Source organism: Bos javanicus, chromosome 1, assembly GCF_032452875.1.
Source record: "Bos javanicus breed banteng chromosome 1, ARS-OSU_banteng_1.0, whole genome shotgun sequence".
NCBI classification, from domain to species: Eukaryota; Metazoa; Chordata; class Mammalia; order Artiodactyla; family Bovidae; genus Bos; species Bos javanicus.
The window spans coordinates 107335320-107407408 of record NC_083868.1 but is presented as its reverse complement, the minus strand read 5'-3'; the positions used below and the strand labels follow the sequence as shown (position 1 = coordinate 107407408).

Below are 72089 nucleotides of genomic sequence, written 5' to 3'. Positions count from 1 at the left end.
TTCTGCTTTTAATCTGACCATTTGCCAGAGTTAACATCATTGAGAGTCTTTATAACTTTTCATATGCAATGTCTGGCATTCAATCAAAAATTACCAGACATACAAAGGGACGGGGCAAGAGAAAAAATACACAATAGAAACAGATACAGAGATGATCCAGACACTAGAATTATCTGTCACAGAATGCAAAATAACTGTGATCAACATGTTCAAGAAAATAGATGACAAGATGGAGAATTTCATCAGAGATTTGAAATCTATGTATTAAAAATAAAAAGCCAAATATAAATTCCCAAACTGCAAAATATAATAAATGAATTTAATAGCAGTTTAGAAAGATGAAATTAAAGTTCAGTAAATGAATTTAACAACAGTTTAGATAGATGAAAAATGCATTAGCAATTCAGAAGATTGGTTAATAGAAAATATCCAGATGGAAGCATCCAAATCAAAAAAAGAAGAAAAAGGTGAAAAATACAGAAAATAGCATAAAGATATGTAAGACATTGTGAAAAGGTTGAACATATGTGTAATTAAAATTCCAGAAGGGTTCTAGAGTGAAACTGAATTGGAGCAATAGGGGCAATATTTGAGAATTTTTCAAAATCAATTTGAAGGTATCAAGTTATAGATTTAAAGGGATCAAGTTATAGATTCAAGAAGTACTACAAACCTTGAGCAAGATAAATCCAAAGGAAAACACATCTAGGAATAGCATAACCAAATTTCCAAGAAAACAAAACAAAAAAAGAAAATCCTCCCTAAAATCAGTCAGACTATCTTCCATATTACCCTCAGGAGAACAATGAGAAACAGAAGTAATGGAAGTCAAAGGACTCTGGGATAACATCTTCTAAATGCTAAAAGAAAATAACGGCCAAGCAAAAGTATATTTCAAATATTAAAGTGAAATAAAAACATTTAAGACAAAAAGTAAGAGGATTTGTTGCCAGCAGACCTGTGCTTTAAAACAAAGAAATCTAATAGGAGCCCTTTAGGCAGAAAGAACAATTATCTCTGGTATAAGATCATAAAAATGTGGAGGAATAAAAAACACTGGAAAATAAACATGAATAATGACTATATAAAACTATAAAAATGACTATTTGGAGACTTTAAAAAAGCTAGTACTAGGTAGCCTGCTTTTCAGGTCTTGTATGTTGAGAAATTTTCACTGTTTTTTAAGAATCAAAAAAGGATTGTCTTAACTAAGGCAACAAAAAAAGGAATAATCTGTTTCCTTCCACATGAGGGGCCATACAGCATCAAAACATTAACCTCAGCCCTTCTACTCACTGAAGAATAGGGCTTGTGATGGCCCTCCATGGATTATTTAAAACCTCATCAATCACTGTTTAGAAACCAGCCCCACAAAAGGAAACTATCAACATGCTAACATACTAAGGGCAAGGCTGCTGGGTTACAGGGCCTCACCCATTGGCCAGCTGTGTGTACATGATCCCAATAAATTGTCCCAACAATCCCAGCAGGTAGGTGTTTTTCTTCCTGTTTTATAGGAGTTCAGAAAAGTTAATGAAATAACCGAAAACTGTACAGTTAGAAAACGATGGAGGGAAGGGGAGGAGCAAGGACCATGGCCTCTGTGGTAGCTCTTGCAGTAGGCTAGGAAGGAGAAAGGTGACGCATTTCGTGACAGCTGCTGTCTGCCTCACAAATTCCGGGACTCATGCAGTGCTGTGAAGAAGTTGTTCACAATATAAACAGATAACAAGCAAGGAGGATCTGCCTGGTCCAATGGAAAATCCTCATAAAGAGCCTCTGAAAAATTATATCTTGTGTGGAAACCGTGTAGATTGTAAGAATATACAGCCTTTATCCCAGTTTATGTCTCCATTTACTGGATGCATTTATGGGAGGCACATAACAGGTCTTTGTGGGAAGAAACAGAAATCACAAAAAGAATTAAGCGAGCTCAAATATAGGGAGTTATGCCAGTTACATATAAGGATCCTGCATATCTCAAAGACCCTAAAGTTTGTAACATCAAATATAGGGAGTAAATTATATAAAGTTGTCATCAATAAACTTACTTTGCAATAAAAAAAGAAAACAGAAAGTGATGGATGTTTAGATTTTAAACCAGTTCTGCAAAGCCCATGGTCTTTCCACTGTACCAGGCCAGAGGCTAGAAAGGCTCCAGCCAGTGAAAGAAAGTGAGTCACATAATAGTTAAAAGAGAAGATCGAAAGATGTGTAGCACATGTGCAGAATACTCTTCAAAACAGACTGAAATGATAAAGGGATGGATGGATGAATGAATGGACGGAATACATGCGCATGTGTGCTCCGTCACGTTCGACTCTTTGTGACACCATGGACCTCTGACCCACCAGGCTCCTCTGTCCATGGAATTTTCCAGGCAAGAATACTGGAGTAGGTTGCCATTTCCTTCTCCAGGGGATCTTCCCAATCTAGAGATGGAACCCGAGTCTCTAGTATCTCCTGCAATGGCAGGTGGATTCTTTATCACTGTGCCACCTGAGAAACACCAGAGATTATACAACAGTGTAAATCAACTATGTTTCAATAAAAAAACTTTTAAGAGCTATCAGAATGGGCCCAGCAGCTCTCTGGGAAGTTCACTTCACCTGCCAGTAGGTGATCTTTTAAAAGACAAACAAAGCAAAACAAAAATAAATAAAGCTGCAATATATTTGAATGTTAAATAATTCAAACAATAAAGAAAACAAACAAAAAATCAGATTTTCTCTGTACTTTAAAGATTCAATCTCCTTCTCTAGTGGAAATGGTCATTGATTTTTTATGCTCTTATGAATGTAGATCTATGTTGATACTATACTGACATCTATGTGTACATACATATGTGTGTGTATAAATATATATGTATATACTTTTTCCTTGCACAAACAGAAGCATACTACACAGTGGACACTGAACCTTAATTTTTTGGGGGGCATGGCTCACAGCATGTGGGATGTTATTTCCCTGACCAGGGATGGAACCACTGCACCTTGCATTTGAAGTGTGGAGTCTTAACCACTTGTCCTCCAGGGAAGCCCCTGAACCTTGATTTTTCACATAACTATTTTTTTCAAGATTTTTTTCAAATGTGAACCATTCTCAAAGTCTTTGTTGAATTTGTTACAACATTGCTTCTGTTTTATGTCTTTTGGATTTTTTGGTCACGAGGCCTGGGAGATCTTAACTGCCTAACCAGGGGTCAAACCCACACTCCCTGCATTGGAAGGTGAAGTCTTAACCACTGGACTGCTAGGGAATTTCCTCACATGAATTTTCATATAATGAAGGTTGTTCCTATCACACATATAAATCTAACTCAAGCTACACTGAAGAGTCCATTGAAAAGATGAACTGTCTTTTAATGAAATAAGCCCTATTAATGGACATTTAGAGTATTCTAGGTCTTTGATATTAAAAATAATACTTTCAATGGAAATAAGTCCTCATGTATATGTGAAAGTGTTAGTTGCTCAGTTGTGTCCAACTCTTTTCGACCCCATGGACTGTAACCCGCCAGGCTCCTCTGTCCATGGGATTCTCCAGGCAAAAATACTGGAGTGGGTTGACATTTCCTTCTCTAATATGTGCAAATAGTGTATAGGATAAATTCTTGGACATAGAAATGCTGAGAAAAAGTATATATGTATTTTTTTAAATTTTAATAGCTATGGCCAACTAACGCTTCCAATAGATTGCACTAGATTATACTCCCTCCAACATAATATGGCAACCAATTTCAACATACCTATAAATCATCAAACTTTTTAGTTTTGTGAAGTGTGAGGCTAAAAACCATATCTAATCATTTTAATTTGCATTTATCTAATTTTAAGTGCAGCTATTTGTCATATGTTTCTAAGTAATTTATATCTTTCTTCAAAATGTCTATTCATATTCTTTGCCCATTTTGTATTGGATTGTTGACTTTTTTCTTTTTAATATTCATATTCATATACTAAGGAGATGAGCCCTTGATCTGTCACATACTGTTGCAAATGTTTTTTTTTCTAGGTTATTATTTGTCTTTAAATGTTATCTATGGTATCCTTTTGTTGTAGAAATGTTTGTTCTTTATATAATCAAATTTATCATCTTTTTCTTTTTAATGTCTAAGCATCAGGTGATCTCATTAGGCATGAGGCTGTGATGGCCAGGAGCCATATCATTTTTGCTTGTTTGTTTGTTAAACTGTCTCAAGATGCAGAAAAATTTGCAACAATATTCATAAAAACCTTTATTCTGGAGCACCAATGAGCAATAATAACATCTTTTCTGGAAATTTTTTCTTGAAGACCACTGTCAGTATTTTTGAGGTTATTTAAGACAGTATGATAACATATAAATGTTGCCTATAGAAACAATACTATGAACGTTTAGGACTCCCCTTTCCCCTCATTGGGAAGTTGCCACTTAACATTTAAAAGACTGCCAAGAGGCAGCTGTGGAAGAAACTAGTGACCCTGTGCCTTAATCCAAAAATCTTAACTACCCCTGTCACTGTGTAGTGGTATTTCATAGTGATGACTCTCTTCAACTTTACAAATACTTACCTGGTGATTGATTATATAATATGATCCGCATGACTAAACTAGGCAACCAGGCATTACCATCTCCATTTTGCAGATATAAAAATTAGGAAAAGCAGTGGCCTGTCTTAGTTTATACAGCTACCAAGTAGCAGAAGGCAGCTAGAATTAAGGTCTTCTGATCGTAGATGCAAAGTCAGTCTTTCTGGCTCAGCTACTACTTTTCTCCCTGCTGCTAAAACACTTCACTGCCAAAAAAAAATTGCTCCATGGAACCAGCCTCATTAACATGTCATGCCTGAGGCTTGTCTATTCAGTTCAGTTCAGTTCAGTCGATCAGTCGTGTCAGACTCTTTGTGACCCATGGACTGCAGAACACCAGGCTTCCCTGTCCATCACCAACTCCCAGAGGTTGCTCAAACTCATATCCATCGAGTCAGTGATGCCAAACCATCTCATCCTCTGTCATCCCCCTTCTCCTCCTGCCTTCAATCTTTCCCAGCATCAGCGTCTTTTCCAATGAGTCAGTTCTTCACATCAGGTGGCCAAAGTATTGGAGCTTCAGCTTCAGCATCAGTCCCTCCAATGAATATTTAGGACTGATTTCCTCTAGGATTGACTGGTTGGATCTCCTTGCAGTCCAAGGGACTCTCAAGAGTCTTCTCCAACACCTCAGTTCAAAAGCATCAATTCTTTGGCACATCACAGGAATATAAGACTCTGCTTCTTACCCTGACAGGTCACCTTTCAGGAGCAGAGCTGTACTGGACCCCACTCTGTCAGGTGGGGCGTGAGAACACCAGCTGATTTATGGTCAAATTCAATGATCCCTATAGAATAGAACTGCAGGAAAACTAACAGCAGAGTCCTCACTATGTTATGTTTACAATACCTACTTACAGATTCACATTGACACACAGATCACAAACCTCTTTGGAACCTCACTTCTTCCAAGAATGGGATGCTACTCTAAATCATGGCACCAAAGATACAGTGCTAAGTCTTCAGTTCAGAGCCTTTGACTGTGAAATTGTCTTCTAAGGAGAATAACAACAAAGGCAGGTAGTCTGAGCAACTACTGATTTTTTGGTACAGCTGCAGGTATCCCGCACTACTAATAATTTGGACAGTGTAACTTATTTCAGTTTGGGGGTGGGAGAAGCCATCCTGTGTACTATAGGATGTTGAGTAGCACGTGGCATCATTTCTCCACCCACTAGATGCCAGTAGCAATCCCTGTCCCCATTATAACAACCAAAAACTGTTCCAGACATTGCCAAACGTCCTCTGGGGAACAAGACCACGTCCAGCTGAGAAACAGTGATACAAGACCTTAAAACATTCTGCCAAATATCTGAAAAGACCTCTGATTACCAGTGATGGATCTATTAGATGAGATCTCAGATTGGTCCACTGCTCAAACTCAATGGGAAAAGAATGACTAATAGAAAAACTATCTGAGTATACCAAACTACAATTAAAGTTTGCAAACAACCCACTCCAGTATTCTTGCCTGGAAAATTCCATGGACAGAGAAGCCTGGCAGGCTACAATCTATGGGGTTGCAAAGGTCGACAGAGAGACTAACACACACACACATCCTTATATTTATATATATTTTTTATCCCCATTCCTCATCCCATCACTCCTCAGTGGGATCTATCCTAATATGTTTAACACATTTCATTTGTTTGCAAGTGTCCTTGTATAACATGTACCATTTTGAATATATTCTTCTCATTACAGTAAACACAAGTCTGCAATTGCTTATCCACAATTCTGAAACCTCACAGCTCTGGACCCCAAAAGTTTTTCCTTAAACTCACTTAGTAAAATCTGATGCATGGGACATGAGGTTATTTGTAGCCTTTATCCACTTAATGTAACCCATTCCTACATTTGGCTGCAGAAATATTGTGTTCAATCATGAGATGCTGCCTTTTCTTTTTCTAAAATCCAATTTTTTTGTATTCCTAAACAAACCTGACTGCAAGAGGTTTAACTGTCTGTGTCTAGTATTATACACAGATCTTATTCTGGTTTTATCTTTATGTTTTTACCTAGTATCATGTTTTAAAGATATACTCATATTGATGTGTATACATCTAGTCCACTGCTTCTAAATGTTGCAGAATACTCCAGGAAGTGGATCCCTCACATTCTATTTATTCATTTCCCCACTGGTGGGCAGCTAGATGGTCTCCAACTCCCACCACTACAACCAATGACTTAACATGTATGAACATCTTCATACATGCCCTTTTATGGACCTTGGGATCTATGTTTCTTTAGGATGTATACCCAAGCTAGAACACTGGATAATCAGGTATGCAAACACTGGATAATCAGGTATGCATATACTTAATCCAACTAAAGCCAGACGCCAAAATGCCCTCCAGTATAGCTGCATCAGTCTACTTGCATTATATAAAAGAACCTAGGATCCTACATTTTCACCAACACTTGTCAGTGTCCAATGTACTCATTTTTTTTGGTGGTCTAAAAGGTCAAAGTGATATATTCTTCTTCTTTACTGTTGTAGTTTTCAGATTATACTATATTTGAGCATCTCATGATGCTGGTTAGCCTTTGAGGTTTCCTTTCTGTATATTGCTGCCTGTTCATAAGTTTTGCCCATCGTCACTGGGGTTTCTTTTTCTTACTGACTTTTAGTCTTCTATACCTCTGTACCTTCTATACTTTCCTGTTGGTTTTAGACATTGCACAATATTTTCTCCCAGTCTGTCAGCTATCTGTTAACTTTGTCCATAGTTAACAGGAAATCATACTACAGAAATTTTTAATTTTATGTAATCAAATATTTGAGTATTTCACTTCCGACTTGGGGCTTTCCTATTTTTTTAAGAAGTCCTTCCCACTCTTGAATGATGAAGATAGTGTCCTACATTTTCTTCTACTACTGTAATAATTTTACTTTTCACATTTAGTCTTTAACCTACTTCTAAGTGGCTCCACTTCTGTATGATAAAATTTTCTACTAAACAATCCATGCTTCCCTGATTGATCTAAGTGCCATCATACCTTTATACTAAATATACATACATACGAGTCTGTCTATAATTTTCTATTTTGTTTGAAAGGTGCATTTGACTGTCTTATTGCCAAATGTTATTTTTATTACTATTGCTCTGAACTATATCTTTATATCTGGTAGGACTATTTGCCTATCTCTATTATTTCTTTACAGGTTTAACTTAGATATTCATGGGCTTTTATTCTTATATATTTTGAAAGTTAGTGAAAGTTAAGTCGCTCAGTCGTGTCCGACTCTTTGCAACCCCATGGACTGTAGCCCACCAGGCTCCTCCGTCCGTGGGATTCTCCAGGCAAGAATACTGGAGTGGGTTGTCATTTCCTTCTCCAGGGGATCTTCCTGACCCAGGGATCGAACCCAGGTCTCCCACATTAGAGGCAGACACTTTAACCTCTGAGCCACCAGGGAAGCCCCAAAGCTAGAGTACTGTGATTAGGCTTATTATTAAGTTCCTCAGAAAAGTTATTTGTAATTTGTTTTGGGATTGCATTGAATATGTGAATTAACTAAAAGAGACTTGAGCTATTTATATCTTAAGATCTTCCACCCAAGGTTATGTGTTTCCATTTAAATTAAATCACTCTATGTTCTTGACTGAATTTTCCCCAATGGTGATTTTATGCTTACATTAACTCATGTAATAATCACAACCACCCTACAGTACCTTTATTATCATCATTTTTCAGATAAGGAAACTGAGCTCAGACAGATAAGTAATTTGCACAAGAACACATGTAACTAGCAGAACCTGGATTCAAACAGTTTAAAGTCCATATTCTTAACCACTGTACTGCTTCCCCATCAACAGGCAGTTACTTTATAGTTTGGCTGCTATTGTGAATGGTATCTTCTTTTTATTACTGTCTATTTATTATCTGGTACATTATTTTTATTATATTTTCTAAAAGGTTGTTACAGATGTAGAGAAATTTGGTTGATTTTTGAAAGTTAGTATTTGTATCCAATGAAATTTATAGATAGAGTTCATACAGATTAATTCTCTTATTAGTTTAGTATTTGATCTATTCTTTCTGTTGCTTTTTTATATATCAACTGTAAATAATGAGAGTTTTGTCTTTTACTTTCCAATTTTATTTTATTTTATTTATTATTTTTTTTTCACTTTCCAATTTTAAATCTCTCATTTCTTTTTCTTTCCTTATCTCATTGGCCAAGACATCCAGTATAGTGCTAGACACCATGTAATTGCGATCATGGCCAAAGAATGTCTCTTATAGAACATTAATGTTATCTCAGAAGAAGTCTGTCCTTTTATCTTGGCTACAGAATGTGCAGCACATCAGAGAACTGTTTCACTAAAGTACAGGTTAGAAATCATGTCTGGTGGCCAAGAATCCATTCTGAGCATAGGCCCGATGTTCATTTATACTGCAGAAATTCTTTTTCATAGGAGACAGCCCTTCCAAGGGAGAAATGGCTCAGCTAAACTTGACTTCATTTTGACTTTGCTGCTGCTGCTAAGTCGCTTCAGTCGTGTCCGACTCTGTGCGACCCCATAGACAGCAGCCCACCAGGCTCCACCGTCCCTGGGATTCCCCAGGCAAGAACACTGGAGTGGGTGACTTTAAGTACACATAACTCCATCCTAAATCCCTATGGCAACAGTACAGCTCAGTACCCCTTATTTGCTTCACACAACCTGCAGATGCAACTGTTTCTGACAATCCATTGCTCTCTATCCCCAAGGGGTAATTCAAAGACCACAGCATTGGAAGGAGCCTTAGAGATCAACTGTTGGTCTCATTTTACATCTAAAAGTCCCTATGGTGAGTATCTCATAGCAGATGATCTACTAAGGGGACTGATACCAACAAAAGAGAGAGCTGGAATCAGAGAAGGGGTTAACACAGCTTTCTCCTAATTGGTTTCATCACCACATCTTTAGTAAAGGTTGGCCCTGCCTTGCATTCACGATAACATCTCAAGGCTTACTATGACCTCATCCATCCAGACTTCAACAGGGATCCAGAGGAAGCGCCACTCTTCTCTCCTGTACTCCAGAAGGCTTATCCCTCTACAAGATGAGTGCATCTGCCTAAAGGTGGACACTGGACACTGAAGTCCTGGGGCCATAGTGCAGTCAGATCCATTGGAGGCTCTGAGTGGATGATCAAACACACCCTTCCCTTTCATACATACCCAGGGTGACTAACGCTCATGGTAGAAATGAGTGAACTGAAAAGTCCCACAGGAACCTCAAACCCAACACATCCAAAATGGAACTTCTCAGTGTCTCCTCCAAACTCACTCCCCTCTTACAGTAACCCCTGCACAGGAACCAGAACAACCTCTCTTCAGCCATCCTCAGCACCTTCCTATCCTGCTCACCTGAGGAGTTACCAGGTCTTAGTCCCTCCCCACCCTGAGGATTCCATTGCCCACCCTTGAGGCTCCAATCTGAATAGGGCTTGGTCATGCCCTCCACTCCTGATCCCTGGGACCCATCCCCCGTGTGTATGTATGTGTTAGTCACTCAGTTATGTCTGACTCTTTGTGACCCTATGGACTGTAGCCCACCAGGCTCCTCTGTCCATGGAATTCTCCAGGCAAGAATACTGGAGTGGGTTGCCATGCCCTCCTCCTCCAAGGGATCTTCCCAACCCAGGGATTGAACCCAGGTTTCCTCCACTGCAGGCATATTTTTTACCTTTGAGCCACCAGGGAAGCCCCCATCGTCCACACTACTGCTGATTTTCCCATCATGCAAATGCAACCGCATCTCCTGCCTAAAACCCTAGACTGCGTCCCACTATTCTCAGAAGAATGCACACTTCCCAGCAGGGACCCTACTACCCCCACAGCACAGCACCCTCACCCTTTCCAACCTCACACCCCGTACAGGACTGCTAGATCACCCCCTTCCTTTACCTTCCCCAACCGTGTATCTGAGCCCTGTTCCCTCGACCTAGAACTTGCATCCCATTTTCACCCGCAGCGGTCTAATGTCTACTCACCTGTCAACAATCAAGTCGCAGCTCCCTCCTTCTGGGCGCTTTTGCTGCCTCCTCAATTGCATGCTCCTTGATGACGTTTCTCCGACCTCTCCTCCCAGGACTCTGTACATCCATCCCACTAAACTCTAACGATTCTCTCCTGGACACTGTAAGAAACTGGATTTTCTAAGAGTAGTTATTGCATAGCCAGTCTGGTTTCATCCCTTTTTGTATTTTAGATGGTACCCAGGAATAAAACACATTGAGTCAGATTTGGTGTGGGAGTGAGCCGAAAGTGACCAGTTCACTGCTGGATGCCCCTCGGTGTCACCCTGGCACACCGTGGACTATATGAAAAAAATGAATGATGATTGAATGATTTGCCTACTCTCCTCCAGAACTAGGCGAGAGGTCCGATCTCATCCTAGATTTGGGTGGACAGGGGGTGGCCTTACTCGGTGTTCCGTCGGGAGGGGGCGCTGCGGGGCGGCGGGGCCAGGGCTGGGTAGCTGGGGGCGGGGGGCGTCCGAGGGGGGCGAGCCAGGGGGTCGGGCTTGCCCGGGGACCCTGCGCCGCGACGCTGCGCCGAATTTCACTTTCGTTTTGGCCCAGGCCGGAGGCGGCGGGGCCGTCCCGGAACGACTGCGGCCGGGCGCACGGGGAGTTAATCCGAAAGCGCTCCAGTCCCGCGGGCTAGACTCCACGTGTCATCGAGAAGCTGATGTAGAGAGAGACAGAGAGAGAAAGCAAGCAAGAGATCAGAGTCCCGGGAAAGTCCTGCCGCGCCTCGGGCAATTATAAAAATGTGACCCCTGGTTTGGCCTCCCAACCACCACCCTCACCTGCCGCGTGCACCGGTCTGCGTCCAACTGCCGGCTCGGTTCCGCGTCCCCGCCGCTCCGCTCAGCATGTGCCCGCTTCGCAGTGAGTAACCAGCCTAGCGCTCTGGTTGGGGGACCGCAGCCGGGAGGCAGAAACTTGGGATGGGCTACGTGGAGACTGGAAGACCGCAATCTCGTGCAGAGGAGGAAGGACGCAGGGAGACACTGCGGGCTTATCCTGCGCCCTATAAGACATCCTCTCTTTTAACCGTGGAACGGCCCCAGGAGCTAAGTATTATGCCCGCTTTACAGATGAGAAACTGAGGCCCCGCAGGATAATTTCTTGCCCAGGCTCCCTTGGCGACACCATTAAGAGGACAGATCCCAGCCAGTCGGCTTCAAAGCAAGGCTGTGTCTACCCACTGTTTCCAAAACACTGGGTGGCTTCCCCACCTGGCCTCGCTTTCCCTCCTCCTGAAATGGAGACTTTTTCTGGGTGAACTCTGCCTTGCACCCTGGTCTGAACTCACAAGGTGATAGTGTCTGTGAGTTGGTTTCCAACCCTAGAACAGAGCACTAACCTTCAAGAGCTTAATTCATCATCTCTCAGTTGCTGAAAGAAGATCAGTGGGAGGTTGGTGCCCAGAAGGAGATGGGTGGACATGGCCAGAAGAGATGGAAGGTGGAGGCCAGCCTGCTCATTCTTCCCCTGGATTCCCTTGCAGGCCTCCTCCTCATATCCACCCTGGTTCTCCTCCACCACCTGCCCCACCTCAGTTTGGGCAGGAGCCTCCCCACCACCACAGCAAGCCCAGGAAGGAGCTGCCTCGACTACTCCCAAAACCTGCTGAGGGCTGTCAGCAACACGCTACAGAAGGTGAGCTTTTCATTGTCCTTGTTCCCACTGCAGTCTCTCTAGTTAAGGGACATCTCTGAACTCCTGGTCACCTGAAGGAACTGCAGGGAAATTGTGGAAGTTAATCAGGAGCTGTCAAGAGAGAAAGAGGGAACTTTACAAATGGCCCAACTATTAGCTAAAGAGTCTCAATGAAATTGTGTCTCCAGAGAAGGCAGGAGAGGTCATAAATTACAATGGCATTCGTTTTGGCTGTGCCTACACAGAGGAAAGTGGATATTTACAGTGTTCCCTGTAGCCTGCCAACAGAGATGGAATTGTGTCAAGCCCACACTCTTCCTCTGACAACTTATCAATCCAGGAAACTGTTATTAGGGGCGGCCTCTGTGCTCCGGGGGCTACAAAGATGAATCGGCCCTGCCCCACACAGTGCTCGCCAGCTTCCAGTCTGATGGCTGTTTGTTGTTAGAGTAACACATTTCAGGGGGCTTATGACAGTGCATGTCCAGGCTTCCTTTTCTAGGGGGCGAGTTATCTAATTTTATTTAAAGCTTCAGTCATTTTTTTTAGCTTTCATATTTTAATGCAAAAAGTTTTTCTTCTTCTTCCTTTAAAAACTTTCCAACATCTGTTGCTTTGGCTGCAACAGCCTCAACTGATATTTTAAAAGATGTCCTTTGACCTTCCTGCTCTCTAGAAAATCTTTCTTGAATATTTCTAGCTTGTTGCTTTATGAATATCTTAAAGTAAGCTCAGTGCCACAAGTTCTCCTTAACGAACTCTCCCCACCTCCAACCTTTTATAATGAGCTGACTGCTGTTCCTTACAGTTCAATCCATCTTAATTAGAAAGGCAGCTCACCAAGTGAAAACTACAGAGATAAGTCCTTTGATTCCTAAAGAAAAGTATGATATGGGTAAAATTTAGGAGCTCTGATTTAAATAGATGCTTCATGTGAAAAATTTGACTCTTCTACTCCCTGAGGCAGCACCAAAGGTCAGAAGATCACAGAACTCAATTTGATTTTTTAGTATGATTCATGTGTCAAATTTGCCAGAACAAATCAGCTGGCTACTTGTAGAGAAAACAGAGGTAGCAAATGCATGTGATTCAGAGGCCGTATCCAGCCCACAGATCTGTAAAGTTTGGTCAGTGTCTTTTATATTTTATTTTAATTTTTGAGTTTGATGTCATTGAAAAAGTAGACCTTTCATATAAGAATCCAGATTTCTAGCTTCTCCTGAAAATATTTGAAGAACTATAACAGTTGGACCCACATTTCATATATATATATATATATATATATATATATATATATATTGCTCTATTTATTCGTTTCTTCATTTAAAAAGTACTTGTTGAGTGCCTACTGTATGCCAGGCACTATTTCATAGATTCATCTTTTTTAACAATGCCATAATAATAGATAGTTACTGTTTCATTTTGGAATGCTGCTGCTGCTGCTGCTGAGTCGCTTTAGTTGTGTCTGACTCTGTACGACCCCATAGACGGCAGCCCCCTGGCTGCCCTGTCCCTGGGATTCTCCAGGCAAGAACACTGGAGTGGGTTGCCATTTCCTTCTCCAACGCATAAAAGTGAAAAGTGAAAGTGAAGTAGTTCAGTCGTGTCTGACTCTTAGCGACCCCATGGACTGCAGCCCAAAGGAAGGTAATTATCACAGAAATAAAACTATTGTCTTATTTGGAGTTTTTTTTCTTTTTATTGTTGCAGTGTAGTTGCAAATCTAACTTTTTACAACCTGCTCAGGCCTCCAGGAGCAGTGTATTCATTTTCTATTGCTGCTGTAACAAATTACCACAAACTTAATGGCTTTAAGCAACACAAACTTATTATCATATAGCCCTGGAGGTCAGAAATCTGAAATGGGTCTCACTAGTCTAAAATTAAGGTGTCAGCAGAACTGTATCTCTTTCTGGAGACTCTAGAGAAGAATTCATTTTCTTGCCTTTGCCAGCATCTAGAAGCAGCCCCCATTCCTTGGTGGCCCCCTTCCATCCTCAAAGCCAACAAATGAGTCTTTCTCGTGCTTCATCTCTCTGACCTTGACTCTCCACCCTCTCTCTTCCATTTACAAGGACCCAGAGATTACACTAGACCCACCCAGACACTCCAGGATAATCTATTTCAATGTCAGCTGATTAGCAACCTTAATTTCATCTGCAACCTTAATTCCCCTTTGCCACATAACGTGACATAGTCTCAGGTTCTAGGGATTGGGAGGTGGATATCTCTGGCGGGGGCATTTTTCTTCCTACAGCAGACAGGGTCGCAAGCTTTGCTACTTGTTGCCCACACGTGTCCTGTACTCTCAAGCTTTGTTTCATGGCCCATGCTGTTCCCTCTGCCTGACGATCCCCCTCCTCTGAGGATGTCCCATCTCTGGGGAACCTTTTCATCTCTTTCCACGCCCTTCTCAGAGCCTTCTGACCCTTCAACTCAGCCCTTCTCACCTGCTGGCATGTCCCCTGGTCATTTGGGCACTGGCCTGTCTCCACAGCTGAACTGGGAATCCTGGCGGGAATAATACAGTCCCCTTCTTTGTCACATTCCTTAGTACCTAGCATAGCATATATCAGGCTTGTTGAATGGAAAAATGATCTCGATCTTCAATCAACAAATCATTGACTTCTTAAGCTAAATTTCATAAATATGTTCAGCATGCTTGTCAGATGATGTGTGTGTGTATATACCACACGTTAAATCTCCACTTGTTTTCATGGTTGCATGTTTGTTATATCCGTCAAGTGGTGACCTTAACAATCCCCCTCTAGAAGCTATATTTGAAAAAGATATTCATAAAACACAGATGCTTTGCCAAAAGGAAAAAAAACTGTTTTCACCAGAAGCAAGTGTCCCAGCATGGTGTAGAGGCTGATTAGCACAGCCTGTTGAAATGATTTGTAGTATTTACATAACGGAGAAACATATCATCAGGAGAAACATGTCATAAGCAAAAGGAGAGGAGGGAGTGGGAGAGAGTGTCAATGACCTGTTTCTTTGGTCTTATGAAGACCTTGAATTTTCTACAGGTCGGAGATGGCGGTCAAAGGCAGCCAACTCTTGCTTTGGTGCCAGCGTTATGGGGAGCCTGGTGCCTTATTAATATCATAAGCTGAGTTTTTTTTTATATATATTTTACAGGCCAGACAAACCCTAGAATTTTACTCCTGCACTTCTGAGGAGATCGATCATGAAGATATCACCAAAGATAAAACCAGCACAGTGGAGGCCTGTTTACCACTGGAATTAGCCACGGTATAGAGGATTTTCCTCCCAAAGCTTATAACATGGTTAAGGACTGTGCATCAGACCTCATCTTCTTCCAAAAATGTGCATGCTTCTGGGCTCTATCCTCATGGGATGTCAACAGGCCCCATTGTAGAAGTTCAATTTGAAACAAAAATGTGTAAAAATATGTGTTTTTTTACAACAGTGTGAAATATACATCACACTACTGAACTATACACTTTAAAATAGTTAAGATGATAAATTTTATGTGTTTTTTACCACAGTGAAAAAATTTGATATGTTTGAGGAGTCAAAAAAATTTATATTAAAAATTAGTATCTTTTTGATGTGATTTTTTTTTTTTTTTTTGCTCTAGAATGAGAGTTGCCTGGCTTCCAGAGAGACCTCTTTTATAACTGTAAGTCAGAAAATTGAAGGTTTCAGCTCATATTATGAATTCATATCATTGATATCTCATTATTTTTTTCTTCTAGAATGGGCATTGTCTGGCTTCTGGAAAGACCTCTTTTATGACAGTAAGACACAAGAATCTTTCTTCAAATGCAGCATTGGGGTAGGGGGATGTTTTTAGCCCACTAGAATGGGCATTGTCTGGCTTCTGGAAAGACCTCTTTTATGACAGTAAGACACAAGAGTCTTTCTTCAAATGCAGCATTGGGGTGGGGGCTGTTTTTAGCCCATCTCAGTGGTTCCTTCCCCACTTTGTTGTATCACCCAGACCCTGTGCCTTAGAAGCATCTATGAGGACTTGAAGATGTACCACGTGGAGTTCCAGGCCATGAATGCAAAGCTTCTGATGGATCCTAAGAGGCAAATCTTTCTAGACCAGAACATGCTGGCAGCTATTGCTGAGCTGATGCAGGTAAGGCCTCCCATCCTTCATGCTGAGACAGCCAGCCAGGGTCCCTGATGAAGGGCTCTACTGTCAGCCCTTCCTGGATTCGGGGAGGCCTGAAATGCCCCCTTCAAAGCCAGCTACATAGTAGGGGAGACAGTCTCTAGGGTGCCCTCTAGTGAGAGGGCAACATGAGCCGATCACATGAAGGAAAGCAGCCTCCTGCTTGTTGATCATGCGGTGTGCCCCAGGCTCTGGGCAAAGATGTTCATACGTGTGCTGTCCCCATGGCAACCACATGGGGTCTGTGGAAAGGAGGAATCCCATGCTTAGAGGGTTGTTCACTTGTCCGAGGTCACACAGCTTGGAAATGGCAGAGGTAGGATTTAAACCTCCAAAAGGGGATTCCACTCCACTCATCTTCTCACACATCTCAAAAACCTCTGTGATGTTCATGACAGGGGCCAGCATGCATATCTGCAAATACTGTTAGTAAAGACACACTAGTCTAGTGCCTGGATAGGACCCATCCGGAACCAAAATGTGGATGGAAGAGAGAAATGACCTATCACCTGGGGACGTCCACAGTGTTACTCAGAGACAAGAACTTGCTTTGTAATTTCCTGAATAACCAGAACACAGGATGCTAATATGAAACATAGAAATAACCACTTAAGAAAGAGCAGGGTGCTGCTGTGGTGACCAGGGCATGGGATAAATACAGTGTCAAGAATGATTATCTGAAAAGAAATTTATTTTTATTTCATTCATTTTTTTGGGGGGGTGCTAAATTACTTGTTTGAAAAGCAGTGAACATCATGCAAGTATCAAAGAATGTTACCATCTAGACAGTTGTAGATGATATTTTATTTTCAGGACCAAGAATGGAGTCAGTTCCACCAGAAATCAGACAACTATGCCCAAACATTCTGTACCTCTGTGCCTCAGTTTCTTCCCCTCTGAAATGGGGTGATGACCCACTCTACATTTCTTTTAGGCTCTTTGTGAGGAAGTACAAGCAAAAATGCTGATCCTTGTGCAAATATATGGGCTTCCCAGATGGCGCAGCAGTAAAGAACCTGACTGCCAATGCAGGAGCCCCAGGTTCTATCCCTGAGTCAGGAAGATCCCCTGGTAGAGGCAATAGCTACCCACTCCAGTATTCTTGCCTGGATAATCCCATGGACAGAGGCGCCTGATGGGCTAGAGTCCATGGGGTCACAAAGAGTCGGACACAACTGAGCAACTGCACACACATGGTCTTGCGTTGTGTTGTCAAATTAAAGGGCTCAAACTGGGAGACCCAGTGCCAGGTTTACATACTCTCACACGACTATCTGTAGTCAGCAGGTCTGATACTGACAGTTTCCGATCAGTAGCAATCCATCACCTCCCTGTTCTGAAAAGGACATAGCTTCTTAATGTAACGAACAAAAATTAATTGGATATCACAGCAGATGTCTCTTAACAGAATTGTTCCTTTCTAAAATGCAACTCCCACTGATGATTTTCTAAATAGCTTTCAGGGTCTTTTCAGAGCTCACTGAAGATCCATGTGCTTGGATAATGAGCACTTCTTCTCTCAGGTTCTGCCTGCCCATCTGGCTGGGAGTGGATTTGCGTTGGGTTTAGGAGAAGCAATGAGGGAGTGGGTTGCAGGCTCTGAGACGTGTATTGGCTTCACCCGTTTTTACAGATGAACGTTTTAATTTTGGAATACCGTCTATGTCATGCTCAATATTTATTCTCCTAGGCCCTGAATTTCGACAGTGAGACTGTGCCACAGAAACCCTCCCTGAAAGAACTGGATTTTTACAAGACAAAAGTCAAGCTCTGCATCCTTCTTCACGCCTTCAGAATTCGTGCGGTGACCATCGACAGAATGATGAGCTATCTGAGTTCTTCCTAGAATGCTGAGGTCTCTCCTAACCTTAAAATCATTTTTAGAACAATTGGAACCAAAGAGATTGTAATAGGGCATAGGTTAAGAACTGGGGAGGGGGTGGCTGGACCTGTCCCTACTGAAGCTGGTACAGAATTCTCATGCTTGTTTCCATGAGTCATCTCTCCAGACTTGCAGAATGTGACTGTTCTATCCACATGATTCTTTTGATCAAGTCTATTCATATTTACTAGGCATAAGTTATTTTTATAAGTTTTGATGAGCAAATTGATGAGGGAAAATGTCCTCACAGAACATATTTTCTTTTTTTTCCGCTTTAAAAGAAGAGTAAGGAATTATAAGCTATTTTAGTACCAAAGTGTTTGTAGAAACAAACACTCAAACATAATTTATTTTAAAGTATTTATTTATATAATTTTATGTTAATGAAAGGGTGTGAACTAATTTATATTTATTTATGTTATATTTATTAAGATATTTATTGCCCAAGTGGATTTGAGATATATCTTATGTTGTTCTAAAAATAAAATGGATGAATTAAAAAAAAGTAATTCTGTTTTTCTAATGTGATTGGAATGCTTTGAGTGCTAAAATACACATTGTGGGAAAACGGAAAACTGGTGAAATTCGAAAAACATCACCTTGGAAAGAATGCCACAACATCCTTGCCCATTTACTAGTTCCTTTAATCCCATATTTTATTTTTGTAACATCTCTAAAAAATTTTATTATTTATTTATTGGCTCTGCTGGGTCTTGGTTTCTACGTGAGTTTTCTCTAGTTGCAGCAAGTGACCGGGGGCTATTCTCTAGCTGCAGTGCACAGGCTTCTCTTTGCCATGGCTTCTCCTGTTGTAGATCATAGGCTCAGTAGTTGGGGAGTGTGGGCTTAGTTCCTCTGTGGCATGTAATCTGAATCTTTCCAGACCCAGGGATCGAACCCATGTCCCATGCATTGGCAGGCAGATCCTTAACCACTAGACCACCAGAAGAAGAAAGTGAAAGTGAAGTCGCTCAGTCGTCTCCGACTCTTTGCGACCCCGTGGACTGTAACCTACCAGGCTCCTCCGTCCATGGGATTCTCCAGGCAAGAATACTGGAGTGGGTTGCCATTTCCTTCTCCAGGGGATCTTCCCGACCCAGGGATTGAACCCGGGTTTCCCACCTTGCAGGCAGATGCTTTAACCTCTGAGCCACCAGGGATACACTAGACCACCAGGGAAGTCCTTTAATCTCATATTTTAAAGAGAGCCTCATAAGCCTGATCTATTTTAATTCTGAGGCCATTTGAGTGAAGTTACAGCCTGTGAGTATATACTTTATTATTTTTGTTCAACATCTGACTCTAAAACACATAAAAATGTTTTTCCGTATTAACCACAGCTCAGTAACATACTGTGCATTAGCCAAATACATAATAACATCCTCCAACTGGGAAAAACATCATTAAGAGGCTTTCTAGTTACATTATTCTAATTTTTGTGACCCCTTGGTCTCTCAGGGGAGAACTGTTTCTAAATTACAATAAGAAAAACTCTCCCTTTGCTTTAAATTATATAGAACTCCTGCCCAAACCACATGGATAATAGCCTTGCTCTGGCTTGAGAGATGTGCTTTTTAATTCTTTAAACAATGAGAATTTTAAAAGATTTACCTGATGGAATACCATGTAATTTTCGAACTCTGTTAATCACATTCCTCCTTAATATGAAAAGGCCATAAAGAATGGACTATTCAGAGTCCGCCCCTGTCCCCCCTATCTTTTCTCAGGTGAGTCCTCCCCTCAGAACTCAATTCGTATCCCAGTGAACAGGGAGGGGAGTGTATATGGCCACCCCAGGTCCTCACCTGTGGAGAGACGTACTCGTTTTTCAGAGTCTCCCCCCGCCAAATTGATGTACAATCGGATAGAAATCATCAAGCTAAGATCCCATCACATGCCTCCTCTTCTTTAGGGACTCCTCCTCAAGCTTGGATGGCTAGCAGGTAATTCACAGATAGGAGTTTCTTGCCTCTGAGTACTAGGTTTGGGGTGGCTGGCTTTGATCATGGCAAGAGCTCAGTGGCTTTGATGGACTGGCACCATTGAGTTGCCCGTATCCCATCCCAGCCCCTCCTTGGAATGGCAAGGTTGTCTGGCCGGTTGTCTGTGCCTGGAAATGAGGACAGGCAAGACTGTCAACTGTGCTATAGACTGGGTTTATACAAAGGATCACAGGTATCTCCTTGGTTCCAGAAATTGCCATGACATATCCTTCAAAAACATTACCAGCCCAAGAAACATCTTTACAACGAAGTCCATTCTTCACTTCAAAACTTGACCAGTTTTCTGGTTTTTCTCATTTAAGCCTAGTCTGCCATTTACAACTTGTATGATGTGACCATGTTGTTCTAACCTCTCCTTACCCATTTTCTCTTCTAAAAAGTGAAGATAGGGACTTCTCTGGTGGTCCAATGGTTAGGGCTCTGTGCTTCCACTGCCGGGGCTACCAGTTCAGTCCCTGGTCAGGGAACTATGATCCTGTAAGCTGTGTGGCACATGACCCCTAAAAAGTGAAGATAATACTAGAACCTACCTCAAAGGATCAGATCAAGGGTTACATGGAGCGACTCTTTCAAAGCATTACCAGTGCACCTGGCATGTAATATGTACACAATAAATAGAAGCAATTTTTGATTATGATTATTAGCCCTTAGGTTTGGTGATGGGCCAAATGGGTTTGCTCTTTGCTACTATTTTCATCTGTGAAATTCAGAAAACTGTAGCCCTATTTCACAGCGCTATTGTGAGGACTGAATGACTCAGTACAGTGCTGGCCTCTAGTCTGCACTCAACATCAAGGTTTTAAAATTGTTAGATCATTTGCTTGAAGACCTCAGTGATGCCTTGTCCTGCCAGGGCAGTTGCCCACTAGGGGCATTCAAGCAGAGGAGACTGTCTGGCCAAGACACGATGGCAAACAAGCAGGGTTCTGCCTTCTCAGAGCAGAGGGTGGGGAACAAGGTAACTTAGGAAGACTGAGGGCCCTCCTAAAAATAGGCCTCGGATCTAGCCTATTAGAGAAATTTGATAACAGATCACTTTTTTAAAAGGAAATAAGAACGACTGAATCTGAGAATTAACATGAAAAAACAGCTGACAGAGGCCCCACTGAAGGCCCAGAGCTTTGGGGAAAAGGGGTCAGTTCTGCGGAGAGATCTGGCCAGAGAGCCACAGGTGGGTGTGTTACAACTCAGAGATGCACAAGGGCCTTAGACACCCTAATGGGGAAAGAAAGCCTGGGAGTCAAAAGGGGAGAACACCAGCTTTGTCTAAAGCCAGAAGGGACAGAGGCCAGAAGTCCCTGTGGCTGTGTCACCTGGGCCACGCAGTTGTCCCTGTTTGAGGACTAAACGGTTGGTTCCAGCTAGCATAACTGTGGCTTCCTGTTTTAAGGCAAAGCGCATCTACAATACTGCCATGGACTGAACGTCTGCATCACATATGGAACCCCCGATTCCCAGTGTGACGGTATCAGGGGTGGGGCCTTTAGGAGGTTAGGTCATAGTGGGATTAGTGCCCTTGGTGCCTCAGACGGTAAAGCGTCTGTCTACAATGCAGGAGACCCGGGTTCAATCCCTGGGTCAGGAAGATCCCCTGGAGAAGGAAACGGCAGTCCACTCCAGTACTATTGCCTGGAAAATCCCATGGACAGAGGAGCTTGGTAGGCTACAGTCCATGGGGTCACAAAAGTTGGACATGACTGAGCGACTTCAGTTCACTTCAAGAAGAGACTCTGAAGGGACTTCCCTAATGGTCCAGTGGTTAAGACTCCGCCTTCCAATGCAGAGGGCACAGGTTGGATCCCTAGTCAGGGAATTAAGATCCCATGTGACTTGCAGTGTGGCAAAAGAAAAAAAAAAGGGGGGGGGGCTTGTGTTAATAAATTAAAAAAAAAATAGAGACTTGGAGAGGTCTCCCCCAACCCCAATGTGAGGACACAGTAATAAGGTGACCTGCTGCAAATCTGGGAAAATTTTCACCAGACACCAAATCCACCAGCAGCCTGATCTCGGACTTCCCAACTTCCAGAACTTTGAGGAACACACTTCTGTTGTTTAAGCCATTCAGTCTGTGGTATTTTGTTGTAGCAGTCTGAGCTGACTGAGAAAACTTTTAAATAAGGAAGAAAGTCCAACCATATTTTTCAAAAATTGAATTGTATCAGCTTTTCGGTTGACATGTACTAGGTCAGAACAACTCAAAACTTTTAGTTATTTGTATGTATCTTTTAGTATGATATTAAAATTATGAGTATAAATTATGACATCAATGTAATATCAGAGACAATACACTCAAAACTTTTTTCTAGAAGCAACAGGACTAATGCTTACTCAGTGCTTACTACGTACCAAGAGTGTTTCTACAAGTGTTTATACCACAAATGTACAGAATCCTCTCAAAAACCCTGTGAGGAGGCACCATTGCCTTCCCCTTTTTATGGATGAGGAAATAAAGCAAGGGACCATACAGGCTTACTCAGTAAGTAGTAAACGCTGGGATCTGAGCCCAGGCAGCCTGGTTCTGGCCTGTGCTGGCAACCTTACCCTTTGCTTCTCATAATCAGGTCACAGGCTTCCCCGGTCACTCAGTGGTAAAGAATCTGTCTGCAATGCAGAAGCCGCAGGAGACATGGGTTCGATCCCTGGGTCAGGAAGATCCCCTGGAGAAGGAAATGGCAACCCACTCCAGTATTCTTGCCTGGGAAATCCCATGGACAGAGGAGTCTGGTGGGCTGCAGTCCATAGGGTCGCAAAAGAGCTAGACACAACTTAGCAACTAAACAATAATTCAGGTCACAGTAAGTCATCATAACCATGCAAAAAGCATCAAAGTTACTTATGCTTCTCTCTCCCTCACTACACTGTGAGAGAAGCAAGTAAGGAAAGGTCGTGTCACTCATGTATTTGTGTACTTAGGCCCTGGCACTTAAAAATGGTAGAGAGAAAAAGGCAAACTTTCATGAGTTCCCACGTTTCTCATTTTTAATCTATGAATAAATAAGAAGGTCTTTTAAAAATCAAATCATTTCCAATCACACGAAAAAATTATAAAATGCATATGTTCCCTTGGCTCAAAACAATTATACCTGCTCAGAATGGGAGAACACCCGTAAAAGTCACCAAGGCTCTTCCTAGTTTTGGATTCCTGGCTAAAAACAAAGGTCTATTTCTTGCTTGAGGAACAGACTCACTGTGGATAGGCTGGGGGCTCTGCTCTGCTGTTCTCTTCCAGAACCCGGGCTGATGGAGCATCAGCTGTCACATGCTCTGGGTGGATGATTTAAGTAATTGACATATCTATGGTCTGGGATTCTGTGGTCCATCAGGAGCAATGTGCCACAGAAGTATTACCAGTGAACTGGAAATGGGGTTATTTCCCACTGAAGATGTCATAGATACAAGCTACGAGAGACCCAGTCATCTCAATGGCAGTCATCTCAATGGTTGGTTCACACACTGCTCAACAGGAGCCAGTCAGGGGTCCAGCAGGGCGCCTCAACAACCCTGCATCAGCCCTCAGTAACCCCCCAAACCAGAGCAGTGCCACTTCCGAATGTTTCACCAATGCAGCTTCCAGGTGGACTTCCTTTCACAAAAGGCTCCTCCAGCTAAAGAAAACATGGAACTCATCCAAGCCCCTCCCTGCAGTTTTTATGTCACAAAACCATCTTTTAGATTTCCCAACTTGCTTGAAAACAAAACACTGCTATAAATGCACAGATAAGACCCCCTTCTAAAAATGAAACTCATGTCAAAGGTTAAAGCACACAGCAAGAATGGACTTCTGCAGAATAAAGATGGCAGCCTAACTCCAGGCTGCTTAACTAGGAATTTACAACATGATTGGAGTAAATTGCACGAGTCCTCTGGAGGCTCCAGGCTGGAGGTCTCAGTTAAAAAAAGCAGGAAGAACGTCAGAACTCTGCACTCAGAATTCTACCCCAGGGCCTCTGTTAAGTAGCAGCAGCCACAGAACCATTATCAGAAATGCTCAAACCCCGGTGTGTAGGCTGGAAGATATGTAATCCCAGCAGTCGGGATCTCTGCCTTCAGCAAGCAGCAGGCTGCTTCACCCTGAGGACTTCCAGCAATGGCAATAGGCTGGACCAACTGCTGAAAACAACCATCCTCATGAGAACACACTTCAATTCAGCAAAGATGGTGTCCTCTTTAGAAAATGGAGTGAAAACACTTCCACTTGACAAAGCAGGGGAGAAAGCCTGTCCCCTAAAGCACCCCCCAAAATAACAAAACATGTCCCAAATGTGCAGGAAAATCCTGTTACAGAGACACACAGGTAAGGAGCTCATTATGAAAACACCTGGTTTTAAATATAAACGTACCTTCCCATGCACAGGTGGGAGAACACTCATTTCTGGAGTCATTCCTGGAGGGAGAAGGGTTATGGGATGTGGGGGTGCTTCTGAATCTGTGAAAACTCCTGGGTTAGTTGCCCCTGCTTTACCCTCACTCAACTTTACTCCAAGAACTGGGTCTGGGAGTAAAACCAACTAATGCCCGAACAGCCAAGATAATAACAATCAAGGAAGATCATGCTTTAAAAAGTAATGTGTAAGTAAATAATAACACAAAGAAGACATATTTGCACTGTACAGATGCATATTTATTGTTCTTCCCTTTATCCACAGTAAGAAAAAGGCTGGAAAGTGTTAGGAAACCAGCTTATATACAAAGCACCTCTGAAATTATGATTTTCTTTGGAAAACAACTTAAAAAAATAATAAACACTTAAAAAATTCAAGACCTTTTAAGTATTTTACACTTCTGAATGTTAAAACTCCATGTGTTTCCTGAAATATAGAGCAATTAAAAATAAAAACTCATAAAGTGACACTGATTTGAATTCCACTGGATCCCTGATCATTAATAATATCAATACGTTCTTCCCTATAAAATGAATTTGTTCTTCACAGGCAAAGCTATAAAGTATGTTCCTCTGATTAATTCATTAAGATTGAATTTACTCTCCAGCTACTGTCAACAGGAGACTAATGGTAATTTATAGTTTCTTCAAATAAGTTAACAAAACATACCCAAAATGTTAATCACCACACGCATGATTCTGGGAGAGCGACAATATCTATACATATTAAAAAAACAAAGATTTCACCCATTAACAAGAGCCAATATGGCCCATGATTCCCTGGGGCAAGTCCTCTTCGAGAAGAGATGACAATGTTCCTTGGTCCTGACTAAGGCCATTTCTAAGTGGCATTCCCGCACTGCCCGCCCCCCACAACCCTCCCAGAAGTAAACAATCCAGGGTCAAGGTCAAGAAATGCAGTGTTTGGTGATTTCAGAAGGTTGATGAAATCTGCAGGGACTCTGACGATGGACCCAGGTGAACTTCCCCAGTGAGATGAGGCCACCACCTGCGAGTGTTTGCACCAACACGGATGGGGAGAGGATTCTAATCCTTTCTAATGACCCTTGGGCCAGGTAACATGATTGATTTAATGGTTTAACAGACCACCAGCCAGACTGGTTAGTAGTAAGACACGGAAATCACACCTCACATAAAAAGACATACTGGACCCGGCAGCACATGGGTATCTGACTGTGTGGGAGCTAAAAGAACAGGAACCTCTCTTTATCATTAATGACACGAGGAAAAAAAGCTAAGTGAAATTGGTGCAATTTAAGTACTCCAGCACTTAATTGCTAAAAAGAAATGTTCCAAACGCTTGATATGAATTTCATAGTTCACAGACTCCAGTAGGAAAATTACCACATTTCTCGCCTGACTGCTGTTGAGTCATTTTAGGCACCCTTTATAAGTGTATGTGTTTGGGTGGGGAAGCCGGGTGGGATGGTGAGAGTGGAAGGTACAAAAAAAAAATTCTTGATATTGTAGAGGTTTTTTTTCCTTCCTCAAGGTTTCCAAATATTTCACATTCCCTTTGCCCCTGAATAATGTGAGCTGCAAGCGGTCTATGAAAGGAGCTGCTTCCACAGGCTGTGTAGCTCTAGGTCCCGAAGTCTGTGCCTTATTACCACGGAGACAGTCTTTGAAGGCAGAGTTCCTGAGGCTTCCTCTTCCAGCTCATCTTTCAAACCTCACGTTTCCTGTAAGAAGCCTAACAAGGGAGAGAAACGAATTCAGGGATTCATTGTTGTGGGGAAAGAGCACATGCGTTTAAAGAAAGTCACTTGTCCGTTTAAAAAAGGAACTGCTAGAGTGGCTGGGTTTTCCTGAGATGAAGATAAACCAGTGCAATTTTTTAAGGCTGCAGTTATAAGACACTAAAATGCCCTGATAAAGACACAAAATTCAGCCAATCACCCAGATATTTTGACTACAGGAGGGCAGAAAACACCGGAAAATTTCTGGCTTTTTGTTCGTCTGTAACTTATTGAAGATTTTTCTCCTATTCAATGACAAATTGGACTAGTAAGCTTTTATGATCCATTTCACTGCCAAAAAATGTCACAAATCCTTATTCAGCTTTATGTGGCGCCAAGTTAGGCGTCTAGCGAAGTCAAGAGCAGATAAAAACAAAACAACCACTCATTCTATAGGATCTGTGAGATGGTCAGATTTCCAAGCCTTCCTTTGATGGATGAGGCTATGATTGTTTCCTTATCACAGCAGAGGCCAGTACTGTTGATAGGCAGAAGTGCCTATATGCAAATAGGGAGATTTCCACATGTGGGCCTCAGTGATTTACATAATTTCAACATATTCAAGAAAAAGAAATTTGATATTGAAACTGGCTCTTCTATTGCCTTGCAGCTCTTGCATCCAAACTGGTGGGGGCGTTCAGAAAGTTCACCCTCCACACCTGACATCATCCTGGGCGGTCACCCCAGACTTTAACTTTTCATATAAGCTTTTGGGGTGGCTGACACACTTTTACATTCTTTAAGGAACAAAAAGTCCGAATAGAATTCCAAATAAAAACCTCTCTCTGACTTGCTTCTGAGAAGTAACACAGCATTTGTTAATCATGGTAACAATACATATTAATAAAAATCCAAGTTGTGAATTGGTTTGACCTCGGGTCTAACAATATGCTAAGTCAAGCCACAAAAAAAAGAAGTGCTTCAAAACAAAGGAAGGAACCCTGTGGTTTTCTGGACTGAGACCAGAAACAACTCCCTTTAGCGCTCTGTTCCCATCTTTGCTGCTGGAGGCTCACTAGTGCCACCAAGTGGAGCACTGCGTCAATACCACAGGAAGTCTGGAAGGCTCAAGGCTTCCAGTTAGGTCTCCAGTTAAGGACATTATCAATGGACACGAGTTTGAGCAGACTCCAGAAGACAGTGAAAGACAGGGAAGCCTGGCATGCAGCTGCTCATGGGGTCTGCAAGAGTCGGACATGACTGAGCAACTGAACGACAACAAAGGACATTATCTACTCCTGCCGGAGTCTCACTGCCTGAACCTAGAGTTTTATATGCATTATCTCTTTTCATTCTCACAAGAGACCTAGGACATTGGGAGTTTCACATCCATTTGACAGATGAGAATATAGAGGCTTTATGCGAGGTAAGGAATTTGCTTAGTCATAGATATATTACACAACACAGGGAATATAGCCAGTATTTTATAACTGTAAATAGAATATAACCTGTAAAAATTGTGAAACACTACATTGTACACCTGTACCTTACTGTATATATCAAGTATACTTCAATTTAAAAAAAAAAAACAAATCTGCTTGGTCACAAACCTAGCCAGCACTTGAGACGGTATTCAAATGCTTCCTCTGATGCCACACGTGAATCATCTTTACTTAGATTATGACCCACATGCTTACTGCAGAGCATTTGCGCAATCTTCTGAACCTGAGCTTAGACGTGACTAACACCTTCTAGAGTATAAATTTGCTATTTGCAAAGACACAGCTTGACCCCGAGTAAATGACTAAGATAATTTTCTGCTTACCTCTCAGCACATCTTGGACTTCAACTGAATCAACATTTTTTAAGCAGTTACATAAATTCTGAGCTGTGGCATTATTCTGCTCCTTTTCTTGCCACTTCTTCAGCATCTTAAACTTACTGATCGTAACATTGTCTTCCTTCTCCCGGATAGCATCGATTTCGCTAATATTCAGCTTCAGGTTGGCAATAGCGATCTTTAACCACTCCTTCCCCAGCTTCTCAGCAAGGTTAAACAACTGCGTGTCTGTTAGGGTTTTAGTCTTCACCCCATCTAAAAGCACATGAAGAATTCAGCAGTTCCTCTCAACACTTCATTTATAGTCATTGACAATGAAAATGTATTCTCTTTATATAAAAAAGATACCATGATTTGAAACTTTAACTGCTTTTAAAATAAATTTAAGTGCCAAAAAAGTCCCTGCTTTCCAAACTATTAGAAGAACCAAGGGAATGATTACACATAAGGTTGAACTGGGATATAATGCTCACAAGGATAATTCAGTGATTCAGGGAATGAAATTGTTTTACAAAGCTGCACAAATTAGGCTGGAGGGAAAAAAAAACCAGGCATCAAAAATAATTTACATGGCTCAAAAAGAAAAATATACATTTCCCCTTGCCCATCTCTGCATCTTCACATACAAAGTGCTACCTTTAGTAGTCACTAAAGAGGGCAGCAAGAGATATTAACTGCAGTCTCCATTCTGCCATCTCCTGGCATTAGGGGGAAGAGCATATTCCACAGAAAAGTCAGGGGCACAGTGTCTGTAATATCAGTATCTGTTGTTCACTAAGAAACCATGTCATCATTCTGGAAGGGATTATGTTTACCAACACAAACCAGTGCCTCAATACAAAATACCAGCCCCAGCTGGGTTTTCTATGCTCACACTTTTCAGATGGTTGTGCTATGATGCAGCAAAGCTCACCAGGTGTAGAGTCTCATTAAGGATCCTCCAGGCCTTACAAACCCTGGAGGTGCCATGAGAAGAGTGTGAGGAAGAATCCTTCCTGCCCCTCCTCCAGAACCATAACACTTTGCTCATCTAGAGCCAATAGTCTAATGAAGGGAACCTAACATTTCTATTGAACCCTAACCCCCTTAACTCAAGAATGGTTTCTAAAGGATGGCCACTGCCCTCTAGTGGTCTTCTAATGCATGTGGCTTGTGTTCCTCTCTAAAACTACTACAAGAGAAACCACACAGGGAATCCATCCATCAAAGATTCAAGTTCTCAGGATCATCTCCAAACATACTGTGTCAGATTCTATATCTAAATTTTAACAAGATCTCAAAGTGACTCAGAGTTAAGAGATGACTATATTTTAAAAAGCAATATGGTGATATGCTGAGCCTCAAACTATCAGGATAGTGACTCAGTATCTTTAAAAATGTTGTGAAAATACCTAAACTAAAGTAAATCATTATTAATTTATTTGCTACCACATTGTCAACTCTAAAAAGGCTGGAAATCCTTAATTTTCTAGGTAGTATTTGATCATTTTATTCTATGTCTAGCTACTTGTTCTTGGAGCTAATTTTAAATAGCCAAATAACTGCAAAAAAGGAAAAAATTTTCCTATGTGTCCCATTCAGTTATAAGTGAATAATTTTTGAGGATCTAATATACAACATGATGACTACAGTTAATAATATATACTATGCTGTACTCTTGAGATTTGCTAAGAGAAGGCCTTATGAGTTCTACCACCAAAAAAAAAAAGGTGGCTGTGTGAGGTGATAGATGTGCTAATTCATTCGATTGGTAAATATTTCACAATGTATGCTTACATCAAAGCATCCCATTGTGTACTTACATACAGTTTTTATTTGTCAACTATATCTCAACAAAACTGAAAGAATATGTATCCCAATTTGGTTAGGTTTTAAAAATAATTCCAGAGCCTCATTTATTTTGATGTTCATTTAATAGAAATAATAAACAATTCTCTAGTGACAAACAGTAAAATCAGACATACACCATCCTCTTCAACTCCAAGCGGATAACATCTTATTTTAGTCTATAGAGTTTATCTGCTTTTAGATTCACACCTTCTTACAATAATAAAAGGTATTTTGATGAAAGGGTTCATCTACATGAGGCCCCCAAAGCCTTAAGATCTTGTCTTGTGTAATTTGAGTCTGGGTTTTTTAACTTCAATTTGTGAATTCAGTTTGGACTTGAATTTTGAGGTACATACTCCATCTTCTGGCTCCTTGGAGTACTGTTGTTAAGTGCTTAAATCTCTACTGTATTTTCGCAGCTACCAAGCCTTGGTCTCTGCCATTTAAATGGAAGAAATTAACTTGACCTTTATCTCTAATAATTGAGCTGGTGGCTTCCTCCCCGCAAAGATAGTGAATAACTGGGAAGCCAGTGAATGCACACACGGACATTCACTATTCACTTCTTCAGTGAACGCTCTTTATCTTCTACATTAGAGGCCGCAGGCTCAGTGCTGTAGGAAGTGCAGAGATGGACAAGCCGCGGCCACTGACCCTACAGGCTGCAAGACCTTCCCTTGACCCCACTTCTACTTTCACCAAGTGCACGGGAGGAGGAGGCAGTCAAGGTGGAAAAGTAGGCTGGGGCAGACCACCTAGGACCTTTATCCAGGCCCGAGAAGCTTGGACCCAGGGGGAGAGCAGGCACACCTGGGATATGGCTCCAGGAAGACTGACCCAAGGAGAACATGTGTCAGATGAACATCCTGGGGGAGACCAGAGGAAGCGACTGAGAGCCACAGAGGACATGTTTACAAACCTGAACTGTCAATCTGCTTCATTCTTTTATCATAGACCATCTCATCAGGTAAGCTGCTACTCATTTTTCGTCGCCTGTTACCTTTAAAAAAAAAAAAACAACAACAAATTGGCTTTCCCTTATGGTTTTATTATCCACCCATCTTTAAGCTGAACTTTTAAAAAATCATTTTAAAATCATCATTCTGACAGAACAAATTAAAAAAGGATTCAAAGCTCATTCAGATAATTAAGAGTTATGGAACACTTAACAGATCCTGAACATTACTGGATTTGCAAAGCAGAATGAAAATTCTAGTGGATGGAAGGAAGAGACGAGTTTAATGTCCACTTACAAGCACTTACCACTTGTGCTGCTTTTTGAAATGTTCTGGTTCTGATGATGCTGAACCCAGTCACCTGTTAAGGTACAATAAGCAGCAGTTGGAAAAGTGGTATGAAATTGGAATTAAAGCATCGATATGTGAAAGCACGTGAAGCTCTAGGGTTTTGGTAATCTCTCTCAAATTCAAATGCGGGTTTTAACTTGGTATGTATGCAAATACCCTGAGCTTGAACTCCTTCCAGCATGTCTGGTGGGACCAGTGTCTCCCATATTTCAGTCATCTGCACACTGCTGGCATGGTATCTGCCACACCCAGAGGTCAGGTGAAATGTCATTCCTTCCGTATTTCTCTAAATCTAAAACTACTATAAATAGAACATTGACATCATGTGCCATATGGAGAAGGAAGCCTTAAACATTTTTAAAAAATAAATAACATCTTTAAATTTTAAGTGTATTTATATGTACCCCACTCCAGTATTCTTGACTGGAGAATTCCATGGACAGAGGAGTCTGGTGGTCTACAGTCCATGGGGTCACAAAAAGTCAGACATGGCTAAGCGACTAACACACACACACGCACAAATCGTAAAAGAATCTCATATATGTATTATCATTATATATACTTAGTGGGTTCTTTGCAGAAACTTCATTATGATTTGACACCACCTGCCCCATGAGTTCAGCCCTGCTCTAACAGATGCCTACATGTTGGGCAGGCCTTCCACAGGTCGCTTGAGTGAAAACATCTTATGAGTGATGGGCAATTTCTGTTCATCGTTAGGATAGGCCTCCCCAAAATAATAGAAACCAGAACCATCTTATGAGGCAGAATATTATTAAATAAGTTTTAAAAAGAGTCTTAAAAGGTGGTCTTTAAAACTGCAAAGAGACTTAGTCTGGAAGAACATCTGTTATTCAGGTTGCTACATATTAAATATCTTTATTACTGAGGCATTTGCTATGATTAAAAAGTAACATCTTTCAGGTTCACTTATTTGAGCAAATTAAATAATACAATCCCCAATACAGAATCCCAAAACTAGGACTCCTCTGGGTAAGTAACTGTAGTTTGGATAAAAGGGCCTGTTTCAAACTGGCTAATTTAAGGGTATAATATTGAGAACAGGAATCACACCTATACAAAAGCTTCCGGCTTAACCTAGGACAGAATCCCAAATGGATTAGATTGGGTTTTATTTCTGGAGTAGAAAGCCTCAATAGCAAATATGGGCTCTGTGCACCTGCTGAGTGTGGGGATTTGACGGTGGGGGCCTGAGAACCAGAGCCGGCACGTCTGTCCCAAGAACTGGGGCCTCTGCTTCTCTTAATCAAATTTTTTGATGTTATGATGATGGGACAGATGAGTACTCTATTTGCTTTCCACCCGAGCCACTCCCCTCAACCCTCCCCAACCCCCCACCTGCCAAACAGAGTTTTAATTCAAGATACAAGATACTCACACTCTCTCAGTTTTGCTTTCCATACAATTTCCTCAGAATCCATTTCAACCAAGAGTAATTTAAACTCCACTGGTTGCTCCAGATACACTTCAATATAACTTTTCAATTTTAAAAGTGAACCATCCACAAATTCAATTTCCTTAAAAAAAAAAAAAGTGGTTTTCTTAAATTTACAAGTTGCATTAATTAACAACATAAAACGTCAGATAAGGAATAAAGGCAATGAGAAGGGTTAGTGCTTCAGTGGACACCCACTGAAATTCTGACCTTGTAAATCCACTCCTTAACCACACCTCCTCTCACTCTCCCGCTTTCAGCCCCTCCTTACTCTTAGTCAGAACTGTTTTCCACCTCATTGAAGCTTCTAGTCCCATGGCCCTTGCTTTCCAAAGTGTAACTTTTCGGCCCTTTCCTGACTTCCAACATTTCATGTTCCCCAAATGGAACCTGTGCTCAACCATCAGCCACCCTCTCCCAGGTGCTTTAAGCTCCTCAGCACCTTTCTCTTAGATCATTCTCTGATCTGTCCAACTGATTTCACATTTACAGAACTACGTGCAGTGTTGTGTCCACATTCCCTCATTGAACACCACCTTCCCCCAACAAATCCTTTTATCACTATTTTATGCATAAAGGATCCCAGAGAAGTGAACGAATTTGCCCAAGCCCACATCTAAGTGGTGGAACTGGAATTGGAATTCATGCCTGTGACTCCAAAGTCTGAGCTCTTAACCACTATTCAGACTGTCTCCTGGCTTCCCGTGCCTCTGCTTCTCTCCAGACTGGCTAGCAAGAAATACATCTTTAAAAAAACATCAGTGAACTGCACTGGCGGTCACCATCACAAACTAATGCTCTTAGTCTGTTCCTCTTCCTTTCTGTTCCAAGTCACTAGTATTATCCTCCTAACCTTCCAAGGGTCAGTCACCAAGGTCTACAAAGCTGAGACAGCAGTTCCCCTAACCCCACTCTCCTAAATCCCTCCAGGTTCATTTCCCCAGAACTCTCCTGGGGCTCAGCCCAGCTGCAGGGTCCCGTGCCCTCCTTAGGCACCTGGGGCCACCTCTCCCAGGACAGCCTGGGAAAGCTCGTCTCTCCCAGGGAATCCGTCACCCTTCAAGCCCAGAGCCAACAGCACCCACGAGAAAGCCTTCCTGGAAACCCACCGCACTTGGTCCTCATCTCTAAAGGAACACCACGTTATAGTAACATTATTTCTCTACATGAATGGAGCATTTCCCGCACCACACTGGCATCTTTGAGGGAAAAGACTGTGCCTTACTTATTTTTTAATTTTTAGCTCTTATCAGGCTGGCTGGTAATAGGCACATTGATGTCAGTTAAACAAATCATTAATGGTATAAAACTAATAAGACACCTTATATTTACACGGAGTTTTACAACTCTCAGGAGTGCCCCAAACCATTACTTTATATGATCCTTACAGCAATCTTGGGAGATTATCCCCATTTTATAGGCCAGAAATTTGGTTAAGAGGGAGCCCACAGTTAGTGACAGTCTATGCACTAACTACATGACTAACTACGACTAGAATGCAGACTGTTTAAAGCCCTCTAGCTATCAACATCTTTTGTAAGAAACAACTCCTGGGATCCCCTCGGTCTCTTTCTGGGAACAGCCACCCATTCAATATGTATTCTTCCCTCTCCTAGTGGTTCTTAACCTTGGCAGCACATTATAGTCACCGTGGGAGCTTTAACAAGTCCAATGCCTGGGCCATTCCCAGACCAATTAAGTCAGCATCTCTGGAGGTGGGACCCAGGCCACCGAATTTTTTTTTTAAGCTCCCCAGGGAAATTCACACTCAAAAGCACACTCTTCTCATTTAGTCCCACCGCCCAGACAAGGCTGCAGTTTGAGTCTCATGAGTCTCTTGATGTGCCACCTGCTGGGGCCTGATCCGTGTGGAAGGGATGAAAATCAACCTCTCAGATCCCAGTGGGGAGATGGTAGCTTCAGGAGCCAAGGTAGTCGAAGCCGTGGGCAAGCTCTGCTCACATGTGTGGCTGGGCAGAGCGCCCGCCTGCTTTGCACACTGGTTTCCTCAGCCGTGTTACTGTATGGCTCAAATGGTTCAAAGCTTGTGCAGAAATGCTTTGAAACTGAAAAGGAAGGCTGTCCTGATCAACCTGATTGCTTCTACAGGGCACAAGGCCCTGATAATACCAACATAATAAAACAACGCAATATGGACCATTGCCATTAGCTCTCTTGCCTCCCACTTTTAATTTAATGGAAAAAAAACATGTTTTCAACTTTTCATAAACTGCAAAACAGACAAAGGAGGTAGACAAAAGGAATTTCCATGCAGATGTCCAGACTAGATAAGCTATGGCATACACCCAGGGCACATAATGAAAATAAACTTTAAAAATAACTAAGTCATTTCCGACAAGCCAAAATCGCTTACAAGTGTCGTGGTGTGTACAGTGAATGCTTCAAATCTAACAATTTATTCCCATAACTACTTTTCAAACGCCTTCCAGTGGGAAAAGCCCAATATCCTTTGTTAGCAACTCTTTTCCATTAACCTTTAATGCTTTGCATGACTTAAACTTAAGTTTTGTATTCCTTTGAAGCTAAAATTATTTTAATAACTTAATTTAAAATGCAAGAAAACTGAAAACCTTTTCAAAGGGAAAGAGAAATGAAGAGTCTACTTTTTTGATGACTGCAGATGAACCCTGAAATTCAACAGCATCTTTGGAATAAACTGCAAGTTTAACAAAACAACTGCTTTCTTAGACACTGGGAAATAAAAAAGGAGAACAAAATGCATTATTTTTAAATATCTTCAAAATGCTGTATCTAAGAAATCTACACGCTCCCCACACTGCTATGCCAAGTTGATTTTTTACAGTGTCTACCTCTGGGGTGATCTCAGCTTCTGGCTCACTGATCAGCCTGTACTTCTTCCCATTCTGCAGCAACTTCTGGCAAACCGGAGGCTTGTCGATTTTCATGAATTTCTTAGAGGAGTGCTTTACAGACTTGGAAATATCCTAAAGGTGGAAATAGGTCTGGGTTTTGAAATCCATCACCAACAACTGTGAGAGTCGAAGTCAAGAACCGGGCAGTGCATGTGCCAGCTGTATTATTTTCACGTCCTCCTACAGACATGACGGCCAGGGAGGATGTCCCACAGTGATCACAAGGGGAAAAGGCCCAGAAGTTGAGACACCTTTGTTCTACGCATCGGTCACGTAGCCCAACTTCTTCCCACAAAAACACTACAGCCAGAAGTGTCACTTACACCCTGTGTGGCACCACCAATTTGCTTCTGAAGGGTCTGAGAACATTACATGAGCACTTGCACTACACATGGGCACTAATTCCACGCCCATCATGTGAACAGAGAGCACCTCTTTTACTAGAAGTGGTTCCAGCTGACTCAAAGTTTGTCTCTGCCCCACACTTGATATGTCCCCATCCTTGCTGTCATTAACTCTCTTTCTGATGTGGCCCTAGAGGGGACCCCGATTTTACATGTCTTGTTCCAATGCCCCCCAAGAGGTGAATGTAATCTCTGGCCCAAGCTCCCTTGGTAAAGTAGCTGTATGGCTGAATATGAAATTTAGGTTTCTTGAAACAGAGTTCAAGGAAATCTTTTCCTACACAGGAAAAAAAAAATCAACTGGAGAAGGCATAAAAATAAAACACTAGCCAGGAAGGATATCCTGCCTTCCCCATGCCACGCTCTCCATTGTCCTGATGGCAGCCTTCTCCACATCTGCTGATGTAATCAGCTCCTGACCCCAGCTTCCCAGGAAGTCTGGATAATGCTCTTTTAGTTAACTGAATTTACTTTTAAAATATAAGGTTCATTAAATAATAGTGCTTTTTCCAAATCTATACTAATTCTACTTTACATGTATGTGTGTTCAGTCGCTCAGTCATATCCAACTCTTTGTGACCCCATGGGCTATAGTCCCCCAGGCTCCTCTGTCCATGGGATTTTCTAAGCAAGAATACTGGAGTGGGTTGCCATTTCCTCCTCCAAGAATTATACTTTAGGTGCAGTTATTTTTATACCACTTTGAAGGCTACTTTCCCAACTGAAAGTATTATCTTTAGTGAGATTACAGGAAGCATATTTTACTTTCTTAGGAGGAAACAAAAAAATCTATTACTTAAAGTTTTTACACTTTAATACATATTGCTAGTTATAATCCATATAACATTTTTAAAGCATGCAAATACTACAACCTAAAACCACTGGGAGTGGGTAGCTTGATATAAATTCTGTAACTCAAATTATAATTCACAAAGTAGTATACTTTACAATAGCTGTGTCGATCACAATAAACTGGAAAATTCTGAAGGAGATGGGAGTACCAGACCACCTGACCTGTCTCTTGGGAAACCTGTATGCAGGTCAGGAAGCAACAGTTAAAACTGGACATGGAACAGACTGGTTCCAAATAGGAAAAGGAGTACGTCAAGGCTGTATATCGTCACCCTGCTTATTTAACTTCTATGCAGAGTACATCATGAGAAATGCTGGGTTGGAGGAAGCACAAGCTGGAATCAAGATTGCCGGGAGAAATATCAATAACCTCAGATATGCAGATGACACCACCCTTAGGGCAGAAAGTGAAGAAGAACTAAAGAGCCTCTTGATGAAAGTGAAAGAGGAGAGTGAAAAAGTTGGCTTAAAGCTCAACATTCAGAAAACGAAGATCATGGCATCTGGTCCCATCACTTCATGAGAAATAGATGGGGAAACAGTGGAAACAGTGTCAGACTTTATTTTTCTGGGCTCCAAAATCACTGCAGATGGTGACTGCAGCCATGAAATTAAAAGACGCTTCCTTGGAAGGAAACTTAGGACCAACCTAGACAGCATATTCAAAAGCAGAGACATTACTCTGTCAACAAAGGTCCATCTAGTCGAGGCTATGGTTTTTCCAGTAGTCATGCATGGATGTTGAGAGTTGGACTATAAAGAAGGCTGAGCACCGAAGAATTGATGCTTTTGAATTGTGGTGTTGGAGAAGACTCTTGAGAGTCCCTTGGACTGCAAGGAGATCCAACCAGTCCATTCTGAAGGAGATCAGTCCTGGGTGTTCATTGGAAGGACTGATGTTGAAGCTGAAACTCCAATGCTTTGGCCACCTGATGTGAAGAGCTGACTCATTTGAAAAGACCCTGATGCTGGGAAAGATTGCGGGCAGGAGAAGAACGGGACGATAGAGGATGAGATGGTTGGATGGCATCACCGACTCAATGGACATGGGTTTGGGTAAACTCTGGCAGTTGGTGATGGATAGGGAGGCCTGGCATGCTGCAGTTCATGGGGTTGCAGAGTTAGACACGACTGAGCGACTGAACTGAACTGAATGCTTATTTTTTTTCCACATCTGTTAAACCCTGATTTTGAATCTGAAAGGATAATTTTGAGTCACTGCTTTATCTTTTGTCAGTGTTCCACCCACCTCTAAGTCATTATAACTGTATTGACAGTGAGTCAGGGTATAAAAGGAGATTCAATCCTCTGTTTTCAATGATATAGTTCAGAACCTAGGCTAAACAACATAGATTTATTCTGCATTCTGGCAAACAGGTTCCATTACAAATATCCAAACCCTTCCCCTCAGGTCATTCTACCTTAAACATATTGGGTGCTTCATGAATATTTGCTGCTACAAAACCCAGAATGTTGAACCCATGAACCAAACGTCAACTTTTATCCAAAAAATTACTCTGGAATGAGGTGTGTCTTACTGGCAGAGCTTTAAGCCAAGGAGGAATCTCCAGTCTCCCTACATTTGACCCAAAGACCTGAAATGGCCCCCCAGTGTATCCAGAGCAGGTGCCTCGCCAACTGTAATGTCCCAGTCACCTGGGAATACTAAACAGGGTAGGCTCTGAGTCTGCAGGTCGGGGTGGTGCTGAGATTTGGCATTTTAAGGAGCACCCTTGCTGATGGCAACCAGCCGCTCCTGGTTCCCTGGTCCCCAAGTCACATGTTCAGCAGCAAGGCTGTAGAGAACAGATGGCCTTGGTTGTTCTCCAGGCAACCGTCTCCAAGGCCAGGCCTGCTGGGTCATGCCACACCCACCTCTAGAGAGCTATTTTCCTATCTGCTCTCCTCCCAATGGTGTTCAGGTGTATAACACCCATGCTCCATGGCTCTGAGGACCTGGCACTGATCTTATAACTTCTGTGAGTGAGCATGACATCAGACCCACCATAGGGAGACAATTAAATCAACAGAGACACCCGGATCTTAGATCAACAGACATCACCCAGACCTTGTATAAAGTCTGAACACACAGTATGCAACATTTAGTATTCACTTTCATTGGCCTTACCTTGATGAAGGATTCATTATTGGTTGCTACATACACTCGAAAAGACAAGGACGGGTTATGGTCGATGGCTTTGTACAGAATCACTGCCCCGTGGTGGAATACCGTCTCTTCGCTTTGAACAACGGGTCCCACAGGAGAAAGAGAGCTCACACGCCATTTGACGTGGGTTGCAGAATGGTCCACAGTATATTCTAATGAGGCCCCAGTACTTTTAACATGGAAGACTTTGAACGTCATGTTGGCATCTCGGTCTGTCAACACATGAAGCTGAATTAGTGTTCTGGGCATTGCATGTGTTGCACATATACTCTCACACGTCCACACATGCACACGCCAATTAAACTTTTAGCAAACAAATACTCACGACCCAAGCAGAGGGAATGTGGAAACTGAATGGAGGTAAGACAGAGTGGGTCACATTTAACATCAAACAAGGGTCCACCGACGGCCCAGGGCTTCACAATGAGGTCTGAATATTTGCTCCAGGACAAGACGCAATACTTGATATCAACTTTCCTGTTAACCTCAAATATCAGACCAGTCTCCGTGCACTGGTAAGTTCCCTCTCCATCCACCTTCAGCCTGTATTGGATAGATAAGAACACCTGTCAAGTCCTGATGTTTGTTTAGGAGAGGATTTCTTAAAAAAATTTTTTTAATTCATTTTTTTGTTGTTGTTTAATTTCACTCAAAAGCACTGAGGGAACTCCATGACATTTTGAAGCAGCATCACAATCAAAGGAAACAATCTAACGCTTTCCCTGGTGGCTCAGTAGTAAAGAAGCCTCCTGCCAATGCAAGAGACACGGGTTTGATTTCTGATCCAGGAAGATCCCATCTACCTCGGAGCAACTAAGCCCGTGTGCCACAGAAGAGTAGCCCCCACTCCTCGCAACTAGAGAAAAGCCCACAGCAACAAAGACTCGGCACAGCCAAAACAAATAAATAAAATTATATATATATATATAAAGAAAACAATCCAAGAAAGTACATAAAATGTGCGAAGTTAAGTTATGCTGTTTTGTGTTTCCCCAACTTGGGGTTATTTTTACATAGACAGATAAATTACGAATGGTATCATGTCTCCTGTATTCCCAATGACTCACAAAAACTGTCCTCGGGAAAGAAGCCTGGGGGTCACCAGTTCATTGTGTTTCTGGAGAAAAAGCACAGATATAACACATATGTAAATGTCATTTTCTTAAATAAAGCAAATTAAAGAATCATCCTTTATAATTAAAAACATACTTACATTTTCAGCATTACAGTGTTCACAGTGAGATTGGATTTTATTAGATTCTAAATGATAGAGAAAAAAATTTTACTTACAGGAATGTGACTGGCATTTTTGGACAAAATTTTTTTGACAAATATATATGATATGACCATATCACAAAATTCAAAGATATAGGCCCCCTCAAGCAATAATGAGACTATTTTGGAGAATGTAAATTCATACCTGAATTATAATGCTGTGTGGGCAATTCTTTATCCTCCCATTCTTCAACTGTAACAGATATTGTCACACATGTATTGGCATAAGTCAGTCACAGGGTAAATCAGTTAAGCCCCACCCCCCACACCCAGCTTCACAACCAATAGGAACTTTGTGCTAAATCACTTCAGTCGTGTCCAACTCTTTGTGACCCTACAGACTGAGGCCTGCCAGGTTCGCTGTCCGTGGGATTCTCCAGGCAAGAATACTGGAGTGGGTTGTCATTTCCTGCTCCAGAAGATTGTCCCGACCCAGAGATTGAACCTGTGTCTCCTGCACTGCAGGCAGACTCTTTACCTTTAAGCCACCAGCCCAACAGGAACCTTAAACGTATATGAAACATCTCTTTGAGTGGATTCGGTGATACATGACACTTTCTGTTTTTGAGTCTTGCTGTAGGTATAAGGCAGCAGTTTCCAAACTTTTTGGCACGAGGGACTGGTTTCACAGAAGACAGTTTTTCCATGGACTGGGGGATGGTAGGACGGGGGGCGGTAGAGGGGGTGCAGTGGGGGGGGTGTTTTGGGATTATTCAAGTGCATTACATTTATTGTGTACTTCATTTCTATTTTTATGACATTGTGATATATAATGAAATACTTATACAACACATCACATGGCAGAATCGGATCATTAGGCATTAAAGTCTCACAAGGAGTGGGCAACCTAGTTCCATGGGCAGTTCACAGTAGGGTCTGTATTCCCATGAGAATCTTGTCCCACCGCTGCTCTGACAGGAGGTGGCACTCAGGCGGTAACGCAAGCAACGGGAAGTGGCTGTAAATACAGATGAGGCTTTGCTCGCTAGCTCACCGCTCACCTCCTGCTGTGTGGCCCGGCTCCTAATGGTACCAGACAGTGGCCCAGGGGTTGGGGACCCCTGGTATAAAGCAGGAAAATAAGCTTGAATGTGAAAGTTTCCATGCACCCTACTTTGGCACATTAAGTCTTTAGCTGATCTTTTGACACTGAAACAATAGCTCTCTCATCTCACACAGGCACAGGGTGAACAGGATACATTAGAGAAGAGAAGAGGGCAAGGGCACTGCCTCACTCTTACCCTGAGCAGACGCTTCCTCGGTGGAAGACTCTCCTAGTTTCCCATCTGTGAAGACAAAGAGAGCTCAGGGCGCAGGTGGTCATGGACAAACTCTTCACCAGTCACTCCTCGGCTAGACCAGTGTCTCAGGCTGGACAGCCGCAGGCCCCAATGAAGAGTCCCTCAGAGTGGTCCGAAGTCGGGAACTAAGCTGGAGTTGATATCCCCAAGACAAAGCCTGACTGGCATCAGCCCTTCAGCTTAGTATAGTTAGAGATGAGCGGAGCAGTAAGAGAGGAACTGATGTCTGATTTTAGGCATGTTTAAGCTGGAACTGTCTTGTAAGAGTGTCTGATTTAGCATGTAGACTCTTTCCATTGGCTCCCCACTACTCGTCTCTGGTCAGCCTCCCTGCATTTACTGCCCTCAAGTCACTCTGAACCACTCTCCACACCAAAGCATGCTCCTGCCTCAGGCCCTTTGCACTCACCGTCTCCCAGGCTGAATATTCACACTGCTCACCCAGTCACATCCCTGCCGTCTCTGCTCAAATATCACCTTATCAGAGAGGCTTTCATGACGTACCACCCCTCTCCCTGACACATCTCTTCCCCCTTTCATTTTCATCAGGGCACTGCTCAACACCTCGCACATGATAAGCTCAGTGTTTCTGCTTCCTGTCTCTCTCCCCACTAGAATGTAAGTTTCACAAGGACTGTAATCCCAGGGCCTGGTAAGTGTTCATTTTCTGAATGACTAGAATCACAGAATATAAAAATACATTATGAAAGGGAACAGTGGTGAATCTTCCTATTATCTACACCAGATACTGGTTGCCTAAGTTTAGGCTTAGTTACGTATGAAATCTTTGTCTATTACTTTCCTCATCTGTTAAATGAGAGTTAACGTAATACCACTCCCCAGACAGAAAATTAAATTATAGGTAGGGATTGCGCCTGGCACTCAGCAAGCAGTCAGTGAGTGCTATTATTTTGCTATGGTGATGCGTGAAACTCAAAAACATTAATAATTCTGAAGCAGACAATAACCCTTCACTTGGGAGATGACCTAATGTGTTGAATACTTGGTTTTATATTTGAAAGATCTGAACAACCTTTGGGAGGATGAGTCCCATTAGTGAGACAGGCATCTTGAGCACACGTGGAAGGTCCAGGCCACCACCAATGCCCAGAAGCAGCGGACCCCCTCTCTGCCCACCCAGGACCCTGGCTCCAGTCCTTGCTACACAAGCTGCCTGCTCTCAGGACATCACATGGGGACCAGGGGTTGAAAGACAGAACCAGATTTTAAAAACAGCATTAAAATGAAATAGAAAATAGAAACTAAACGTATTCAGAATTCTGGACTCAGAATACCATAGATCTGAAGGTTCTGAAACACCGATCCAAGTCCTGCACCAGAAAATCTTTCAACCTTATTCCACAGCCGCTATCCTAAAAAGCATCATAAAATTCTAAATATTTTATTCAAAAGCAGAGACATTACTTTGCCAACAAAGGTTCGTCTAGTCAAGGTTATGGTTTTTCCTGTGGTCATGTATGGATGTGAGAGTTGGACTGTGAAGAAGCCTGAGCGCCGAAGAATTGATGCTTTTGAACTGTGGTATTGGAGAAGACTCTTGAGAGTCCCTTGGACTGCAAGGAGATCCAACCAGTCCATTCTGAAGGAGATCAGCCCTGGGTGTTCTTCGGAAGGAATGCTGCTAAAGCTGAAACTCCAGTACTTTGGCCACCTCATGTGAAGAGTTGACTCACCGGAAAAGACTCTGATGCTGGGAGGGATTGGGAGCAGGAGGAGAAGGGGACGACAGAGGATGAGATGGCTGGATGGCATCACTGACTCGATGGACGTGAGTCTCAGTGAACTCCGGGAGTTGGTGATGGACAGGGAGGCCTGGTGTGCTGTGATTCATGGGGTCACAAAGAGTCGGACACGACTAAGCGACTGATCTGATCTGATCTGATCTGATCATCTACACTGCATTTCATCCACATACCATGTTTTTGTGTCTTGCTATTTGCCTGGGGAGCTGAGAAAACGAAAGTTGTTAGAGAAGCCTAACTGCCCAGCACAGTCTTCCAGCAGGTCTTCCCAGCCAAAGCAGAGAAACTGATGCACTTCTCTCCAATACATAATTCTCGGCTTCTCTTTAATCCATGTGATTCAGGTGACTTCAGGGCTCAGAATAGAAGGTATATCCAATCAGAAGGATGATGGGTGGGCCTGCACAGCCAGTTGGCCCACCCACAGAGAAGCAAGCAACCCAGGGTAGCCTATTTGGTCCTCCCATCTGACCTCAGAATGGAGGTGAATGGGGGGTATCTTTTTGACCTCTTCCCCAAGGTGGAGGATAAAAGGTCTTTTAACAAAGAGAATAACCTTGGGGAAAGGCAGGGCCCTGTGGACAGCCCTGGACATCCAGGTGTCTCATATGGCCAAGGGCCAGGTCCAGCGGCTCCTGACCTACATGTGCCCTGTCTGACAGCACTGACTCCAGCCTCCCATCCAAATCTGAGCCTAGCTTGAGCCTCATGGACTCCTAATGCCTTCCACCTGGTTGCCACCCTGATGAGGCCCTGGGCCAAACCTGGCTGCCAGGACCCTGGGGGCCCTGCCTCTGGATCCAGTGTCTCCATGGCCATTTACTCAGTTATTAACCAGGGACAACAAAGAACTGATCCCAAGACACAGCCTCTGACTTCATTTCTATTCTAGTCCAATCTATGGAGGCTGGACTTCTGATTGCATTTAATTGGATGAAATAATCCTTATTATGTATAAGGAGGATTGGAAGTAGGAAGGCTGGTATACATTATTCCTTATGGGTATCAGATGGTGACATCTACTCCACAAGTGTGATACAGAAATAACTACAGGTTCTTATCTATACACAACATGACTGCAAGGAGCTTACAGTTACCTTCATGGATTCCCCACTGGGAAACTGCAGAGAGAATTAGATTAAATACAAGATTTCTGAGTGAAAAGACTTCAGTTATTTTAAAATATTATAAAGACACCCCCTGACTGCCTTGTTATAGTATTTGTGTTCATAAGCAGATAATAGTCTAAGAACTGGGAGGGAAAAAAATCCTAAAGCATAATAAAATCAGTTAAAATAAAAGCTTAGTCATGCAACTTAAGTTCTTCACAAAACTTTGGCCCAAAAGCAAATTTTATATTTAGAATCTATGTCTTTACAGTGGTTTCATGACTCAAGTTGTTCATAAACAGCCAGAACAGCAAGCCAGAAACTTTAAACCACATATGGTACCACATTTTCAGCAGTGAACACTCTAGTCTGTGATTAACTGTGAGCAGTGCCCACCACGGGAGGAAGCAGAGGCTGTGGCTGTAGATTTTGGTCAGTCCCTCAATCTCTTCTCCTTTGGGAACCGCAGAGCAAAGCCGCACACGAAGACCAGGAACACACCCCTTGTATTCCAAGTGTACTGAGCTCAAATTTTCAAAATGCTTATTCATTTCCCAGTGTTGAACCCAATCTGACACAGAAAAAGATCATAAACAAGCCACTTGCAACTTAAAAATCTCAAAGCCTATCCTTCTTTCTTCCTTTCAGTAATAAAAAAGAAAGTCAGAAGAAGGAAGGATATACTCACTTGTTTTTTCTGGTTTTGCCTCTTCATTATCTACGAAAAAAAAAAAAAAAGGTTGAAATCATGTCATATGAAATTCATATGACAACTAAGAAAAAAACACACAGGCTAATGGAAGAATAGGTGAAGTGTTTGCCTCACTAATAGCAACCATTTCCTGTCTGTCTTCCTCAGCTCATCCTGTTTTGCCACTTTACTTGCCAACTAGAAATTATTTACCATATAAGTACTCTTCGGTACTTCACCAAAAGGACACTTGTAATTACTATGTCCTCGAGCAATATCAGTGACATGGGCTTTACAGTAAAATAAAAATAAAGGTGTCCATGTTTAACTAGAATTCTGTTATTAAAGAAAAACATACACAGATAACTCACCAGATTCAGCTTCAGAACCGCTCTCAAAGCTGCTGTCCTCACCTTAAAAAAAAAAAAAAAAAGGATACACAGAAGCACACAATGAATAAAAAAGTAGGAATTATTTTTTTAAATTGTACATATAATAAAACAGACCCAAACTCAACTAATTTCCTCCTTTTACTCCATTCTCACTGAGTCCCAAACTAGCCTGGTTTACGAAAAAGAAGGCTTATCCTTCTTTGGAGCTGGATGAAATATACTTTAATTACTTAAATATGAGCCCAAATCATACTTTGGCTGCAATAACCACTTTATTTGGTGTCATCCAAGTCTCATCCAGCCTGACCTGCCTCTACTGCTCCCGTCTTGCCTCTGCACTGTGCATCTAGAAGGTTCCATGCACAAGTTCAATGATACAACAGTGCAGAATTCTGTAATGCAAAATGCCATTTCCCTGAAGCACAGGACAAAGAGTCTACTTCTGGAGTGACCCCAAGAATGTTCCCTCCCTTTCCTCACCCCCAACTCAGCCCGTCTGTCCACTGCAAACAGGCTTCTGTTCCCACAGTTAGCTTGGAATTCTTTCCCCGACGTCCCCAAAGGCCCACTAACCCCAGACCCATGGGACAGATCCATAGTTCCCAGCGGTAAAGGCATCTAGCAGCCCTTCCTGTCCACACAGCTCTCCCATCTATCCTGGTTCTCCACCTACCTCTGTGTGTCTTCATCTGCCCTACTGTGTGTCCGACTGTTTGCCACCCCATGGACTGTAGCCCGCCAGGCTCCTCTGTCCATGGGGATTCTCCAGGCAAGAATGCTGGAGTGGGTTGCCATGCCCTCCTCGACGGGATCTTCCCACCCAGTGATCAAACCCCAGTCTCCTGCACTGCAGGCGGATTCCTTACCATCAGAGCCACCAGGGAAGCCCACCCAACTACTAATACCCAGGCTCCACTTCCCACACACACCCAGCCTTCTTTCTACCTTGAGAGCCCCGCAAGGACCTATCATCTACTCCCAAAGCGGATTCCAACCCCCACCTCCAAGGGTGCCCTGACCTGTTCCTGACAGAGCAGACAAGCACCAAGGCACCTCTCTCTCCCTCATCCACCCCCTTCAACTGCTCCTCCTGCTTCACCCTGCTTGGGATCCCCTGAGTAAGTATGTGGGAAGCTATTAATATGATTCTCAGATCTTCCCTCGATATACACATGCTAACAACCAAAACCAAGGACAGGCAATAGCTATACGGAGGAAAGAAAAGATCTGAGAATAAAGATGAGAACAATAATATAGCCCCTAAGAGCAGCTTTTCTGGGGTGTTCACTATGTGCCAGGCACTATACAGTATATATACTTACTCATTCACGTGTATTTATTAATTACATTTATGTACTCATTTTGCATATCTGTATTTACATATATTTATATAAGAGCTTTATATACGTTAACACATTAGCCCTCACAACTGCCCAATGAGGTAGGCTGAGGTCAGTTAATTTCCTTATGTAAGACCACCACCACCACCAACCCCACTACCCCTACTCTCCACCCAGGGAGTCTGAAGCTAAGATATCAACTTGGGTAATCTAGCTTGAACTTGCATTCTTAACCATGGTGTTTCACTTGCAAACATGCTTCTTATTGCTTCAGCAGTTTAACACCCAGGACCTGGTGATGGACAGGATGAGTGGGAAGAAGGGGAGGAGGAGGCAGGTTCCTCATGAGATGATTCCTGAGTGGAAGGCGAGGCACTGAAACAGGGCTGGGAAATCAAAAGTGATAAGACATGGCCTTGGTCCTCCAGGGCTTGAAGCACAGAGCAGTGGTTCTCAACCTTGGCTGCACACTGATGCCACCTAGAGAGCTTTCCACACACACACAGCCATGCCTGGGATTCTGGCTTCCTTGCTGCTGCTGCTGCTGCTAAATCGCTTCAGTCGTGTCCAACTCTGTGCGACCCCAGAGATGGCAGCCCACCAGGTTCCCCCATCCCTGGGATTCTCCAGGCAAGAACACTGGAGTGCGTTGCCATTTCCTTCTCCAATGCGTAAAAGTGAAAAGTGAAGTCACTCAGTCGCGTCTGACCCTTAGCGACCCTATGGATTGCAGCCTACCAGGCTCCTCCGTCCATGGGATTTTCCAGGCAAGAGTACTGGAGTGGGGTGCCATCGGCTTCCTTAGGGGGTACTAATTAACTAATCGGGGCTAGCATTTTTGGTAATGGGCCCCAGATAACTGGAATGTACAGCCAGGGCTGAGAACCATGGACTAAAACCAACCCACCATAATCACTTCCTTGTTCCCCAAGCTGTACCCCAGCGTGATTATGACTCCTTCCTCCAAGTCTCAGACACACCATCCCATTGCCTGGATAGCCCTTCCCCAGACCCCACCTCCAGACCCCAAGGTATCCATGAGAAGCCAGCCCAGTCACTTCTGCTGACCAACTCACTCTGCTCCACCAAGTCAGATGAGCCGTGCCTCTCTCCGATCCATCCGTATATCCCTCTGTCAAGCAGTGGCTGCTTGCTGAGCTGTTGGTACCTGAGCCTTGGAGGACTGAGGCCATGTCTCACCACCTGATCCCCCTAGCACCCATCCCTAGAGATGCTCCATGAGATGCTTTGCCCAGCTTTAAAGAACCGAGCAGCCCCCACCATGTCTTTATCTGCCAATTCCCTTGCAATCTAGGACTTCTGCATGTATGTGTGTGCGCGCGTGCGTGCTAAGTCGTGTACAACTCTCTGAGACCCCATGGACTGTAGCCCACAGGCTCCTCAGTCCATGGAATTCTCCAGGCAAGAACACTGGAGTGGGTTGTTGTGCCCTCCTCTAGGTGATCTTCCTGACCCGGGGATCGAACCTGCGTCTCTTATATCTCCTGCATTGACAGGCAGGTTCTTTACCACTAGCGCCACCTAGGAAGCCCCTAGAACCTCTGCAGGGATGTAATTCTGCCTGGACCAGCCCCAGGTGAGGCCCACCTTCTGCTCCAGGTCCCTGGGAAGTGGAGTCTGGGGCCATCCCTTCAATTCACCTTCCCTCTGATTTGGGGCCTAAGACTCCTTATTCTATTTCTGCTTCCCTGCCCTGCAAGCCCCCTCAAGCCCCCAGGACCATTTTTCTGTCTCATGGCACATATCTGAGAACTAAATAAGATGTCTGTGAAGAGTGACCAGCCCGGGGCCTCATACACAGTAGTCACGATTTTTAAGCGGTAGCGATTTTTACTAACAGGTCACACTCCTAAACTCTAGTGACAGGCCAGCCCAAGCCTGCTACCACCAGCACTAAACCCTCCCCACGTTTGTGTAGGTTAGAGCTCTGGCAGCTGGATCCCTGTTTTAGGAAGCTAGCATGCAAACAGCCCCCAACTCTGAGTTTCTTTTCTCTCATTTTCTCATCCTGATGGGTTCCACCTTGACTACACCCAGCTGTCCTGAATGCCAGCCTAGATCCAGACAAAACCTACACCCCTGTGACCCATTTCATTCCACTAAAAATAGGCTAAACTTTTAAAAATAAACCTTAAAAAAAAATTGAAAGGAAGGACAGAAAGGTGGGAAAGGGAACAGAGGCAATGTGGCAGCAGGCAAACTGAAATCCCAAGTCCCATGCCCTCCCAGGGCTAGCAGCCCGGTCCTCAGCAGTGAAAGTGTGGAGTCCTAACCACCGGACCGCCAGGGGATTCCCACCTACACTTACTGACCAGCCTCCCTTCGTCCAGCTGAGAAGGCTTCACCCCACTCTGACCTGAAGTGTCTCTCCCCTCACTTGAGAATCTGAATTATCTACTACACTCCGCATTCAAACATTTGTAACTCTCAATTTCAGACACTGCTGCCAGCAGCAGGCTTTCTCCTCCTTCCTTAGACAGCGGTCCTTGCACAGTCTCCTTCCAGTCCTCATTTTGGTTGCATATTACGAAACCATCATTCTCCTACTTTTTTATTTGAAAGGGTATTTAGCACAACTTTAGGGACCAATCTTCTTTAGTCACTAGGAACACGGAAACCTCATAAAGATAACTGACGTAATCATCAAACCAGTACAAAATTACCTTGATGAAAAAGGGGGAAATACACTTAATCTTCCAGATATAAAGATAAAAACTCCCATCTGGCAACAAGATTGCCAGGTGGCCCTGTTTTCAGAAATGACAAGGGCAAGGAAACAAATTAGAGGGACAACTTTTGCTACTTGTCCGTCCTAAATATATTCTGTTGCACATAAACCTAATCACAGGAGTAAATCAAGCATGCAAAGACCACAGTCCCAGAAAATGGTTCGGGACGAACGGCCCTGTGACTTCTGTGATTTCTCAATCACAGAAATAATTGAGCTTAAGTTTTTTCAAGAAAACATGGATTTTTTTCTGGATGACAAGCTTTGGATTTTTTTCTTCTGATATAACTTTTTTTATTTTTCTATAACAACCTTGAGTGAGTGAGTGAGTGAAGTCGCTCAGTCGTGTCCAACTCTTTGCGACCCCATGGACTGTAGCCTACCATGCTCCTCTGTCCATGGGATTTTCCAGACAAGAGTACTGGAGTGGATTGCCATTTCCTTCTCCAGAGGATCTTCCCAGCCCAGGGATCGAACCTGGGTCTCCCGCATTGAAGTCTGCACACTACACAATTCAAAGTGTACAACTCAATGGCTTTTCATATATTTACATTTCCCTGGTGGCTCTGATGGTAAAGAATCCGTCTGTAGTGAGGGAGAACTGGGTTCGATCCCTAGGTTGGGAAGATCCCCTGGAGCAGGGCATGGCAACCCACTCTAGTACTCTTGCCTGGAGAATCCCCATGGACAGAGGAGCCTGGCGGGCTACAGTTCATGGGTTCGAAAAGAGTTGGACACGACTGAGCAACTAAGCAACAACAACTGTACATCCATCACAACGCTAAGAGTTGGACACAACTGAGCGACTTTCCCTTTTCACTTTCATGCATTGGAGAAGGAAATGACAACCCACTCCAGTGTTCTTGCCTGGAGAATCCCAGGGACAGGGGAGCCTGGTGGGCTGCTGTCTATGGGGTCGCACAGAGTCAGACACGACTGAAGCGACTTAGCAGCAGCAGCAGCAGGTTACTCTTGCCTGGAAACTCCCATGGACAGAGAAGCCTGGTAGGCTGCAGTCCATGGGGTCTGGAAAGTCGGACACAACTGAGCGACTTCACTTTCACTTTTCACTTTCCTGCACTGGAGAAGCAAATGGCAACCCACTCCAGTGTTCTTGCCTGGAGAATCCCAGGGATGGGGGTGCCGTCTGTGGGGTCACACAGAGTCGGACACGACTGAAGCGACTTAGCAGCAGCAGCAGCAGGTTAGTCCTAACTTTCCTTCCAAGGAGTAAGCATCTTTAATTTCATGGCTGCAATCACCATCTGCAGTGATTTTGGAGCCCAAAAAAATAAAGTCTGACACTGTTTCCACTGTTTCCCCATCTATTTCCCATGAAGTGATGGGACCAGATGCCATGATCTTAGTTTTCTGAATGCTGAGCTTGTGTATGAGGGTTCAAATTTCTCCACATCCTTGACAATTCTTGCTATTATCTTTTTCATTGTAGCCGCCCTAGTGGCTGTGAAATGGCATCTTTCTGTGGGTTTGAATTGTATTTCGCTGAAATAATATTGAGCATCTTTCATGTGCTTATTGGGCATTTGTACATCCACTGTGGAGAAAAGATTTTTTAATCCAAAGGTCCTATGCAATCTAGCCCCCACCTGTCTCTACAGACACACTTTGGCCCTGCCACCCTTCCCCTCGCTCTCTGATTCCAGTCATCCGACCTTCTTCAGTCTCCACAAACAAGCACTGTGCACTTTCTCACATGGGGACCTTTACACCTGCAAGTCTTTTGAACTCAGATAACTTTTGTCCCCACCTTTGCCCTGGTACCGCAATGCATCCTTCAGAGTTCAAGTCAACCATCACCTTCTCAGGGAAACCTCCCAGGACTACCCCAGCCAAGTATCCACCACCTGGTTTGGCTCACAGAGGACCCTGTATTAGGTTAGTGAAACCAATCTAGAAAATGGTCCAGTTGCCTCATCAGATAAATTCTCAGTTTCATTAAGTACAGCTTCATCACCGAATTTTAAGTTACTGATTTCTCTAGGCTAAGTAACCATGAAAGTTTAAAACTTAATCAGCTCTTTTAAGTAGAAAGATGAAAGTTCCTATCTTTCATGCAGATTGCTTGAAGTAAAACAGAAAAATTAACTGTTATTTATCTTGCGATGAATTGGTTATTTTATAAAAATTTCATTTGGGCATTTACCAATGTTAATCATATCTCTTACCTGATTTAGAGTCCCCTGAAGTATCTAGGTTGGGGCTGGGGTAATCTAAATTTTGAGAAAGAAATCAAGTTTAGTAGTATAAATACAAGGATAAAGTAGAAGTTTGTGTTCATTTTTGTAAAATATTGCTAAACCAAAAATAACAGAAGTATCCTCTTCTATAAATCACGTCTTTAAACCCAAAGCAGCACTGCAAGTCAAATTAACATCCAGTTACCAATGGTAAGCAAGGCCATATTCTCAAAGGAAAAAAGATTTAGACCAAGCAACCTTAAGCCTTTTCCAAGAGAAGGCAAACAGAAAGCCAATAAACTTTATAATGGCCTTTGGTTGGGTCCCTGGCAACCTCTTAGTTCTGTGCCAAAGGAGTGGCACTCTTTGATCAACTTAGCTGCTCCCCAAAAACATCCCTGGTGATTAAGTAACTTGACACCAGAAAGGGAAAAAAAGCACCTGGTTTTAGATTTTGTAATTGAAGAGCAGACAATAGTGTTACTATAGAAAAGACTCAGAGTCCTTTCCCACTGAACAGTCAATTGATGCAAACAACCATCACCGATTTAGTGAAATGACACAGATAGGTTAGAGGTGAAGATCCAGGTAAGTTGGGACCAGACTAGGGAGGACCTCAAACGCAATTGAGAAGAGCTGGCCTTGGGGGGTGTTTCTCCTACAGGGAGAATTACATGAGTGCTTCCAGCTGAAATGGGCCATGGTGTTCCCAAAGATGCTGGTGGACTCTGGGGGCGGTGGGCGGGGGGTACTGCTGTTCAGGATGCATTAGACTCCAGAGAGTCTAAAACTCTGCTGCAGAGATTCAGCTATGAAGTGATAAGACCTGAGGCCAGTGTAGGTGCATGGGAATGGAGATATTATAGTAAAGGACAAGAAGGGGTAAGTGTTGCAGAAGTTACCAACAATATCAACTAGAGCAAGAGTACTTCTGTGTAGGGAAGGACTGCCACTTAGTTACCATGCCCCTCATCCGTATTTATGCCATGCTCAATTAGATGGCTCATGGAACAGGACCTAGCACTCTTCCATTTCATTTGTCTGGAACATTCACCCATGCCAGGCTGGTGAACAGAAAGGGCTCGATTACTGGTTGACTGCTTCCCCTCGGCGCAGGCAGAGACTACTGTCCCTTCACTGACTTACTGTCCACCATGTGATGGGCACTCTGCAGAAATTAGGAGAAAATCCATGTCCTAGCCAACAGCAAGTGTGAGGACAAGGAAGGACCACGCAGTAGACAAATGAAATTAGGACCATATCAAAGTAAGGAAGGCGCCAGCACTTTGCTGGTCAGAGAGAGAAACTGAGAGAAGGGACTCAAGCCTCAGCAACCCCTAAACCTAGACCATGACCTTCTTTTAACAGCAGAGGTTTTACTTGATCCAGTTTCAGGGACAGAATTAGGTGTTACTATTTTCATTAAGTATCTATAATTGATGATAACACTCAAGTATTAAAGAAAATATCTACTCATGCATAGAACAATTATAGAATTCCATTGACAATGCTTCTCTATTCTTACTCTACTAAATTTAAAATAAGGTTAAAAAGAACATTAGAGCCAGAGTTTAAAAGGAAAGAGATGTAAGAGTATTTGTTCTCTATTCTTAAGTTATAAAAACCACAAGGGTATGAATTCTTTACACTTCATTGTTTTAAATATCTGTTGACAAATAATCTTAAAGAAAATTCTAAAAAACTGTCATTATCTTATCATCCTAACCTACTGATAATATTTTAACACATTTCTGTAAGTTGGTGACTGCATGAATGTAATGAGGCAATTGCATCCCATAAATAAAATGAATAAAGAAATCATTTTCTAAAAATGAAAATTTCCACACAGTGCAGCTTAAGTTTTTCAGTTACTCAACGTTGACTTAGAGTTCATACCTTTTTCTTCTAAAGAGCCATGGTGATCATCACTAGAACAAGAAAAGAAAAACAGTTTTATAAACGGATACTAATTTTATACAAATAATTATGAAAGTCTTCAAAATGATCATACTATGTTTCTCCAGAAATGTTGGCAGGTGGAATGACTCTCTCCCTCCTCAAGGCTCTTCTTGCCCCCTCACTCCCCACTCCAGCCGGACTCAAAACCACAGGGATAGAGGTGACTTTGGAGTGTGCAGGTGAAGCCCTGCCAGTCCGCTCACACCCCGGGTACCAGCAGCACCGCGCACAGGGTCACTGTGCTGAATCCCCACACCCCACATCTCCAGCCCATCCATCCACCTCGCCCCGCCACACTGGCCTCCAATCCCTCCTCCTGGTTCCTACAGAGGGCTGCTCGCCCACTCACTCCAAGGTCTCCTCACCTGCTTCTCCAGCCTCCTCCCTCCCATAGAGCACTTCCGGGAAATGAAGGGCCTGGACAGCTCCCGCATTCAATTAACTGGTCCTTCCACTGCCTGACCTGGTGTTTGCATCCCCACCCCGGCTCTGCCCTGCTCAGTCCCACAGAAGGTCTCAAGGGAGAACTCCCCATCTCCGTTTCCCACTCCCCATCCTCTCCCAGACTCAAAGCCACCAGCCTTTTGCTTTTTCCCACGTATGGAAACCACTCGAGCTAGAGGCACCGAGGACCCCTGCCCGACAAAGCCAAGGGGCCCTCTCCATCCTTAAGGACCACCTCCCTTTCAATGAAGCACGTGACAGGCTCCATGGTGGCTTCCAGCGCCCCTCACCTGGTCTCTTCCCTCCTCTCTGCTCGGTGGCCTCTCCCACCTCCAGGTGCTTCATCTCCCAGCTCCATCAGCTCCTGGCAATTTGCTTTGTCCCAGGACCACCTCAGTGCACCCTCCACACACTGCCTCAGGCCTGCCTTCAGGCCAAAGCTTCAGATCCTTGATCTCTGACCCCTTCCCAGGCCTCCTCCCTGACTTCAAGGTACTTAAGGCCCGAAGGTCACTTCAGCACTTTATATACAGTCAGCACAAGCTAGTCCTTGCCTCTCCTCTTCAAGAAAACCTGCTCCTCCCAATCTGTCTTTGCATAGAATCACCAGGTCACCTAACTGGAACCTCCGAGTCATCACTAACTCTTGCTCCCCCTTTCTTGGCAAGCAGCACAATCAGACTCCTCCTATGCTTCCTCCAACCCATCTCTCAAATTTCTCCCCTCCTCGCTGCACACCGCTTCTGCCTGCCTGCAAGCTCTCTCTCTCACTGGTTCTCGCGCTCTCTAACAATTACTGTCTCACTCTCTTGGTCTGCCCTCTGCAGGACCTTATCATGTCTTTGCCCTTCTGTGGCTTCTCACTACCTCCTGGCCTGAGCTTCCTGGCACCGCACGCATGGACCCCCACCCTGCTCCCTTGTCACCCACCCTTCCTGCTCCCCCAGAGAGAATGTTCTTCAGTGTCCCAAGCACACCCTGCATAATACACACACACACATACACACCACCCTCTGCACCCTCCCCCGAAAAGAGTCACTGCCAGGAGCCTTGCAGGTGTGCAGCTCAGCTATGTGTGCCCCACTGACACGTAGAGTTTGTGCATATAACAGCCCTGCCCTCCACCATGATGCCCAAACTGCTCATCACAAGGTGTGGACTTGAAGACATTAGAACTCTCAGAGAGCTTTCTAAAAGCCATTTTTCTGGGCCCATCAAATCAGAATCTTTGATGAATAAATGAAAAACCAGGAAGAAAACAACAATGGTGTTATTTGCACTTATGGGTGTTTAAAATCTTTCTGGATTTTCTCATTGAATCATCCCAATAAGCCTATGAAGGCCATTTGACAAATGCAGAGACTGGGGCTCAGAGAGATTCATTAACTTCCTTGAGGTCACACAGCTAACAAACAGAAAAGGAGCACTTGACCCTAGGCCATTAGGACTTCAAAGCCCCTGGGACCATGTCTCCCTTCACGCCCCACCACTTCACCGGCTGAACCCAATCCTGGCAGTGACAGTAAACTAAGGAAGAACAGAGCCAAAGCAGCAGATGAACTGCTAGTCCCTTCCTTTCTCTTCTTCAGTCAAGTCAGTCAGGAGCCTCCAGATTTTGAAAACCTCCTTGACTCAAGGTTTTTTCTGATAAACATTCCCAAGTATTTGGTATTTCCCAAGCTTCATGTCCGATGAAAACTATGCATTTTCATTTTCAGACCCAAGTCCTCTTATTTTTTAATCTTAACCTCTGGCTCAGAAGGCCAGAGAGTGGTGGTAAGCCTGAAATTAGGAAATGTTTCAAGACATTAAGAAAAACTAAAACATGGTTCCCAACAAAATGCATACAAGAGCAGGCCAGCCATGGCATTGTTTTTCTCCAGACTCATACTCTTATAATGCAGGCATTGTACCTTTTAATTTAAAAGTAATTATGAGAACATGTAATGGGACCAGATGCCATGATCTTAGTTTTGTGAATGTTGAGTTTGAAGCCAGCTTTTTCACTCTCCTCTTTCACTTTCATCAAGAGGCTCTTTAGTTCTTTGCTTTCTGCCACAAGGGTGGTGTAATCTGTCCATCTGAGGTTATTGCTATTTCTCCCAGCAATCTTGATTCCAGCTTGTGCTTCATCCAGCCTGGCATTTTGCATGATGTACTCTGCATATAAGATAAATAAGCAGGGTGATAATATACAGCCTTGACATATTTTCCTTTCCCAATTTGGAACGAGTCTGTTGTTCCACGTCCAGTTCTAATTGTTGCTTCTTGGCCTGCATACAGATTTCTGAGGAGGCAGGTAAGGTGGTCTGGTATTCCCATCTCTTGAAGAATTTATTCTGTCAGTAAAGCAGAAGTAGATGTTTTTCTGGAACTCTCTTGCTTTCTTGATGATCCAACGGATGTTGGCAATTTGATCTCTGGTTCCTCTGTGTTTTCTAAATCCAGTTTGAACATCTGGAAGTTCAGAGTTCACGTAATGTTGAAGCCTGCCACTTCGTGGCAAATAGATGGGGAAACAATGGAAACAGTGAGAGACTTATTTTCTTGGGCTCCAAAATCACTGCAGATGGTGACTGCAGCCATGAAATTAAAAGACACTTGATCCTTGGAAGAAAATCTATGACCAACCTAGACAGCATATTAAAAAGCAGAGACATTACTTTGCCAACAAAGGTTCATCTAGTCAAAGCTATGCTTTTTCCAGTAGTCATGTATGGATGTGAGAATTGAACTGTAAAGAAAACTTAGCGTCGAAGAATGATGTTTTTGAACTGTGGTGTTGGAGAAGACTCTTGAGAGTCCCTTGGACTGCAAGGAGATCAAACTAGTCAATCCTAAAGGAAATCAGTCCTGAATATTCACTGGAAGGACTGATGCTGATTCCAATACTTTGGCCACCTGCTGTGAAGAACTGACTCATTGGAAAAGACCCTGATGCTGGGAAAGATTGAAGTCAGGAGCAGAAGGGGACGAAAGAGGATGAGATGGTTAGATGGCATCATCGACTCAATAGACATGATTTTGAGCAAGCTCCAGGAGTTGGTGATGGACAGGAAAGCCTGGCGTGCTGCAGTCTGTGGGGTTGCAAAGAGTTGGACATGACTGAGCGACTGAACTGGACTGATGAGAACATGTATTAAGAGTCAGACATCCTTATTGTACAAAATATGTCTGCTTAAAACAGTGACAAACTTCTCTTGACTGTCCCTTTCATAGTCCCCTTTCTACAGCTGTTTATCTTTATTTCCAGATGTATATGCATGTGCATAGATATCAGAACTTCTGCTAAAAACCAGAAAACCTTTATGGAAAACCTTTATTTTCACCACATAATGAGGCTGCAGGGTAGAGGGTCAGCTCTCTGTATCAAAACACCCAACAGTTATGGGGGAAGGGGCTTAGCCCGAGGTGAAGGAGCCGCCCACTGGGCAACACCAAAGTCACAGCCCAGTGAAGGAAGTAACCCAGGGGACCCACAGAGCCCTTGCACTGGCTCTGGAATCTGCTTTAGAGGTAGCAGAATCTGCTACCCTAAAATATGTCTCTTTGGCATATTAATTATTTTAAGCTGGTTATTCTCTAAGAAACAGCAGGCAAAGGAAAAACATTCAAAACCCAGCAGGAGTTAGCCTTTTGGAAGAAACATTAACATTTGTATGGGAAATCTCCATGTGTAAGGGTGTCCAAATCTGTATCTTATCAGTGAAAGGGCAGGGACAGAAATCTCAGGATAACCTCACCAGGGTTTACTGTGCTCTTCCTGGGGACCTCCCAGAACTGAGTCTCCCCATCCTCAACATCCTTGTCTGCCTGCTGAGGCCGGTATTCAAGGTGAGGGCTTTGGCGATTTTGGAGAGTTACTCAAGTTTTCCTTGGTATCTCCCATATATGGCTGTTGTCGCCAAGTCATGTGTGACTCTTTTGCAACCTCATGGACTGTAGCCCGCCAGACTCCTCTGTCCATGGGATTCTCCAGGTAAGAACTCTGGAGATATTCCATTTCCTCCTCCAGGGGATCTTCCCAACCCAGGGATCGAACTGGGCTCTCTAAGGTCTCCTGGACTGGCAGGTGAGTTCTTTACCACTAGCACCACCTGGGAAGCCCCTTTTCCATGTACACCAGTTATTATAACTTTTGTTTGTTTTTCTCCTGTTAATCTGACACATGTCAATTTAATCCTTAGACTAGAAGAACCCAGAAGGGTGGAGGAAGATTTTCTTCCTCTCTGACACGCCACATGGATGCTAGTGCCCCACATCTTCTTTCTGTCTGCTTTTCCATGTGGTTTGTTAAAAGGAAAACTAATCATGGAGAGGGAGGACCCATTTCAGATGTTCCCAGTGTAATTTAGGGGCTGAAGATCAGTAGGGAATGGAAGTAGACATTTACTTAAGTATCACTTTTAAAATTCCTTACATTTTCATCCCGACTCAATCGTGATGACTGGGTGTAATGTCAGTGCTGCCTTATGCCTACCAGCTCCCAGGCCCTGCCTAGTACAGGTCTCTTTCCCTTAGTTGGGGGAGAAAAACGCTGCATCTTGGCACTGTAAAATCCAATCAGAGGGAGCCTTTCTCCCACCTGACTGCAGCCTGGACAGGTGCCAGAAGGGTTTCAGTCAAATCTGGCTCCATGAGTAATAATTCTCCAGTTAAAGATTTTAACAATCCTTAAAGTGAAAATAAAACCATAATTGTTGTTGTTCAGTTGCCAAGTTGTGTCCATCTCTTCAAGACCCCATGGACTGCAGCACACCATATAATATATATAATATATTAATATGTATCAATATAATTACAATATAACATTTTATTATATTTAAACCATAATATAATAGCTAATACTTTTTTTTAATATTTATTGTGTGCCTGAACCTGAGCCAAGGACCTGGCAGGCATCAATGGGCTCCTTGCAACAAACTTTTTAGTGCCTGATGCTGAACTAGTATCATCCCCATTTCACAGATGAGGAAATAAGGCTGGGTAACTTATCCACAAACCCAGTCCATCTGACTGCAGAGCCCAAGCTTTTATCAGTACATTTCACAACAAAAAGCCTAAAATTCTGCCAAGCAGGTAAAGACAAAACACTTAATACTTTCTAGTCTCTGTTCCTCAGGTGTCACTGTCTGTGAAGGTAATTCTCAACTAGAGTCACCTTGCAGTAAATAATAAAAAGTTATTAGGCATAATTAAACCCATAATGGGTCGATTCAGGTAAAGAATCGATCTGCAATGCAGGAGCCACAAGAGATACAGGTTCAGTCCCTGGGTCAGGAAGATCCCCTGGAGGAGGGCACGGCAACCCGCTCCAATTCTCTTGCCTGGAGAAGCCCTTGGACAGAGGAGTCTGGCGGGCTACATAGCATAGGGTCGCAAAGAGTCAGACACGACTAAAGTGACTGAGCATGCATGCGCACAAACCTATGATGAGGCCCCAATCCTCCTCTAACTCTTCACCAGAACGAAACCAACTAGTGTTTTACTTATTTCAGCTCCTATCAACCTTCAGGAAATAGGTCAAAAAAAGTTAAATGGGTTAAGAAAGTGGAAAAGAGTTTATGTTAGTCACAAACTAAAGTTAATCTGCATAATCATAAAATAGTTATACTTTCCAGAGAATAAACTCGATGAAAATACTATTCTCTATAATACAGATCTCTTTTCATTAACTGAAATCCGCTGTGATGAGCGGAGGGGATATAAAAATGACACAGGAACCTGGTCCCAAGGGGCACACTAACGGAAGAGAAGACAGATCAGGAAATAAAATGTATGTGATGTGGGAAGAGCACAATAAAAGCAATATAAGCTATCATTTTAGCCCAGAGCAGGCTATGGTGAACTGGGAAGAATGCAGCTCTCATGCCAAGAACACAGGCATGAAACTTAAGACCACTTAAACCTCAATGGAAAGGTCAGCTTTTGCATTTTCAGAGAAAGCTACCACCCCTCAGGATCCTCTCACTGTTAGACTCAGAAAAAACTGAAACGGAAAGGAACCTATAAAGATCTTCCAGTCTGATGCATTATTTCACAGAGGGAAAGATGCATTCTAGGAGAGGTGAAACTAATAAACACCCAAGATCACACAGCAAGTTAGAAGCAGAGACAATCTTACAACCTGTCTCAGATCTCCTAGTTTACCCATCAATTCATCCATTTAACAAAACAGATGGACTATGTGCCAGGCATGAATGAATAGAGCAACTGGCGCTGTGGCTTCAAGAACCCATCAGCCTGATGGGGAAGACTGTCTACTTGCATCTGAGAAAGGAAGTGCTGTCTAAGATTGAAAAATTGGGGTGGGGGTGGGTGGCAGGGGGGGCAGCTTCCTGAGGAAGTGACATTTAAACTCAGCCACAAAAGACAAGCAGGAATAGGCAAGAGAAGAATTGGGGCTGGGGGAGTAGAGGTCACACAGCTTCTGTCTGAGGCAGGAAGGAACTGATCAAGATCCAGGAACAGGAGGAAAGCAAGCGTGATCAGAGGGAGAAAGGGAGGAGATGAGGAAAAACAGGGAGGTGGAGAAATTCCAACTCTGTAACCAAACCTATGGCAATCCCAGGATGCTGAATAAAGATCATCTGGTCCACCGAGTGGTCTCTAAATCTTCCCTCTTGGGAAGATCTGAAGTTTGAACACAAAGGAGGAAGTCAACAATGCAGGGTTACAGAATCTGCTGTCGTCAACATCTCTCATGGGGAATGTCTGACGCTGTGCAACCCTGAAAGCCTACAGGCTCAGTTCAGTTCACTTCAGTTGCTCAGTCGTGTCTGACTCTTTGCAACCCTAGGAATCGCAGCACGCCAGAAACTGCTTATGTTGAGCCCAAAAGATCCAAGCATTTCCCCAAAGAAAATCTCAGTCTCCAGGCCACAAAAGCCAGACCTCCCTGCCCAAGAAGTTGTAGTACTAGATGACAAACACCCCACAGGAGGCTAGGTAACTTTAAAGCATACTCCAAGGAAACTGTCTTCACAGACTTGAGGTCTGGAAGCCAACTACACAGCCCCTTGCATAGGGACAGAAGGATTTCCTGTACTCCAAGCCCTCTGGGACCAGGCTGGGGCCGGGGAGGAGAGGTGGGGGAGGGGGGGTCAAGGACTCCATAGGGGAAAGTGGCAGACAGGTGGGGGAAGGTGGAGGAGAGATGTGGGAGTCATGAGCCACCAGCTGTCAGTTCTCCCAAGGGACACTTCCCAAGCTGGGCAGGCTTCCCATCATCACCCAGCTTCCTTTATTCTAAGCATCCCATAACCACCACCTATAATCAGTTCACCTGGGATGTAAGCCATCCCATCACTTTTTTCTTCTATGTTCAGGTCCCAGAATGAGAGCACAGCCTTAAATGCTTTGGAAAACATTTAGTGCCAGCAAAGGTGAAAAACCCACAGGCCTGGCTCTCCAGGCTGGCTCCTTCATCTATTCCCTCCCTTCCTTTTCTTCAGTTATACCAGAAGGAAAAAAAAAAAAATAGTGGTCAAACAGGTAGGTTTTTGGATATCAAAAGGCTAAAGGATTCACGCATCATTAGTTGTAACACACAAAACCTGGAAACAACTGCCACGTTCATCAAGAGAAAAATGGATGAACAAAATGTGATTCCGTCCTAAAATGGAGTCCTGTAAGCCACGAGAATCCAAAACCGCTTACAAGCAACTGAGAGGATGAATCTCACAAACAATACGGCACAAAAGAAGTCAGACACAAAAGGGCATATGCTGTATGAGTCTATTTTTACAAAGTTTACAAACTAGCAAAACTATCTCTGGTCCCTTTGGGATGAAGGGATAGGAAAGTACAAGGAATAGGAAGGGGGCTTTTGGGATGCCAGGTTCTATTTCTTGACCTGGGTGGTAGTTACACAGATGTGTTCACTTGGTGATAATTTATCAGCTGTACACTTAAAATGCTGGGTTTTCTGTACGACTGTACATACACACACCTCACGGAAGGGTTTTCAGCATCTTGGGAAAGGAAAAATATATAGGCCTTTAGCTTTGTGGGCCACATTTATGAATGGAGAATGAGCCTGGGTGGTAGGGGGCAAAGTAAAGAGATGACTGCATTTGGGATATGGCCCAAATGGCAGCTGTGGGGTGACAGGAATTAGGGTGAACAGTTTCAAGGTCTACTTCCTTCTTTCTCCTATAACTGTCAATGAAATCTCTGCATACTGTACTCCAAAGGGAAGTGGGACCAGGAGGAAAAGCTGGAACTGAGCTGGCTTAAGGGAGAAGGGAGGCAACTGGAACACTTCTATCAGTGAGGGGTCAAGGAGGGGAGGAGGAAGAAGAGGGAAAAGAATGAAATCACAAGTGCCCAGGGCAGGCAAAAAGGAGAGCTGGCCTGACTGGGAATGGAGGGGGTGGGGTGATTCCCTTACTCAGCCCAGATGAAGGGATCCCTTCTCTACTCGCCTCCCTGAGCCCTGCTCTGATGCACACCTAAATTAATGGCTTTATTGTGCTGCTCAAGAAATGCAAGAGACACAGGTTCAACCTCTGGATAGTGAAGGTCCCCTGGAGCAGGAAATGGCAACCCACTCCAGTATTCTTGCCTGGAAAATCCCACAGACAGAGGAGCCTGGCAGGCTACAGTCCACGGCGTTGCAAAGAGTCAGACACAACTGAGCACGCATGCACGTTGTACTTTGTAAGTCGTTTATAACTCTTGGGAACTAAAGAACAAGAGGGGTGTGTGTGTGTGTACAGCAAAGGATTCCACATCCTCAGCATCTAACACATCGTTTGGTGTATGGTTTGCACTATTAAAAAAAAAAAAAGGTTCACTGGATAAATGACAGATACAATGTGGTAATTAGATATAAAGTTGCTGTTGCTGAGTCACTAAATCATATCCGACTCTTTTTCAACCTCATGGACTGTAGCCCACCAGGTTCCTCTGTCCATGGGATTTTCCAAGCAAGAATACTGGAGTGGGTTGCCATTTCCTTCTCCATGGGATTCTTCTGGACCGGGGATTGAACCCACACCTCCTGCATTGGCAGGCAGATTCTTTACCACTGAGCCATCTGGGAAGTCCCTAGATATAGAGACCTCCTTAGTATTTAAAAATCAGTAGTAACAGTTTAAATGGCAAAAAATGTGGGAATGACTAAGTATCAGAGTGGCATACCGGGCAGCTACTAAAAATTACAAGTAACAGTAGCAAACACCTGTAGGGTGCTTTACAGTTTACTGAGAATTACACCTCCCCCTTGTTTGACACACAATTATACAGACTTTGTGCCACACTGAAATGTGCAAACGACTCATTAGTAAGTCTTCCTGAAGAGACCAGAAAGATCAGCAATTGCAGGCTAGCAAGTTTTTATGAAAAGAGGTAGGGAGGACCCATATTTCAGAGTAATGGGGTCACAAAGAGTCAAACACGACTGAGCGACTGAACTGAACTAGGAAGGAGTAGGTAGAAGTTGAGTTAGCTCTGCTTTGTGTGTGTAAATAACCGTGCATGCTAATTCCACACACTATACTTCAATTCACTTCCCTTTTCTTTTGGAACAAAACTTTACTTTTGCTGTATTTGATTGATTCAACATTCACTTTAACCACCATTTGCAAGTCTTCCTGCTAACTGACCACCTCCAAGGAAGTGTTTTTGATGACCCAAGTGGACCCAGTTCTTGTCCTAGTGGGGTTTTATTAATGCTAATGTCAAGACATTGAACGGCAGAACCCCACAATAAACTTTTCTACACTGTCTTCCTGCTTGCAACAGTGTTTTAAAGAACAGAGACAAAAAGAAAAAAAAAAAAATCACACATAAAACAAAACAAAAAAATCCTTCCCTCCTTCCTAAAAGATTATGAGCCTAATGTTCAAAGAATAATTCACGAAACACTGAAGTCGTGAGACACTTTAAAGCTCCGTATTCTCTAGTTGATCGTGCATAAACTGTGATGTGGCAGGGACTGTCTCATAAGCAAGTTCTCTGCAGAGTCTGAATCTTTGCCCAGCGTTTCTGCACTGTTTTGGGCGGGCTTCCGGCATGTGCTTACAGCAATGAATTACCTAAAGGATACATTTCACAAACAAGCCGTCACGTGTCTTGTGCTGAAACTGCATCCGATGCCAAAAGTCTGCTTCTGCAGATGAGAGCTCTGGAGAACTCGACCACTACAGCCCAAACCAGCTCTGAATACACATTCCCACGTGAAAAGAGGCTGCCTTTAAAGGTCTGTGGGACGCTGATGACAAACAGAGGCATTGGCTACCTTTACAGTAATAGCAGATATCCTAAAAGCAATGTTGATCTCGTGCCTTCTGTGCTAAAGACACTATTAGGGCCCCATGGGAGCGTAGAAGGGATGACTGGCGCAAGGGGATGATGGGGGTGTTTCACGCATGGGCAAAAGGGGATTACGGAAATAATCCCGCTCTCAGCTCAAACCATTTGAAAGTCAAGGGGCCAAAGCGCCGGTGGTGTTCAGAAAAACTTCCCAAGTCCTCCCCGACACGGGTGCAGTGGACGCAGGGGATCCGGAGAGCTGAAGCTTGAGAGATGGGAGCAGACGAGGACAGCAGAAGCCGGCCCGGGCGGCGGGGAGTCAGCGCGGAGGCGGGAAGGGCGCGAGTCCACTCGCGCTGGGAGCAAAGGGGATGCCACAGGGCGATCAGCCCCCTCCACACCGGCCCGCCGCCCGCAGCCGCTGCCGCCGGGTGAATGTGGACAAATCGGGCCCACCTGCCGCCGCCTTTGCGCCGCCGCTGCCGAAGGGCCGGGTTGCTGGCGCCGGCAAGCCGAGACGGCAGGGGGCAGTAGCGCCGGCCATAGCTCCTCCTCCGGGCCGGGCGCCCGGGGCCTCGCAGCCGCGCGCCACCGCTTCCCGCGCGAGCACCTGCGCGCGACCCCGGCGCAGCCCGCCCGACCCAGGTGCAGCCGCCCGGGGCCTGCCGGCGGGTTGGGAATCGGAGTCCGGGCTGGAGAGCGAGTCGCTACCCCCGTGCTCCGTGCCCGCGCCAGGCAGGCGCCGCCACCGAAGGGTGCTTTGTTTGTGCAGCTCGAGCGGGTATGCCGGGGCGGGAGTGGAGCCCCCGCCCCGTCCGGAAAACGGGAAAAGCAGAGCCCACGATAGAGGGTGCTGAAGACCGCAAAGCCCCTTCTCCACGCGGCGATGTCCGGGCCAGCCGCACCCCACCCCCGCTCTGCCCGTCCTCCTTCCCAAACCCCGGCCCCCACCCAGCCCCGCGGCTGCGCTCACCTGCTCTCCGCGACCCCCGAGTCTTGGCTCATCGTCGTTAGGCGTCTGGGAGGGGGCGCCAGGCGCGCCCGGGGCAAGGCGCTCGAGTAGCGCCCGGGCGCCTGCAGGAGGGGTTCGCGTGCAGTGCGCTGCCCTCCGCACCCGGAGGCGGCGGACGCTGCTGGGGGAGGGACGAGGGCGAGCGAGAGCCACCGGGGGAGGGGACTGGGCGGGAGGGGGCGCCGGGCACGCTGCTGCAGCCGCAGCCGGAGGCCGCCCGGGCTCCCGAACGGAAACGCACGCTCGCCGGCTGCCCCGCGCGTGCACGCCGGCGGGCACACTCTCACACGTGCGCACACCGGCTGCTCGGTGGCTGCTTACCTCCCTACGGGAGCTAGGTTTGGTGACGCTAATACCGGGGCTTCTGTGAAAGAGCAGGGCCAGCGCCATTCTGCAGGGAGCTCATATCACCCTGATTGGGCGTTTTTCACGAGACAACCCGCCTCCCTCGAGGAATTCCCAGATTCTCTTCCTAGGGTCTGAAAGCCCCTCGAAATTTATTTTCAGATTTTATATTTAAATCCAAGTGTCTAGAATGAGGGACCGCAGCTTTCATATGGTTAAACAGCGTTATGACCCCGGCCCCTCCACCCTAAACTGTAAGGGTGGATGGGCTAAACCAGTGATTTCCCAAGTTTGCTGCACATTTGATCACCCAGGGAGTTTTTTAAATCTCGATGCTCCGAGTGGTATCCCAGATGAATTCGATTAGTGCAGTGGGATCCAGAAAGATCCAGGTGATTCCAATATTCAGAAAAGTATAGGAACCACTGCTTAGACTGCCAGTGGTCCTCGTGGTACCCTGTCTTCTTTTACCCCGTTTCTCAGCGTGGTCCTTTGCTAGTTTATTTTCCACGTGGTGGTGGGTGTCACACAGCATCAAGCCCAGGTCTGACAGTAAGTGCAGAGTACACCTCTACTGCAGGAAGGAAGCTAAGGCAGAGTCCAGCCCTATACCTTGCAGCCCCCTCTTTTCTCTTTCTGAAATTCTCCACAGGCTGAAATGCCCTTGACCTCATGGAAATGGCTTCATGTCATGCCTGAAGCCAGAGAAGGCAAAGGCAGCCCACTCTAGTACTCTTACTGGAAAATCCCATAGATGGAGGAGCCTGGTAGGCTGCAGTCCATGGGGTCGCTACAAGTTGGGAACAACTGAGCAACTTCACTTTCACTTTTCACTTTCCTGCATTGGAGAAGGAAATGGCAACCCCACTCCAGTGTTCTTGCCTGGAGAATCCCAGGGACGGGGGAGCCTGGTGGGCTGCCGTCTATGGGGTCGCGCAGAGTCAGACACGACTGAAGTGACTTAGCAGCAGCAGCAGCATGCCTGAAGCTGGGGAAGAAAAGGAGTCATTGCGCTTGAAGGGACATCTGTCTTTTAATTTCCTCCAAATGTCTCCACCTCAGAACACCCCTATGTGTCTCACTGTGACTCAGAGGTCCAGTGCTGACAGTGTGGGAGAGCACAATAAAAGTCATGGCTCAGTGACTGGAACACCAGTTGAGTCCAGCACTATGACTAGATGGTTTATACCTGGGAAAGAGATGGCCTTGGTACTATCACTGGGCCTTAGTGTTCTTCTGTTTAACATAAACATGAACAAGAACATCAGCATCAGACAAGGCCCCTCTGTGACCACGATGTACGAAGACAAGAGCAAGACTCCTTAATCATGTCTAAACACAGACAAAATATGAACATCGTCCAAGCCACAGTGGACACACAGCCATTCTGGCCAGTTAGAGCCTCTTTGCCAATTATAGCCTCAGTCTCCCTCTGGTCTTCCCTTCTAAGAATAAGATTTACAAAGATATACATTTGTAGAATGAACTCTGGTTTCCTGAGCACCCCTGCAATCAGCTAACAAAAAAACAAATCCTTTAATAATATTTTCTAATACCTTCTCACTGACACACCTCCAGGGTTTCCCATGGTATGCATTTCCCTCAGTGCAATGAGTAATAAATTCAACTCTTAAAATGATAGGAAATATTCCTAGTGTTCTTTGGCAAGGGAGCATTAAAAAATATCTCAGTCATCACAATAACAGCACAAAGTAACTATTACACCCTCTTCACATATAAACTAACTGGGGTTCATACAGATTATATAACAAACTCACACAGGGCTGCCTGGCTGTCAGTGGAGAGGCAGGCTTCATGTTCACATGGGTTTGAGGGGAGCCAGGCTGGTATGCTACATTCTCCCAGTAACTCTGACTTCCAGATGAGCCTGAGTTCCAGCCCCAGCTCAGCCCTTTTCTAGCTATGGGCATTTGAGCAAGTCATTTAACTATCTTGAGTTCACCTTCCTTGCAAAAGAAGAAAAAAAAAAGTAGACCTAGGAACAGGTATTTTTTATTTAGATATACACCATCTTATTAGTTTCAGATGTACAATATAATGATTTGGTAGGTGTATATATGTGAAATGCTCACCATAATAAGTCAAGTTCATATCCATCACCACACCTAGTTACAAAAATTTTGTTCTTATGCCAAGAATTTTTAAGATATAATCTCTAAGCAACTTTCAAATATATAATACAGTATTATTAACTATAAGGATGTGTATACTACTGGTATATTTTTCATTAACTCCCCCAGGTGGCCCGACATAGCACCTGTTGGCAGACCCTGGTTTTGGAAGTTACCTTGCATCTGCCAGATCTGAAGTCCCCTTTTCCGAATGTTACTATGTCACTTGACTCTTTTCACCTTCCAGAAGTTTTTTTGGCTTCCAGGAGGCCCATACAATATGATAAGCAAATGAACCAAAGCCTGAAAAAACCACGTGAGTGAACTTGTATTGGATCCTTCATCCTCACCTGAGTCTTTGGACCATTGCAGCCCTGGTAGACAGCTTGCCTACAATCTCATGACAGACCTTGAGCCACAACCACCCAGCTAAGCCCTTTACAGATTCCTGACCCACACAAACTCTGAAATAATAAATATTTGTTGTTTTAAGCTGTTATATTTGGGGGTAATTTGTTATGCAGCAAAAAAATAATACAAAGGAAATACGATCCCATAGTTAGTGCAGTAGAATCACACTGTTTGCAGTTTAAGGTACATTTAACCGTATTCATTCTGCAAAAGCAGGAGAGAAAACAATTTACAGTGTCAACAATTCTACCTGTTACTCCAGTGAAATGAGAAGATGAGTTGAGAAAGGTCGGTCTGGTTTTATCCGTCAGTCTCTGATTCACTCCTGGGTATCTCTCACAGAGATGAAAGTCTTAATACTGGCTATGTTGCCTGTATTTTTAAATATCCATGTTTTGCACAAAGTGAAAAGAATGATTCACTGACTTAGATTCTATATATAACATAATCAAAATGACACTTGAAACCCCTTAACTCATCAGGACCTGAGCCCAGAACATCCCCAAATCAAGAATAGCACTGACTTTAGACCAGTGTAAGAGGGGACCCAAACCCAGGATCCTGGCTTCAGAGGACCATTCCACAGCTCTCATTCAATCACACTTCCCATGGGCTAAGGAGTCCATGAGGCCCAAGGGATGTGCCCTTCCATAGCTTTTGTCCTGTCTCCACTTCTAACCCAAGCTCAGGGGAAGAGAGATCCCACATTCCTCTCCAAATGCCCTAAGCTCACTTCCAGGGCCCGCAATAGGCCTTTCCCCAGTCCAACCTTCACCAGCTCCAATTCTCCAAGGCTGGGACATAGCAGGGCCAGAGGAGACCAGATGTAGCTGTTTAAAGGGATGTGGATGGAGATTGTCTGTGCAAGCCTAGTGGTCCACACATGCACAGAGCCCCTCGCCACACAGGCCAGCAGCAGAAAACCAAGAACAAGACCCACGGACCACGAGCTGGCTCTCCAAATGCTGCCTCTTGCTGATGTCCGACTCTGACAGCTCTCACTTGACCTGTCCCTCATGTCAGTTATTAATTTGGCAGGAATATTTGTCAAAGCAGGAAGACACAATATATTTCATGTAACAAACAGCGTGTTTGCTTGACTTATAACTTACATGTTTAGACATATTACACATGGATGTCCATTTGTACTCTAGCCCTGGGTCCCACAAATGACTGGGATGACCTGGCCCAGAACTAACTTCTTCATCTTTACTTTGTTTCACTTTTTTCGTTTTGGCCTCTTTTTGCCTGAGAGAGTGGAATCCAAGGCATTATTTGAGTGGGGAGGAGGGCAATGAGATAATTCTCCTCCCGCTTTTATTTAAGTATATTGGTGTGGGACTTCCCTGGTGGTCCAGTGGTTAAGACTCTGTGCTTCCACTGCAAGGGGCACAGGTTTGATCCCTGGTGGGGGAACTAATATCCTGCATGCTGCTCATGACACACCCAAATAAATAAAAATAAAAGCATGATGCTTTCAAAATTTTAAGAATAAATAAATATATTCGTGTATGATTTTGCCTAACACATTTGGTTAAATCCACAAAAATGGTGTGTCTTCTCTCTCTGAGGCCCAAATGGGGCTTGTTCTTTGGGGTCTCTCTAGGTAAGGTCCATGCTTGGATTTTTGTGTGTAGTTGCTATTATTTAATCCTTTGCTAGGATAATTACTCAGCTCAGATGGAAATGTCTCTTCCAGACCATTTTCCTTACATCTTCATATATATTATAAAAAAAAATTGTGTGTGTTTGCCTCAAAATTGTATGATATATGCACTATTTTTCAATTTGTTTTTATGCTACAATATATCTCAAAGATCTATCCATCTTAGCTACAAATTTTGCTATTCATTTATTTATTATTAGCACTATTATTTATTTTTTAGCTCTTTTCCATTAAAGATAGTTCAATTATCTCATTTTGATTCCTAATGTACTATATGAAATTTGTATGTGAGTCATGCATGTTTTCAGATTTAAAATGTGAGTTTATTTACATTAAATTGTTTAGAAGGGGTGTTAGTGGAGAGAGATCTGAAGAGAGAAGATTTCCTGAAGACATCTTGGAGAATTCCTTAAATACTACAATACCAGAGTGAGAATTGCTTATGTAAGCTGTGAATAAGGGAAGGCTAGCCATTTTCTGACTTAATTATGGCAAAACCTACTCAGTTTTCTCTCCATGCCTGTTTTCTCTGTGTTGTAGATTTTTGTCTTTCTGTTTCTGCCTTGGAAAGGCATGTGCAGCCAAGAAACCAACAGTAAGATGTTCTTTGGATGCTGGCATGAACCAGGGGAAATCTTGGTGTGTTCACACAACTCTTGGTTTTCTTCCTAAAGTCCATTTGATATACTCTCTTGTGTTCTGAGCTACCTTGGAGTTTGCCTTGTTTGTTTTCTAGAACCAGAGCATTCATTTTTTGTTTATCCACGGCCTCCCAGGGCTTGTTATCCAACTGACAGAACGCTGCCACCCTCCAGGCTCCACAGGAAAGCAGGTATTGCCCACTGCTCTGCTGTCGATCAGAGCTCACCACGGGCGCTCATTCATTGCAGCAAAAACACGCCACCACTGGTAACAGGGAACTCTGCCCAGAACTGACAGGATCCTAGCACCGAAGCTAAATCATTTATCTAAAAGAGTCTTTATCTAGTTGTAGTGGACCGAATGTCTGTTTCCCTACCCCCTACAAATGCAAATGTTGAAACTCTAAACCCGCTGATGTGATGGCATTAAGTGGTGGGGCCTTTAGGAGAGAATTAGATTTAGATGAGGTCATGATAGTGAGGCCTCCAAAATGAGACTCATGTCCTTATAAGAAGAGAGACACCAAAGTTGTGTTTCTCCATCATGTGAAAAAATAGCAAGAAGTCAGCCATCTGTCCCTCACCAAATCCCAAATCAGCTGGTCTCTACAATTGTGAGAGAGTAATGTCTGTGTAAGCCACCCAGGCTATGGTGTTTTGTTATGGCAGCTTGAGATGACTTAGACACTAGTCTTTAGGCCTCTACTGTCCATACCTGTTACCATAATCGGGGGAGGGCCACTCTGCTTCTTGGCTTCCCAGGTGGTGCTAGTGTTAAAGAACCCACCTGCCAAAGCCGGAGACACAAGAGATGTGGGTTCAGTCCCTGGGTCAGGAAGATCTCCTGGAAAAGGGCCTGGCAATCCACTCCAGTATTCTTGCCTGGAGAATCCCATGGACAGAGGAGCTTGGTGGGCTACAGTCCATGGGGTCACAAAGAGTCAGACACAACTAAAGTGACCCAGCATACATGCACTCTGCTTCTGCCTTTATCTAGCTGAACTCTCTTTGTCTCAGTTATTTAAAGAGACAGCACATGAGGGAAAGATTCTGGCAAAGTGAATTTAGTCAGAAGTTATTGTTTCTGCCTCCTACACCGCTTACACCCCCACTCTAATCATGCACCCGAAGATGTAAATTCCTCACAGAATGGTTTCCAAATCTAGTTTTAGGATCAGATCAGATCAGTCACTCATTCGTGTCTGACTCTTTGCAACCCCATGAATCACAGCACACCAGGCCTCCCTGTCCATCACCAACTCCCGGAGTTCACTCACCCACGTCCATCGAGTCAGTGATGCCATC

The 72089-nt window shown here is 43.7% G+C and overlaps 2 protein-coding genes and 1 pseudogene across 2 annotated transcripts; 2 read left to right on the top strand and 1 right to left on the bottom strand.

Annotated features, from left to right (window-relative positions):
- LOC133252820 (small ribosomal subunit protein bS18m-like) overlaps nt 1–2021 on the top strand; it is a 4735-nt pseudogene extending 2714 nt beyond the window's left edge.
- Nucleotides 2022–10768: 8747 nt separating this feature from the next.
- Nucleotides 10769–18770, top strand: IL12A (interleukin 12A). The gene is made up of 7 exons (XM_061417331.1): nt 10769–11462; nt 12085–12236; nt 15378–15491; nt 15841–15882; nt 15959–16000; nt 16204–16347; nt 18074–18770. The coding sequence occupies exons 1-7, from the start codon at nt 11447–11449 to the stop codon at nt 18227–18229; spliced, it is 666 nt and encodes a 221-aa protein (XP_061273315.1). The 5' UTR covers nt 10769–11446; the 3' UTR covers nt 18230–18770.
- Nucleotides 18771–24867: 6097 nt separating this feature from the next.
- Nucleotides 24868–65979, bottom strand: LOC133252813 (NACHT, LRR and PYD domains-containing protein 1a-like). The gene is made up of 18 exons (XM_061425777.1): nt 65946–65979; nt 65551–65869; nt 53814–53845; nt 51906–51950; nt 45610–45651; nt 45236–45265; nt 41616–41660; nt 40520–40567; nt 40313–40359; nt 40167–40216; nt 39425–39642; nt 39061–39311; nt 35614–35748; nt 32726–32864; nt 31283–31336; nt 30939–31019; nt 28175–28444; nt 24868–26363 (listed from the first exon to the last, which is right to left on the bottom strand). The coding sequence occupies exons 1-18, from the start codon at nt 65977–65979 to the stop codon at nt 26344–26346; spliced, it is 1860 nt and encodes a 619-aa protein (XP_061281761.1). The 3' UTR covers nt 24868–26343.
- Between the last annotated feature and the right edge of the window lie 6110 nt (nt 65980–72089).

What these genes read in the sequence shown, in the direction of transcription:
- LOC133252813 (XM_061425777.1), bottom strand. Translation starts at nt 65,979, where the DNA reads ATGGCGCTGGCCCTGCTCTTTCACAGAAGCCCCG. An exon ending in TGGCTCTTTAGAAGAAAAAG is followed by an intron (nt 51,951 to 53,813) that starts GTATGAACTCTA and finishes CTCAAAATTTAG; the next exon opens with ATTACCCCAGCCCCAACCTA. An exon ending in CACACAGCATTATAATTCAG is followed by an intron (nt 40,360 to 40,519) that starts GTATGAATTTAC and finishes TCTATCATTTAG; the next exon opens with AATCTAATAAAATCCAATCT.
- IL12A (XM_061417331.1), top strand. An exon ending in TCAGCAACACGCTACAGAAG is followed by an intron (nt 12,237 to 15,377) that starts GTGAGCTTTTCA and finishes TATATTTTACAG; the next exon opens with GCCAGACAAACCCTAGAATT. An exon ending in TACCACTGGAATTAGCCACG is followed by an intron (nt 15,492 to 15,840) that starts GTATAGAGGATT and finishes TTTTTGCTCTAG; the next exon opens with AATGAGAGTTGCCTGGCTTC.